Source organism: Nicotiana tabacum, chromosome 7 (genome assembly GCF_000715075.1).
Source record: "Nicotiana tabacum cultivar K326 chromosome 7, ASM71507v2, whole genome shotgun sequence".
Taxonomy (NCBI): domain Eukaryota; kingdom Viridiplantae; phylum Streptophyta; class Magnoliopsida; order Solanales; family Solanaceae; genus Nicotiana; species Nicotiana tabacum.
Window position 1 is genome coordinate 165,308,355 of NC_134086.1, and position 72,089 is coordinate 165,380,443.

Here is a 72,089-nt window from a genome sequence, read left to right on the forward strand (position 1 = left end):
GTTTTCCTGATTTGAAACTGGGTTTAGAGCTGTTTCTGAATTCCAATTTGCTGTCTGCTGGTGTTATTTTGCTGCTGTTGTTGTTTGCCGTGTTGTACTGCTGCTGACTTCCTCTTTATTCTTCTGTTCACTCCAATCCAGGTACATAACTAAGCTCAATTTGATGTAACCTTGAGATGTAAAAATGAAATGGAAGTGCTCGGGCCCTTAATTATTTGATGTTGTATTTGTAGCTCAGTAGATATAGATGATAAGTAGTTGTATAGTCTAATTTGATCCATAACTCAATGAAATGTAGACTGTGAAGTTTGTACCTAATTAGGACTGTTTAAACTGTTAATTCGTGTTCATTAGTTGTAGACTTAGTATAGTTTAGTATTGATTTTAGTTAACACTGAGTTAAAAATCGGATATCAGTATTGTTTGGACCTACAATTAATTCAGAAGTCAACATGTGGTGCTTATTCCGATTTCAAGTTAAACGCGCTTTTAAAACAGCCCAACATGCTAGTTATTGATGTCCTCTCCTTTGTTCGTTAAGCTCACTATTTCGACGTAGGAACAAGTAATTGCATGTTAATGGTTAATATCAATAGTCCACTTGAATTTGAATCAGTTAACTTATTCATGAATGTTAGCAGAATCAAATAACTGAGTCGTGTAGTTCAAAACTCGATCCAGCATATGGATTGGGTTCTTTGGACCTAAAGTTGAAATGACATTTGGTATACTAATTTTCAATTGATAGACTATAGGATTTTCTAATATTAACTAATTAGGGGCCCCTTTTACTTATTTCTTTAAAGACAAATAAATAGAAGAAGAATAGTCATTTTAGGATTAGCCTTTAAATAATAAATGAGACAAGCCTCGCCAAATAAAACGCATAAGTTACGAGGCCCTCAGTAAATATTGCGTTAAAATATTTTAGATTTCGGGACGGACCGTCTAATGAATTCACGGCTTTCCTCAAAGATAATAACGCGCTAGTCATTTTAGACACGCTTTTAATAATTTACTTTCTTAAACTCGGGTGCACATTTATGTGATCCAAATCTAAATCTCAACGGAGTCGAAATGTGTCAATAACCACGGGTGCATTGATGTGACGTGGTTCGAGATGTGTTTTCACGACATTGCAATTCTCGTTAAAAATAATAATAATAAAAGCGGTAAAAAGTTAAAATTTGCACATAGGTTCAACATGTATTAAAATCAGATAAATAAGCCGAACGTGACATTTGAGCGACCGTGCTAGAACCACGGAACTCGGGAATGCCTAACACCTTCTCCTGGGTTAACAGAATTCCTTACCCGGATTTCTGGTTCGCGGACTGTAATACAGAGTCAATCTTTTCCTCGATTCGGGATTCAACCGGTGACTTGGGACACCATAAATCTCCCAAGTGGCGACTCTGAATTAAATAATAAATCCTGTTTCGATTGTCCTTTAATTGGAAAACTCCCCTACGCCCCTGCGGGTGCAGGTAAAATGGAGGTGTGACAGTACACGCTCAAGGTACTTATGCTACTAACTAAGTACGCAGAGTTGGCAGAGTGTGACGTCTCCGTCCATCATCTTTTGTACTTATTCATGCCTGATTTCCTCAGGGGTACTATGGTGCATTTGAGACTTCGTGGTACAAAGGGACTGGTGGTCGGGACGGATGACCGGACGAGCCGTAAATTTTGGCACAAGTACTTCTTTATCAAGACCAAGCACGTTGTTTCTAACCCCGCTAGATTTCCGGAGCGATAGAATAGAACTCTTAAGTATCGTCGTTAATTATGTTCCCCCGTATTCTGTAATTATTGTAACTTTTGGTCACTTGCTATTCTGTAGCTATGGGTCGCCTGCCCCACCCTATTGCGGGTCTCAGGAACTGGGTCGCCAGCTTGCTGCCCCATGTAGAGGAAACTCGGACTTGGTCTGCCTTCGTACAACGTTATGGCCCTAGGGTTTCCTCAGGTAAATTTCTGCCTTACTACCTCAAAGGTCATGCGACCCCGCCTAACTGTATGGCCCTCTGTGATGATAGGTCGGGGAGCTTCCAAGCGTAGGGCACCAGTCCCTACTTTTAGACAAGCCATTACTACCGCATACACGCGACTCATGTTGTGCGAGTTTGTTCGGGAAGGTCGTCCTCAACTTCCTCAACAGGGAGACTTGTCTCGAACTGCGACCATAAGGGAAGAAGCCTCGTTGGCACCGGCCTCACATCCCGTTGATGAATTTTCTAATAGTGATGAGCCGTTAGAGAGGAAAAGGAGAAGATTGGAACTGGTAAAGGGTGTGGCTACTGAGGCCGACGGAAGCGGAGATCCCGGACAACCCCGGTGCTCGTATTTATGGCCGACGTCATTTTGTCAGGGAGGCATCCCCGAGTGGAGGGATTTGACCCGGGAGCTAGTTCAGTGTGCTCCGCTAAAGGTGGCGCATCATCCAACGTCAGAGGACCTTGTGTCGAGGAGGACGGATTGGGTTCAGATATCGCCCCGGAGGACGTTGGTGAATTTTGGGTCATCATACCCATGTGGAGGTGAGGGTGGATGGGTCCGATCGTCATGTGGTAATTCCGGGGAGTTACAATGCTACTGAATAGCGAGGAGGTTGTATCGGCCCTTGCTCCATTATGTGCCACTCCTGAAAGCGAGACGCTTGGGACGATGAGCGATGTCGAGTTATCTCAGAAGGTCGCCGGTATGGCCTTGCGGGTAGGTTTCTTTTTCTTCTCCTTCAGTCGTGGGGTTTGTGTGGCAATCTGTGTTGTATATTTTTTTTTAACTATGCCCCTCTTTTGTCAGACCCTCATCCTGGAGGCGGAGAGAGAGCGCCGTGAGCGAAGAAGGACGGGCCTCTATAAGAAGAAGTCGTCGAAATATCATCAACCGTTCTAAACATTAGGCGATGTCTGATATCAATCATCAGGATCCCGAGTTCCAGGTGTTCCGCGAGGGACTTATGCAGCTGGAGGACCAATTGGAGCATAGGGTGGAGGAGCCGAAGGAGAGGGACGAGGAGCTTTTGAGGGCTATCGCTCGTAATTGCGAATTGGAGGCCCTTCTTAAGGCGAAGGAGGATTAGCTTGAGTTGAGCCAGGGGGTAACGGCTGAGAACTCCGACTTAGTTACCTAATCGGTGCACTTAACACGTTATGATTGATAGAAACATATAATATCCTAAAGGTGCAATGAATGCAAGAAATGACGATGGTTATAATGAAAAGGGACTGTCACCCAATGATTGTGTGATTGGGACGTGAAGGTATATGTAGCCGATATAAATTGGAATCTTGAGATTTATGAATGAGAGTTAAACAACATGTGCTTGGGTAAAACGAATAAGACAATTCTTTTGTATATCCCCTTTGCCTTTCTACAATGTGTTTTTCTTGAAAAAATGGAAGATCCCCTACTTGTTTACTATCTCCTCCTATTTATAAGGAATATTTCCCAAAAATCCCTAAAAAGTACAACATAAAGAATATCCAAAAGGCATATTCTTTCTGTCTCTTTCTAAGTTTAAACTACCAATACTATCTCATCGCGACTGCATGCTTCTAGTCGTCGTCCTTTGCCACAACAACCGTCAGTCGTTGTGTTGTAGTGACTCCGTCCCATGTCTTGCTTATCCGTTGTCGTGGTTGCCAAATTTGGACCTATACAAATACCTCCTCAATTTGTTTATGCTAGAAATCGAAAATATCTTTTGCAAAATAATTTTTTATACTAGTCCCTTTAACCCCCTCCACCCAAATTCTCATGTTTCTTGTACCCCTCCTTTCCCCTCCCCCCTCAAATATCCTAACGTCTTTATGACCTAGTTTCTTCAAGAATTCAATTGATTTACTTTTTCACACAAGATCAACATTGAAATTTGAGCTTCATAACTTAAAAAAATTCTCTTTTTCTTATTGAAACAAAACAAAAGTACTCTTTCTACAATATGAAAAGAAAGTACTTATTTTATTAAAATAAAAAAATACTTTTGTTACAACATGAAAAGAAAGTACTATTTTTGTTGAAATAAAAAACCTACTTTTTCTACAACATAAAAAAGGTATTCATTTTGTTAATTTTTTTTTTACATCATGAGAAGAAAGTAATTATTTTGTTGAAATGAAAGAAAATATTTTTTTCTTCATCATAAAAAACACTCATTTTGTTGAAATGACGAAGAAAATACTCTATCTACAACATAAAAAATACTTTAAATAATATAGGAAAAAGGCCGGATTTATCCCTATATTTTGTAAATAGTTTACTTTTATCCCCCATTATACTTTCCGTCCAAATCCACCCTTATCATTAACAAAGTAACTAAAGTTTCCCCTAACCCTAATGGACATCCACTGTGGTACTCAATCCCTCAAAAAAATTGCCACATAGATATACAAGTCAGCATTTTTAAAATTTAATCCCTAAATCCAATTGACCCGTCACTGATTTTGTTGACCCAATTACCAGTAACCCTCATAATCATAACCTCCCCCCTCCCCGGCCCCCGCGCCGGTCCCCTCTTTCTTTTCTTCTTCCTAACCCACCACCTTATTTCTTCTCTCTATCTTTACTCTTCAATGTATGAGCGCTTTAAGTAATTTCGCGCTTTAAGTAATTTCTGTTTTGATTTCATAACACTAGGATGGCATTCTCATAACATAGCATCCTTGTAAAAGTGTGTCACCCACCCAAAACTGTGCAGATAAATTTTATACTTGAAATAATCGCCGAAACATGACTAAGTTGATTATATCACCTTCTCTTTGAATACTAAGTTGATTATACCACCTTCTCTTTGAATAGGATAAAAAAAGTATTAGTTGATTAAATTGGTAATTGCTACTGTTTGAAGCTTAAAAAATTAAAATTCATCGGTTTGAGAGGTGAAATGTGAAGGAGAATATTGGCAGCCATTAAAGAAGCTTGAGGCTTGAGTCAAAAATTTTGAATATGCAAGTTTGCATTATTTACATTTGAATATTATCGGAGTTTGTTGGGGATCTCTTGGGGAGTTCATAACCTCAATTTTGGGTGATTCGCTGAAGGATTTGGGCAGTTTGGGCAAGAATTCAGCAGCCCGTTGCGGGGAGAAGACAACCGGGCTCGATTGATCTTGTATTTAAAATCTTAAATTGATTGTTGGGCCGGAGAAGTTGAAGAATACTTTGCTGGTGAGAACTTACAAATAATATGCAGAAGATTTATAGATATAGTGCAAAATTGGGATAGTTTGATTGGATTTAGGGATTAAATTTTAAAAATGTTGACTTGGATATCTATGTGGCAATTTGTTTTTGAGGAGTTGGGTGCCACAGTGGATGTCCTTAGGGCTAGGGGCAATTTTAGTTACTTTGTCAACGGCAAGGATGGATTTGGATGGAAAATCTAATGGGGGATAAACGTAAACTATTTACCAATGTAGAGGGATAAATCCGACCTTTTTTCCAAATAATATTTATATTTTGATTGAAGGTGGGGTGGGGGGGTTTCGGGGGTAGTGTGGGGGTTGGGGTTGTGGGAGGTAGGTTGGAGGTGGTTTGGGGGTGGCTGAAAAAATTCTAATTTTACTACTTTTTTATTATTCTTGTCTTTGTAAGTATTATAAGATAAAGAACTATCAAATAAAGTCCCAAAACTAAATTGAGAAAAGAAATCGTTAGCATGTAATAAGCGACTAAAATACGTAATTATAGTCTATCATCAATTATTGACATAGCAAAATGATTTATCAAAGAATTTACTTACTATTACAAAAAAATGAAGGAGTAATTATTTAAAATATACTTGTTATCATGGGCTGATCTATAGCCCAATGTATGGGGCACGTGAACTCATGGCCTCTCCACCAAACTAGGTATTTTATGTACATATTTTTCAGAATTGATTTAATATTATTTATTGACACTCATGCTCTATAAGGACTAAATGGTGCATTCGGTTGAATGTTGAATTATTTACTTAGAGAAGTAGGGATCAATTCCACTTAATACTTTAATTTTTTTCTCCTTTTCAATAGTGCACATGTATTATAAAATCCTAGATCCGCCTCTGCTTGTTATATGAAGTATATAATATGAATAATATTTAGGGTCCTATATTTTTGGGGCTGGGGTTGAGCTGCCCCTGACCAGCAACGCCACCTTATTGCCAATTAGCAATTAACAGTTCGTGAATTGTGGTGACGGACTAGCTAGCTCGATGTTCCTCTACCTTCTATAGTTGTTGATAAAATATAAAAGGGAAAATTTCACATTATAACAACTGAGCTCCCTACTTTTCAATTTTATAACTCATATGTCAATTTACAATTAATTAGCCCAAAAATAATAGGCTAAGATTCAACATCCAACTCTAATAGGTTCTCAAAATTATTATTTAATTTTTTAAAAAGATTCTTTAAGCTTTTAATTTAATTTTCGAATCGGTAACTGTTACTCAAATATTAGTTCAACAAACCAAATTCATTTGGGTGGTGAAAATTAAATTTTTAACAAGCTTAATTATGTGGGTTTAAATTTCGAATTTGATTTTGTGAGAAATTTGGAGTGGGTGTTATTTAGACTTGTTAGAAATAGTATAAGGAGGTTGTATATAAAATTTTAAGTCATTTAATGGAGATTTGGACTGGTTTTGAACAAGAATTGCAACTGAAAATCGTGGAAGAAGTTCGTCCACATCCGCTTGTATAAAGGTGTATAAAAGTGTATAAGGTGTGTTTCTACACTCATATATACAAGATTATACATAATTATACAAAAAACTGACTTTGTGTTATTCCTTGCGTCTTTTCTGAAATTTAACTCAAATCTTGCTCAAATCTACTCCAAATCACTTCAAATTTAAATTTTAAACTCCTTTTGATATTTTCAATCAATTGGAACAACACCCAATCCAAACAAGTAAAAAATTTTAAAAAACCCATTTTCGAAAGCAAAGCTTTGAATGGTCTTCAATGGTGGACTTCTACTCTTCAATTTTCTTACATTGCAAACAGGTGACACAAGAGGAGAAACAGAAAATACACGGCCCCTTGAAGCATATGTATAAGATGTGAGAAGAAGAGAGTAAAAGCAATGGTTGTGAGAACACAGATTTTGAATGTGCTAGTGCTTTCAAAATATGTACAATGCGGGTTAGGTCATGTAAAATTTAAAAATATGGGTCATTTTTTGTTATGGTGTGAAGTCATATTTATTTTCTTGTAATTCTTTCGATATAAAACAGAACATAGCAAGCAGTGCTAGTATTTCCTGAACGAAATTATAATGTGAGCTCTTTTAGTACACCTCTTGTGCTTTTGGAAATTATAAGAAGAATAATTAATTAGCCTTTTCATATAATACCAGTAAATAAACATACACTGCCACTTGTACTCTGGTGCTTATAACCTCCATATTATTATTTTACCAATTTCTTTTTATTTTAAGGTAATCCAAATTGGTTCACAAGAAAAAGTTTAAGTTACGTCAAATTACCCATCAACCGATCCCAACATAAAAATTGGATGAATCGGACGGTTAACATTTTTGTGAACTAAATTTGACATCCTAAGATAGTCACATATTGATCCAACACAAAAACTAAAATTACATGTGCTGATATAGTCTATTTCTTGCAATTGCTAGGAGGAAATCGAACTTCCAGAAATAAAATTGAGATTTAGTTCGGATTTAACCAAAACATAGCTAGTTAACCTACCTTCTTGATTTTCTTTAAATATTTTTTAAAATAGGAGTAGAACTTACACTACAATATGTTACCATGTATAATACGTAGGATTTAATTTAAATATATAGATTGACAATTTAATGAAATCTCACACATTAATACAATTTTACGTACTTCAGAAGAAATTTGGCTTGTTTTCCACATTACTAGTTCCATTTGTTATGGACAATGCGTAGGGGGAGGGAGTTCTTCGTAGTGTGTATACAATGGGGTTAATGTGGGTCCAATTTAGTCTTTAAACAAAAAAACAAAAAAAAAACAAAAAAATTCTCTTCCCCAAAGAGTTTGGGTATTTGGATATAAAGTGTGTATTTATTAGATGAAAGTCAATTGTTTTAATCGCTTGACCAACTTCTCTCCAAATATGTTGAAGAAAAGAATATTTACTTGTAATAAATATCTTTCGAAGAGCTTCAAGTGTGTGAATATAATAAGAGTAAATGTATTTATCCAGGTACTTTTGCACTCCTGTATATAATTGGTCAAATTGACATGAAAAACAGATTGAAACACAATTAGGCCAGAGTAGTTGGAATCTAAGGATATGAACGGCAAAGTAATAGAGGACAACTGTACAAATTTACTTGTGTTGAGTGATTATATCAAATCAATAAAGACACGAATATAGTTATCATTAGATTATAGTAATTAAATTTTAATACGTATTATCACCTAATTTATCAATTAACCAGGAGTGATATTATTTGAAACACTTATTTGAGGTTGACATGACTAAGGAAAAGGAAAGAAAAAACAAAATAGTAAATCCTAATTCAAATAGGAAAGGGAACGAAGTAAAAATATTTTATTACAATTATTTATTTCCTCCACACTCAAAAATAAGCTATCAATATCCTTATTTATAATAGTAGGAAACTTAGTTTAAATAGAAACATGGAAGCCTATTCCTATATTAATTTTCACTATAATATCAAATCCTAAACTATTTAGGATTGAAACAAACGACTCGGCAATATACATCTTCTGAAGAAGAAGAAAAAAAAGGGTGTATAGAACTAGCCATGACGTCATTGCCATCCATAGAAACATTGCCATCAAAAGTTGAAATTAGCAAGGAACAAATTGATGTTAACATGACGGGTAGATATTGCAAGGCTCGTTGGAACGACTGGGGTTTTTTTATTGATGACTACACACGCGGACGGTGTTTTGTGTGGCACTTCAAATGCCACACAATAATCAGGCTCCCTCGCTTCCGCTACTGCAGTGAATGGGAAACAAAGCTGTTCAAGTGTGTTGTTACCCCTTCCACTTATGAGTATTTTGACAATTATTTGGAAGATGATTACTTTTGCACCATCTCTCTATTCTTCAATAGCGACTTGTATTGTCTAATATGTCGTCCCCCTTTTTATAAAAAGTGGGAAAAGGTAATACTTCATGACAGTAGCTTGCCTTACACATTGGGGATCAAAGTTTGTCAACCACAGAGCGATTTCGTATCCATACCTCTCACAATTCTATTCCTCTACTCGAAAGGTAACTAAAACAATCAATCAATTACGTATAGTTAATTCTTTTGTATGTGTTACTAGACCTAATAAATGTTTTTTAATATTGCTTCTATACCTGACTGACTTCATACTGTTTGGCCATGTTTTATTTAGGCTAGGAACCGCCAAAAATCAAGGTAGCAGTAAAGGAGACGACAAGGTGAAGAAGCGGTCATCCTCGAAGCATAGTAATACATCGGAGCCAGTAGTAGTAGACAGCAACATCTGCTTCCATCTTACTTTAGACCTTCAAAGGGAAATTTCTCGGCATCTACTTTCTCAAGACGCATACTTGTACATGAATTTTCGGTTGGTGTGTAAATTATGGAGATCTGTTGCTCCTCCATTACGTTGGAAGGTGGTTGATCAACCGACTCGTTCTTCTGATCAAGACTCCATGTGGCTTCTATCCCTAAACCAAAAAGATGGTTTGTGCACTTTTTATAATCCCTTTAGAAATCTGACTTGTTATATGAGCAACATCGACTTAGTAGGGTGTGAAATTCGGTATTCAAAAGATGGTTGGCTTCTTGTTTCAAGAGGTCCAAGGTCTCTCTTCTTACTTGAGCCTTCTAGTAAACAAATAATCCATCTTCCAGAACGAACGGATGACTATTTCTGTGACGCTATGTCATTCTCAGCTTCTCCATCTAATTCATCTGCCTGGGTGATCTTTGGTATAGCTTGTTTAAACTCGTATCGAGTCAGGATTTCATATTTGAGAGCAGGGGATGATAATTGGACAAGTATGACAATGGACAATGAGGTACCTTTCATAGTTTTTTCTCGTCCTGTGTACTTTAGGGAAAAATTTTGTGTCGCAGGCCTGCGTGGTGATGTTGGTGCATTTGGCTTCTTAGAAGACGGAAATCCTTACTGGGTTATCCATCAAATTGGTCTACTATATTCACCTCGTATTTCTAGCGCTCTCAGTCAATATTTAGTTCAGCGAGATCAAGATGTGCTATATTCAGTGATAATGACACGAGATCATAATGTTCGTGTTTATGAACTAGACTTTGGAGACAACGGGGTTAAATTAGTGAAAGAAGTCAAAAACTGGCTTCTTTTCATTAGCGAAACCTCATCTGTTGCCGTCCGTGACATGGACGTAAATTTGGACGATGCTCTTTTTTTCCCCAGCTTCAGCAAATCTAACGATTATGTTTACTACTCATTGGAAGCTGCCGCATTCAAAGTATTGAAAGACAATTCCACAGATATAAGGCAACAGAAAGAGCTTTTAAATCGTGTTTGGATCCGCTGTGAACTCAGGAATTGACATGTCGTTTTCTCTTCTTTTAATTAATGGATAACTTGCATATTTCAATTTCTTTTTTATTGATGAATTGCACTTAGGAAGTTAGAGTTAGATAAAAAGATGGTTACTATCCTCTGAGATAAAGTTGTATTAGATCAGAATGTAATCAATCAGATATATATTCATTTACACTAACACAAGCAAGTTTTATTGATGCTAATCATGAACGAAAAGGGGAACTGGCAAGTATTACGGAATGTCTATTTTATACTCCCTTAGCTTAGTCTCAAAAATAACGAACTTATTTTTTTTAGTCAGTTTTAAAAAGAATAAACTCTTTCTAAATTTGATAAAATTTTAACTTTAATCACTTTTACCCTTAATGAGATGATTTACAGTCATACAAATATATATGAATTGTTTTAGACAACAAGGTTCAGAAGTTTTGTCTTTTTTCTTAAACTCCGCATGCGATCAAATAGGTTCAAACAAATTGAAATAGAAGGAGTATAATATAGTGTTCATGCTTTTCTTCTCTTGTATTTCTGTTGAAGAATTACTTGTGCTTCATTAATTAAGTCAATTATATGGTAGATAGACTCCCATCACATTATGGGAATGGAATTCAAGCTGAATATAAATACTTCTATATGAAGGCCCTAGCAGCCTTGCCAATTATATACACAAAAACTGCTTTGACAAAAGATTCCTAATCCATTGTAGCATGACTGAAGATTTATAAGTTTAAGGGCCTTAGTATTCCCTCCGTTTTAACTTATGCGAATCTATTTGACTGGACACAAAGCTTAAAGAAAAAGAGAAAACTTTTGAACCAGTATTGCAAAATGAGATACATATATTTTATGTGGCTATACATTTAAATTATTTTCCAATATAAAAATATGTCATTCTTTTTTGCACAGATTAAAAAGAAAATATGAAGTAATATATTTTTATTCCTTGGTTATGTCAAACACGCATAAGATAATTGTCTAAAATAAAGTATCATTTTTGTTTTTATAAACTATAATTATAATTTAGGAAACTATCATTAAAAGTAAGTTGAATTCTAATTTTATTTCTAACCCATAAATGGTACTATTATTAGAGTATGAGTTTATTATTTTAACTCAAACAAAGCCACTTGTCCTCTTTTCCCTTGTCTTTCGGTTTTCATGATCGTCTTAGATCAGAATGAGAAGCAACGAATAAACTCAATCCGGTTTTATTTTGACTTACCTGGAAATATATATCATGCACAATATAGTCCAATTTCATACACCACAAAGTTTTCTGCGTCGTATTATCCAATATCTCTGTGGGGTTTCAACACTTCAATTTCATTGTCACTACCTAGAGAACGCATTGCACCTGTATTTGTTCTCCAACTTTCTAGACATTTCTCTTACATATTCCAGTCAAAATCTGCTCTTCCTTAAAATGGATTCCACATTGTTTCCTCTTCAGTTCAGAACATTCTTCATCACCCTCCTATGGCTACTCTTTGTGCTACTTCATGTTCTTCATTTTCCAAATACTCCTCAATTTGCCGAAAGACCCACTTCTCATTTTCCTTATTTTCCACTTACAACCCAAAAAGATTGAATTTTTGTGTTCCTAATGGAAAAAGATTGAATTTTTATGTTCCTAATAGAAAAAGATTGAATTTTTCTGTTAAAGCTGAGAAAGAAGATGAACCCTCATCTTCTTCTGTGGCTGTAGCTTCAGAAGAAAATGATTCATCGAAAAATGATAGTCATATCGAAGAGGGTGAGAGTGGTCCTCAGCATGAGTCAGAATCAGAGGCTGAGAGAATAGAAAGGGAGAAACAACAAGAAATGGATTGGAAAACTGATGAAGAATTCAAGAAGTTTATGGGGAATCCCTCAATTGAGACTGCTATAAAGCTTGAGAAAAAGAGAACAGATAGGAAGCTGAAAGAGCTTGACAGTGAAACCAGTAGCAACCCACTTGTGGGTTTCTTTAAGAATTTGGTTCGTGATAGTTTGTCCAGAGAGAAGGAAAGGTTAGAGAAAGCAGAGGAGGCTTTTGTAGCTCTCGATCTTAACAAGGTAATTTTCTGTTTAAATGATTATGTAGAGGTCAATCTAGAAGTTAAACTCAGTTTAGAGTGGGTGCGGCGTAATTTATATAGAGTTTAAGTTCGACGCATTGTCGGTGTATAAATTATTTACACAATCAAGTCACTTAATAGGTAATTACATGCAAACTCTAGATGAGCATTAATTGGCATTCTGAAAAAATGATAAGTAACCTGCTATCACAGGTTAAAATTCACAGATAGTGTTAAAGAATATTTATAGTGTCAGCGCATATGACTTAAATCCAATTTAAAGTCAATTTGTTCAGTGCGCATTATACATTTTTAAGAATCTTTTTGGATAGGTGTACATGGTTAGCGGTTTCTGCTTTGATGTTATGTTGTACTTGTCGATAGCTACATGATTGTCTTAATGACATATTCTCTGTGTATCTGATGTTTGTATAAATTTTCTATGGCAGCTAAGGAATTGTTTTGGCTTTGATACGTTCTTCGCAACTGATGTGAGGAGATTTGGAGATGGGGGAATTTTCATTGGAAATTTGAGAAGGCCTATTGATGAAGTAATTCCCATATTAGAGAAAAAGTTATCGGATGCTGCAGGAAGGGAGGTCGTTTTGTGGTTTATGGAGGAAAAGACAAATGATATTGTAAAACAGGTATATTTTAGATGTTTAAAAAGATAACTTTGACTGTTTTGCTATGCCTTTTTCGCGAGTGGACTACATTATTGATAGTTGAGTACGTTTACTACTAGGTTTAAGAAGTTGTAAAGCTTTCAGCCGAAACTTGCAACTATCGACCAGTATCTTGAGTCAATAGTGTGCTTGTAACTTAACATTCTTGATTGACTGTGGGAGAGGTTGTACCTTGAGGAATGAGTACAGTGATGTAGGTGAAGAGCCAGAATCAATAATAAAGAACGGAAAAAGGAAAGGTGTCGCTTTGGTGTTAAAATTACAATCTTTTGTAACTGAAGCTCCTAGTTTCTTTCTTTCAGTATTTTTTGGTAGTCAAATGCATTTAATTGTGTGAGGCAAAGGTTAACTTGTGTTATTTCAGATGTTTTAAGTCAAGATATTTTCATCTGGTTACCTGTGAAAATGACATCTATATTTGATGATTTTACTTTTCAGGCTTGTGTGGTACAACCCAAGTCAGAAATGGATCTTCAATTTGAATCAACCAAATTAAGTACTCCTTCAGGTTACATCAGTGCGGTATCTTTGGCTGTAACAACTTTTGGCACTATTGCTTTGACCAGTGGTTTCTTCCTTAAGCCTGATGCAATGATTGATGATTACTTGGCCAACGTTGTTCCTCTTTTTGGTGGCTTCTTGACCATTTTGGCAGTTTCAGAGGTATGCATTGTATTTCTCCATTAAAACATGTGAGCTGATGGCTAAATCTCATGAAAGCTTTAGATCAAATCTCAAGTATGCTTCTTATTGATGTCAAACGTTTGTGATATTTGGTTTCTAAGAAATTCTTTTTGCCATGTAAATGAAATTTTCTTCTAAAGTCTCGTCTCAGCTATTGGTACAACATAAATATTAATAAATGTTTGACCTTTAGATACACTCAAGCAAGTAAGTGTAGGTTATCTGGTGTGTTTCGTACTATTGGATTGACATGATGTGTTTGTTATGTGGAGTTCGGAGTTTTTATATTTAATTTCAGAGCTTGTAGCCTTTGCGACTTCATTCTATGATGGGGTAATTGCTTTATTTTTCATGACGAACAACAAACTTCTGATGTCTGTGTTCTGCTTAATAATTGCTATCTTTCATGCATGGCAGGTAACCACAAGAGTAACTGCTGCACGCTATGGTGTCAAACTTAGTCCATCTTTTCTTGTCCCATCCAATTGGACTGGTTGCCTGGGTGTTATGAATAACTACGAGTCCCTGCTACCAAATAAGAAGGCTTTATTTGATATTCCAGTTGCTCGTACAGCAAGTGCGTACTTGACATCACTAATGCTTGCAATTGCTGCTTTTATCGCTGATGGAAGCTTTAATGGAGGTGACAATGCACTGTAAGTGATTGTTTTTGTTCTCCCCTTCAATGGTGAATTGCACTAGAATAATTTCTGTCTCATTCTCATATACACTTCAATATGGAAGGCAAATCTTGGTTTTTCCCCTTGCTTATTTTGACCGACATGATTTAGAAACTGTGGTTGTGAAAGTTTTCTCTGGAGCGCTTAATGGCTTTTCTGGTATGCCTCTGCATGAACTTTGTATGAATGACAGTGTGTAGTTAAGTCATCAGTATTCTAGGTAAAGCTTTCCCATATATAATTATTTTGCTACCATGGAATAACTAACATGAGCAAACAGCTTGATGTCCCAAATTTTGTGATGTTTTACATATACATTAAAATTAATAAGAAAGAAAACTATTAAAAAATTGGTATGACTTACCAAGTAAATATTTTGAGCAAATTTGATACGCCATAATGAGAAATTTTCAAGCATATCATACATGTCTCCTTCCACCTTATCTCTTCAGTATGAATTCTATTAATTTGATTGTCATTTTCCTTACGCTACCTTTTCTATATTACTTCCGCTTATTGTTCTCTCTTTTTAATTCAGGTACATACGACCTCAGTTCTTCTATAATAATCCTTTGTTCTCCTTCATTCAATATGTTGTTGGGCCATATACTGATGATCTTGGGAATGTGCTGCCTTATGCTGTTGAAGGTGTGGGAGTACCAGTTGATCCCCTTGCTTTTGCTGGACTTTTAGGTGAGTTGCTCGAAATTTGATTTTTTTTTTTTTTATTTTTTTTTTTGCTGTCAAAATTTGATTTTTTTTGCTGACTTCATAAAGTAGTTTTATGACGTGACCTCAAAACATCAGATTATGTTATGCCTGTGTTCCTCCATTGTTGTAAAACTCCTCTTAGTGTGTTCCCAGCTAAACAAAAAGCATTCAATTTAGTGAAATCCGTGCCCTCGTCACGGTACCGGATAAATTATTCAAGGGTGATATTCAGAAGAAGGGGAATAAAATGGACAAGAAAAGAGCATTCGTTTAAATCTCAAGTGGTGCACATGCATAAAAGCTGAGTATCTGGATAGGTCGTTTGTGGATAGACATTTACTCCTGCATAATCACTGATCTCCCATGTAACCTCATAGAACAAGGTAATCTAGGACGCTAACATAATAAATTATGGTCTCACTTCCAGATGTATACTTGATGAGTTCTTAATGCAACATGTCAACTGACATTGGCACTGCTTTATGGTCCATTACATCACCCAGTGTGGTCATTCTTTTGCAGGGATGGTTGTGACCTCTTTAAATCTCTTGCCATGCGGAAGACTAGAGGGGGGGCGAATTGCACAAGCTATGTTTGGCAGGAGTACTGCTGCTTTGTTATCTTTTGCAACTTCCCTGTTGCTAGGGATAGGTGGTCTAAGCGGAAGCGTGCTATGTCTGGCGTGGGGACTCTTCGCAACTTTCTTCCGTGGTGGAGAGGAGACCCCTGCACAAGACGAGATCACCCCCCTTGGAAATGAGAGGTTTGCTTGGGGTTGTGTACTCTTCTTGATGTGTTTCCTTACCCTTTTCCCCAATTTGGGTGGTACATTCTCTACCTCATATTTTGGTGCTCCATACTTCCGTGGTGATCTGTAGTTATGAATTAGCGTGTATCTTATCGAAAATATATTGTAAAGTCTTAATTATTTTTTAAGATCAGGTGTTCTCTCTCTACATTTACTGTTTAGATTTTGATACCCTTGAGTGAAATTATTCAATGGAATGGTGCAAAAAAGCATAACCAACTCTCTTAGTATATGTACTTTACCTTATTCTGCAATCAGCTGTATATTTTTGGCCTGACCTTTTCATTCTTCTTCATGCCTGGACTAAAGGTTTGGCCACTTAAGACAACTTAAGAATGAATAGATTAAAAAACACAAGATTTGTTCAACGCCAAATTTATTTAGTTACTTAATAATCATGATCAATTAAAATTAAATAACAATAAATGTTACAAGATTTTTGTTTTTGGAGCTACAAAGAGCTTGCTTTAAAACCTTATGATCTTCATTCTGATGATTAGAACAACACTTAATTGGAGAATCTTCATCCTGAAGTCGTTAAATTGGAGAATTAATTCAAATAGCCGCACACCCAATCACGTAAATTAAAAATAGCCGGTGAAGGTATAATATACGCATAATTTATATATTATATATGTATAATTGTGTATAATCAATATATAATCTATGTATATGACTAGAAAAAGTAAACATGAATATATGACCGACTATTTATATAAAGATCCCAAATTAATTTCGTTAACAAGGTTTAAATGTCAATTTCTATGTGGAGGCTTCTTTTGTTGTTTATCTTTTGACTATTTTGATGTATTAATCAGTGGGATAATTACGAGAAAACTACTCTTTATAGCCCCTCAAAATTTTAATAGCTCATGTTTTGTTTCACTTACAGAAATTGGCCTTTCGGCCCAAACATATTGCATATACTAGCCGAAAGGAATGAACATGATAACATAAGTGTCTGTAGCTTAGTGGATAGAGTGTCTGCTTCCTAAGCTAAGGTCGTGGGATCGATCCCTACCTGGCGTGATTGAGCAATCCTTTTTTGCCCTTTTAAATTGTATTTTGTACTTCTGGATCTGATAAGTATTAGCTAAGAATTGAATGAAATATGTAATGCAGGTCATATACGAAATGTTTATTTTGTATATTTTTTGTATAATAATAGTCTATTTTTGTATATTTTTTGCATAGTGACCGTCTATTTTGTATATTTTTTGTATAGTAACAGTCTATTTTTGTATAGTGACAGTCTATTTTATATATTTTGTATAGTGACAGTCTATTTTGTATATATTTTGTATAGTGACAATCTATTTTGTATATATTTTATATAGTGACAGTCTATTTTGTATATATTTTGTATAGTGACAATCTATTGTATATAAATTGTATAGTTATAGTCTATGTTGTATAATTTTTGTATAATGACAGTCTATTTGTATAGTGACAGTCTATTTAGTACATATTTTTGTATAATCATGGTCTATTTTTTATATTTTTTGTATAGTGATAGTTTGTTTAGTATGTATTTTGTTTCCAATTATCACTTTCAGAAACATACTTCAATACGTAAAATATGTTTGATTCATCTTCCACAGAAGAGAAAATCAAAAATTATCATAGCCTCATTGTACATAAATGAAACAGAGAGAGTAACAAGAAATTGAGGCTTAGATTTGTGTTTAACCACATGCAAAAAAAGAGAATCCAACGACACCATGGCTGCAAAAACCCACTGGGAGCATGCCCCGCCAAGATACGGGTGAGGTTATCTCAAAATTCCCCAATTGATTAATAAGCTCAGAAGGGAATGACAAAATCATCATCGCCTCTTTCACCAGCTCCACCGGCAAACATTGAATGCTCTGGCGAAAGCATTAAAGAAAGAAAAAGAAAAAAAAGTGGAAGTGTTGTTACTAATGCTATTCTTATTTAATCTACTAAACAACCCCTTAATAAAATTGATAAAAAGGGATGTTGTTTGGGTTCTTACAGTATATGGAGAAATCAATGACTAATTACAGAGAGAGAGAGGCAATCGATCGAGATGATAGAAGAGAACGGGGCAAGGATAGGGATAGTGATAGCAGATTGAGCCGTAATTACTTTTGGGCTAGTCACTAGAATTGCTTTTAGGCTATAAAATGATATTCCAATTTTAAGGCTACCGGGTGTTATATGTTTGGGCCCATGGGCTATAAATGATATTCTCTCGATAATTACATGGGAGAATTACATCCCTTGTCACTTGGCCCAACAACCCATCAGAAAATGGCTCATGTTTGAAGCCCTTACTCAGTATAGCTCAGGTTGTACATACTCTGAAAATTAATTTTTACCAGTTAGCCCATCCCTTATTTCTTCGTTCCCCTTTTTTCTTCGTTCTTCTTCTCCTTCCCATGTCAGCCTTTGCACCACAAAATTTCTTTACTATTGTTATTCTCCTTCAATTCTTTTCCGGATTTCAATGGTTAACTAATGATTTGAAAAATAAAAGTCACCATTATAAGTGGTTCGAAGATTCGATTTCAAAAATTGAGTTTTCCGATTTGTTAGTTGTTTGGAATGGGTGTTGTCTCAATTGATTGGAATCATCAAGATGAGTTCAAAACTTAAATTTCAAGTGATTTGGAGTAGATTTAGGATATATTTGAGTTAAATTTCAGAAATTGAGTTTTTCGATTTGTTAGTTGTTTGGAATGGGTATTGTCTCAATTGATTGAATCATCAAGATGACTTCAAAACTTAAATTTCAAGTGATTTGGAGTAGCTTTAAGCTATATTTAAGTTAAATTTCAGAGGATGCCCAAGGAAGAAAAAGAACACGTGAAGCTCGATTGATATGATTCATTTGTATAATAACGTATAATATTGTATAAATAGTATATTGTAGTGTATAAACACAACTTATACACTATTATATCTAAGGTTGATACATTATTTACAGGTACCGTATTTGGTGAATTTCTCGCATTCTTCTTCAAGAATGTTTTCACTCTGTGATTATACGTCTTTATACACTTTTATACAACTATATACATATTGTACCTCTTTGTATAAAAGTGTATAAGCATCGCTGACGAAATTTTTGTAGGATTTTCACTTGCAATTCTTGTATAAAACTAGTCCAAATCTCCAGCAAATAACTTCAAATTTTGTATACAACCTACTTAGACTATTTCTAATAAGTTCAAACAATACCCACTCCAAATTTCTCACAAAATCATAATCGAAAATTAACAAGATTAGCATTAAAGGAGATGAGGTTTTAGGTTTCTCGCGTCTGTTTTTGCGTTTTGCAGTTGTGATAGGTATGTATAAACCTGAAGATATACAAAATTAAAAAAAAAACAGAGAAGTATTGGTTATGGAAGAAGGCACGAATGAGTGTTGACTGAATGGGGAACTAATTTTTCTTTTTAGTTTTGTTTGCATATGATTCTTTTTCATTAATTAAATTAAATATTTATGGGTGAAAAATGAGGAGAGAGCTATAATAGGGGTAGGTAGGAATAAATGAGGTTGTTATAATTAGAGGAAATGGGAAAAGAAAAGATTTTATTGATATTTGGCTACACATTTACAAATTTATAACTGGGCTAAAATATTGCAAGATCAACTTATGAAGTGCATTATTCCGTAATTTATTCTAATTACATTTCCTATTGGCCTCATTTAGGTGTACTGAACTTCAAAACCTTGGGAGGAATTTTTATTTTATTTTTTTTATCTAGAAACACCTTAGGAGGATTTGACTTGTAGTTTGACGTCTATTGTTTGTATTTCTATAAAATGTAATTATACAATCTAGAGCCTTTTGACGAGAAAAAGAAACGGAGATTACGTTCTTGAATTTGGTTTGACACAAATACTGAACGTATTTACACAGCACGAAAAAACGTTTAAAATAATTGCTAAAACTAATGCTTGTCAATGTGGTAAAAGCAACATGCTAACAGGAAGGTTCTTAAATTGTATTTATGTCAACTACTAGTAATATTTTTCTATATTGACTAGCCTTAGGAATTTCTTCTAACGTCTAATTAATTAATGTCCAGTTGCCAATAATAAAAAGTGTCCTTGATCAATAAAATGGTAAAACTTCTAATTCATAAAGTTATTATATTTGTAAGTAAGTTATGCAGCCAAGAAACGATTAAGTTAAGTTCCTTCCAAAATTTCAACCAATATTAGTTATCTTAATTGGGAATAGTCTTGCCTAATGCAAGGCATGACTTTTACTTGTGGAATAAGCTTAAATAATTATTCCCTCGTTCTATAAGCACTGTTACGTTTATTCCAAATCATATGACCTAGTTCAGTTGAGCGAAAATTTTTCTTTCATTCATAAAACTTAACTTCTTTTCAAGTAAAATGTATGCCCAATCACAATTTCAACTTCCAAAAATTATTTTTTTAATACTATTTCAATCTTTTCTTTTTAAGTTTTATCCAAATCTATGTCCAAACAGCTTGGGCAATGATAAAAACCCTTGTGGTAGTAGACTTTCATCAAAGTAGTGAATCTCGTGACAAAGGAAAGGGTAATAGAAATTATTCTATTAATAGAAGGACCAAAAAGGAGTGATTTTCGTTAAATGGTAGAGTTGCAATAAGATGATGTAAAAATCAAAGATATATGAACCACAGAAGGTTCTTTCAAGTTTCTCCCCCAAGTCCATCCCAACCTCCAAAATTGAATGTCAAAGTTCAAATGCTTATGAACCTTCTACTTTTCTCTCTCTCTTCTTTTCTGTATTTAATTCATTGCCGAAAGGTCAACCCTACTCTTACGCTTTTTCAGCATGTGCTTTTTCTCCCACTTACTATTCTTCAACCAACCTTCTAGTATAGAGATAATTGCTCTCATGCTTTTGTGTACGGGTAAAATCGGGGTAACGTCTATCCCGATTTTCCAGTGAGAAAACGGAGGAAGAACACATATGCACAAGATTGTAATCGAGGTTAAAGACCCTCTGTATCAAGATCCAGGGAGAATAAACGATGCACTTGTTATCGGATATGGTAAAGCGACACACTCCGGGCTAAGAATGAGTTCTAAGGCCTCGGAAAATACGGTAAACGGTTACGAATGACGGATAGAGAGACGTGATATTCGTACTCAACCGGATATCACGGCGTGGATCTCGCTCGATGTAGATTATGGGTCTATAATTACTGAGAAGGAAAGATTTTTACCCTTTTTAGACTTATACTAGGGATGAAACTCTCCTACTATATAAAGGAAAGTTTTTCTTTTGTAAGACGCATTGTAACACATAAATCAAAGCAAAACAAGTTTATTTTCTGCCTTTAGCTATTGTTAAAGTTTTGTTCATTTGTTCTGTTCTTCATTCACGGCGGGGCTTGAACCGAGGGTCTGATCGAGGACGAGGTCATTTATCAGTCTAAATTCAGGCTTGATCATAGTATTACAACTGATTTGAACGTTTATTTCACTTCTAACTCATTTATTTGATATTTTTAATTGTCCGTGTTAGATTAAAACACATATCCTTCAAACAACGTACTAATTTAATTGTTACCCAATTTTGGGATAAACAGCTTTCTTTCTGAAAATGAAGATCTTATTTAATTTGGTCTTAATTAATTATCTTTATTAAAGGGATAATTGTTAGTATTATTGTCTGGACTCGGAGTACAGTTATCGAACTACTATGTCAAAGCTAAAAAATTATCCAAATCAAATCAACGACAATAAAACAAAATCATTATATTTTTGCCTTTTCTTGGTTTTTTTTTTTTTTAAAAAACCTTTCTATTTAAACCCAAAAATGAAAAGAAAAGATGCTGCATTGATCATGTTGAAAAAGGCTAGAGCCTTATGATGATATTGGAGACTGCTAATCCAGCCTACATGGGGCAATAATGATCAGGGGACGATTTTCTTTATAGATCTATGTCCTAGATTTGAACTCCATATAGCTTAAATACTTTTTGAAAAATACGTACACACATCCACAGTTATTCACTTTAAAATTAAATGATATGCCTTTTGTTTCAATTTATATGTATCTTATTTTTCTTTCTAGTATGTTATGAACAATATGTTTTTTTTTAATATTTATTAATTTCTTAATTCCACATGACATATTTCAAATCACATGTTTCAAGTGTATTTTGGTACATTACACACATCTTTTGTTTATAATCATAAGATTCAAAATTTTATTCTCTTAAACTTAGTGCTCAATCAAATTAAGATACATAAAATCAAGGGGAAATTTCACGTAAGAACAACTGAGTTCCCTACTTTTCAATTTATAGCTCATATTTCAATTTACAACCAATTAGCTCAAAAATAATAGCTAAGATTCAACATACAACTCCAATAGGTTCTCAAAATTACTATTTAAGTTTTAAAAAAGATTACTCAAGCTTTTAAGTTCATTTTCGAATCAGTAACTGTGACTCAAATATTAGTTCAACAAACCAAATCCATTTGGATGGTGAAAATTAGATTTTTAACAAGCTTAAATATATGGGTTTAAATTTCGAATTTGATTTTATGAGAAATTTTGAGTGGATGTTATTTAGACTTGTTAGAAATAGTATAAGGAGGTTGTGTATAAAATTTGAAGTCATTTAATGGAGATTTGGACTGGTTTTGAACAAGAATTGCAACTAAAAATCGCGGAAGAAGTTCATCTACAGGCACTTGTATAAAGGTGTATAATAGTGTATAAGATATGTTTATACACTCATATACTCTATTATACATAATTATACAAAAACACTGACTTCGTCTTCTTCCTTGCGTTTTTTCTGAAATTTAACTCAAATCTTGCTCAAATCAACTTCAAATTTAAATTTTGAACTCCTTTTGATATTTTCAATCAATTGGAACAACACCCAATCCAAACAACGAACAAACTCAAAAAGTCCTATTTTCGAAACTAAAGCTTTGAATGACCTTCAATGGTGGATTTCTACTCTTCAATTTTTTTACATTGCAACCAGGTGACATAGGGGGAGAAGCAGTAATGGCGGACAACCCTTGAAGCATATGTAAAAGATGTGAGAAGAAGAGAGAGTGAAAGCAATGGTTGTGAGAATACAAATTTAACTCCATAGCTTTTAGAAGCAATGTTTGTAAGAACACAGATTTTGAATTTGCAAGAGCTAATGTTTTCAAAATATGTACAATATGGGCTAGGTCGGGTAAACTTAAAAACATGGACCATTTTTTGTTATGGTGTGAAGTCATGTTTATTTTCTTGTAATTCTTTCTATCTAAACAGAGGAAGTATTGTTACGAAAAATATTTTCTTGGAAAACAAGTAGTAATCTTACTTATTTTCTGGTGTTTGGTACGCAAACTAAGGAAAATAACTTCTTAAGAGTATTCATAAATAATTTAGATACAATAAACATGAAGTCATAAACTTTCGAACCAACAACCTCCTGAACTCACAAATTTTATAAACTTTCGAACCGCTAAACGTTCGAAATCGCGAACTTTTGAACCCGTAAATTTTATAATTTCTAAACCCGTAAACTTTCAGATACATAAACCTCTGAACTCATAACTTTGGAACTTGTAAAATTTCAAACCTGTAAACCGAATGATGAAAAAACTAAAACTGAAAATATATAAAAAAATATTTTTTCGGAAGGGAGGGGGGTGTGTGCAGAAAAACGAAAAAACAGAAATTTAAAATTATAAAAAAAAAAAAACTTTTTTTTGTGCGGGGTGGGGTGGGGGCAGTGGGGTGGGTAGTGGGTGGTGCAGAAAAACGAAAAAATAGAAATTTAAAAATTACAAAAATATGTAAAAGAAAAAACTTTTTTGTGCGGGGTGGGAGGGCAGTGGTGGGTAGGGTTGGGTTTTGGCGAGATGAGGATGGTCGGTGCAGAAAAACGAAAAAACAGAAATTTGAAAATATAAAAAAGTAAAAAAGAAAAATTTGCGGCGGGGGGGGGGGGGGGGGGGTAGCAGCTTGGGTGATGATGGAAAAAAAACTGAAATTTAAAAAAAAAGAGCTTTTTTGGAAAGAGGGGGTGGGAGAGGTGGCGTAGGGAGAGAAAGGGGCGGGGGGTAGGGTTAGATGTGAGGGTAAGTGGAGTTTTTGGAAAATATTTTCCTATCTTTTTCTAGGGAAGTCATTTTCCTCCAATTTCAGGAAAATGTGATATCTAAGAAAACATTTTCCAAACTATTTTGTGCAACCAAACAGTAGAAAATGGGAAAATATTTTCCGAAAAATATTTTCTGTCGTACCAAACACACCCGTAGAGAGAAATGTTCGTTTTCAGTTGTCTAAATTTAAGTTCTGCAAGAATACCTAATACACATGTTCGTTTGTTAGGATGTATTAGAAAAAATAATATGTGTATTAACTTTGGTATTATTAAACCTTTACTTGGTAATATGTAATAATACCAAAATTAATGTTCAACATCATTCTTATACATAACAAACCATGGCATTAACAATACCATAATTTTAATACATAGATAAGCATGTATAAAGATAGAATTGCCCTACCACCAAAGGATGTGGTACAATGGATGTGACTGCTCTTTCCTAACCAAAGGTCTCGAGTTCGAGCCCTAGGTATGAAAAAATCCTTGGTATTTATGCTAATTATATAAATAGCGGGAGCAATTTCAGTATCAAATTTTACATTAAACTTGCATTAATATAATATTATATTTTAATCAAACATAAATTTTGAAGGGCAATTTTGTCTTTAACTAAACTAATGCATGCATTAATAACCATTGCATTGTTAATACCATGGTTTCCTATGCATTAGTTATGCATAAGATTGTATTGGTCAAAATTTGGATTGGACTTAATAGCTGCAAATGGACGTGGTCGAGGGTTAAGTCGACCACGACATGAGGGCGAAGAGTCGCCTTAAGAAAGGTTAGTGCCGAGGTCGAGCAAAGGGAGTATGAAAATAACGGTAGGATAAGTTAGAATAGAAAGAATGAATATTCCATTGAATATTCTTTCTGTGGTACCTTTTTAGGGTTTCTCAGAAGTATCCCCTGTAAATAGGAAGAGATAAAGAACAAAAAGAGAATCTTCACCTTTTGATAAGAGCACATTGTAAAGGGCTGACTGAGGAGAATATACAAAAGTTTGTTCACTGATTATATAGTTGGATTTACGTTGTTCATTCACAAGATCAAAAGATTCCTTATCCATTTTCATTTCCTATCACCCCATGCTGTTGTCAGGGAGGAAAATTGTCCAAGTCACCTAACATTTGGGTAATAAATTCCTTCTTATTATATTTATTGTCATTATCTACATTTATTGCATGCTTCTATTACTATATTCATTGACAATCATTGGTCATATACTCGATATTTATTATTCTTGAACACGATCTCATCCCACTGATATTTTCTAATTTTAGATCTAGAATTTATTATATTTAACTAGGATTCACCCTCTATTTCCTTATTAATTAGTTTAACAAAAAATTTAACACTTTTTGGTCAAATAAAGATAATACCAAATAGGATATATAACTAATATATAGGTTCAAAAAGTATACCAAATAAGATATTATTAATACACAAAACTAATACATGCATTATTTTATCTAAGGCATCGCACATGTTTCGATCCCACCGGCCACCGCTATAAAAAGATACTATTATTTCATTCGAACGGGAGGGGACGTAAGCTAACGAAATCTTTTTGTGTGTGGTCCTTGGGCAGCTGGTGGATAGGCGCATGGTAGATTTAAATCATAACGTAGTGATGATGCATCGTGGAGCGTAGCGTGATCACTTCCGCAGTCCTTCCATATATAGTAATCAACTCATATTTATAACTATATGCATGTTGAATGTGTCTCGTTGGCAGGGGTGGAGGCAAATTCATACTTTAAAATTTATGAAATATTATAGCGACACTAAGAAAATACAATAATGTTAACTAAATTTATAATTAAGTATTTATAGATTTTTTAATGTATAACATATGTATAAAATTTAAACAAAAGTTGATGAATTCAAGTAAATTTGCCCCTGCTCGTTGGTTCCCTTTCACAGTCCATGTTGGCCATTCCCTTCTGCTCCATCATTGTGTCTTAAATTCACCATTTCCTGTCTAGTGTGTTCCCATAATTATGACTTCTTCATTGTTCATGATAACCTAATGAAAAGTTTTTTTTAACATCCTAATTATATTTATATATAGCTTAAAAGGATTATGTGTACGTATATGTTAATTCAACATACAAGATTCTCATTAATTTTATGAAATACCATATATAGTAATCAAGGTCGAGGATATATTTGAAGTGCATGTATGAGTGAAGTGAGATTTTATCAAATTAGTATTACTAGTAAATATGATCGCCGATCTAAGGCAACTAAGATTTTGGATACCTAATACCCCTGCTCATTTAATTTGTGACGATAAATGCAGAATTAGTACTCCACTTCTGTGGTCTATATAATTTATTTTAAAGGTTTTTGCACGTATAAAAAGTTACTGTGTATTATAGGCTTAATCTTAAATGACCTTTATATTTCTTAAACATATTACTTAATTAACACTACATGAATCAAAAGAAGTAAGAATAGATTTGAAAAGAAACCATAAATTACTTTTTGATTTTTAGAAATATCAAATATTTAAAATAAATTTAATTTGTTAAAAAGACTAATATTTAAAGCCGAAAATATCGTATAAATGTACCCTTTCATTCTTATAAAAAACATTAAGTATTTCTTATCTCAATAGAGGAGAACCTTAATTTGACGACGTAGACCAAATCATGTCGGGTTGAGGAAGAGGTCAACTCCGTGCTTCATTTTTCGTTGACCTTATCCCTTTTTTATAACAGTACAATACAACACGTCCATTACTTGGCCACCCTTTTTCTTAGCTTTTCGTCATCCCTCCGTAATTTTCTCCTTTTTTAAAATAAGAAAAAAAGAGATAATTATAGAATTATATTTTTAGAAATTACTATATATAGCTCTTTATATACAGCAACTTTTCCCTGCTTTCTTGGTTCTCCACTCTATAAATCCATCACTTTTGCACCAACATATACACAGAAGGCTATAGAGAAAGCAGACGAAGAAATAAATATGGCTAAACTTAGCACCTTTTGCATGATATCATTCCTCCTCCTTCTCACGCTAACTTGCGCTTCTTCCCGGCCGATGAGTACGCCTTATCACGACGTTACTCCGATGGAGCATAGTAAGGTATGTTTATTATTATTGTTTACAATCCCTATGTTTAATTTCAAAATTTTGTTAATTAGCTTCTAAAAAAAAGAAGTTTAATTGAATGAATAATAATTTTTTTATAAATAAATGGTTGAATCCCTCGTCAACATAAGGAAGCTTCTAGTATAATATGGTAGAGGTAATTCGAAACTGTAGGTTCAAATTCTGTGTGGCATTCGTAAAATTATGCTGCACAAATAGGATAATAATAATGAAGTTTTTTTGTTTATAAATAAATTGTTGAATCCCTTCCTCAACATAAGGGAAGCTTCTAGTACAATGATAGATCTAGGTAATTCAAAACTGTATTATAGGTTCAACTATGTACGGCATTCTTACAATAATTTTTTGAATGGGGTTGTTAAAATTCCTGATTTCACCATCAAATTTAGATATTCATATATTTAACTGATTCGGAGGGGAGCTTTTACTAAGATGACCAAGAGGTCACAATTTCGAGCCGTGAAAACAACCTCTTGCAGAAATGCAGGGCAAAACTGCGTACAATAAATCCTTGTGGTCTGGCCCTTCCCTGAACCCGTGCATAACGGGAGTTTAGTGTACCGAACTGCCCTTTTTATATATTTAACTGATGCCCTAATTACTTGCGATTATAGGATAAGGCAACAGCGAAAGTAGAAGTTGACGATAGATGTGAAGGTCTTGGAGAAGAAGAATGTTTGATGAGAAGAACGCTAGAGGCTCACCTTGATTATATCTATACCCAGAGGCATAAGCAGCCTTAAATTTTCTTTTCTCTTTTAATTTGTAATTCTCTTCATTTTTCTTTATTTGATACGTACTGTAGTTCTATTCTTTTTCTTCCTTCTTCTTTTGTAGTTATGGACATGTAGATTTATTAATAACTATTCATGTCCCTTGTCTCATCTGTTAAATTTATACTGATATATTATCCGATCAATCTAGTTTTATATTTAATTTGTTCAAATAAAATAGTATATACATAGCTCACAAGCCAGTGCTTAATTCTGCCTTCTGCATTTGTTTCTATTGTTCTCTCTTCTCTGAGTTTATTAATATGGCGGTGCATGATAACTTCAAGAAGCTACACTTTCCTTTTTCTTTTCAAGTTCTATTCTTGATCCATGGAATTAAGGATTTGTTAAGGTGTACGTGGAGTATTTTAATTGCTAGTTATTTAAGGGTTCAATGCTTTTCTTTAAAGTTTCTTTATGAAATCATTTTTATAATATGATGACACTGGTATTAATTATGCTGTCAACTAGTGATGTGTACGACTTCATCATATATATCTCAACCGATACATGGAATATATATAAAAATAAATATCTCCTACCTTTTGGCTGGAAAAGTTATAGCATGGCTGGTTTATACAATACGGGAGAGAGGTTGAAGTAAAATGATTAGTTGAAGTTTTACGATTAATTAAATTTTACTCCTTACAATAATTTAAAGTGCATATTATGTGCTAACACTGTATTATACTGCTTATTACTATGCTATCTTAATATTAAGTTCAGATTATGTTGTGATTGAATAATTACCATGCCCTTCTTTGGATCCCGAATCAGATTTGTTTTTCTCTTTTTAATTGCATTTTTGTTGTTTTCTTCTTCTTCGTGTTCGTCTATATATATCGTAGGGTTAATCGACATTAACTGTAATAGTTGAAAATAGGGAGAGAAACCAAGACCCCTATAAAACTACTCCATTACGTTTTTTGGTAATTTTATATTACTGGTTGTTTAAATACTTTTGCATACTCCAGATATTATATTGTTGAATACTCCGGTTAGGTATATGGTTCAATTACTTCTTTATTACACATGTAAATAAATATTTGGTGGATAATCTAGAAAGAGCGACGTTAATCTTAATATATTCTTAAGCGTGCTTTGAGAATATAATATTGAAAAGCTGAATCTACAAGGGTCATATCAAATACCACAATTCATAATTTGCTCGACGTAACAATGTTGGTTTGGATTAAAAGTAGTGTAATAAAAGGATTTTCTTCCATTAGTTTTGTCATTAAGCTTTTTCAAAAACTTCAGTAGGAGATGCGGAAGTTATTTAGTTCATTTATAAAAACTTCAGCACTAAATAAGTTGAAATTTTTTTTGTCCTGGATAAGCTTTTTCAAAAACTTCAGCAGAAGATGCTGAAGTTATTTAGTTCATTTGTAAAAACTTCAGCACTATATAAGCTGAAGTTTTTTAATTTCTAGTAAAGCATCAAACTGAGCACAATATCTAATCTGCAGTGAGAAGACACAGACGGCATATATGTAAATTCATTGATAGGAAAAGGGAATTGGGTTCATTATACAGGAAGAACGATCCATACATGTCTACGAGTAACCTTGGGATCTGAACGTATATCTTTACCAAAAATGAATGTTGTTCCGTCACTATAAGAGAATATTTGACTCAATGTTGGTTTATTTTTCAAAAAAAAATTAAGAAAAGTAGCAGCACAGTAGGACGTAATTTTCGTAAGTTATTGTCTGCTAACTTACGTAATTATTTATAATTTGTTTTTAAATAATCTGATAAACATACTTATGACAATCATTCCATGAAATGAAGTTTCATAGCAGCACCAACAGCAGCAGAAGAAAGAAGGAAGAAGAAGAAGAAGAAGAAGGAGGAGGAGGAGGAGGAGGAGGAGGAGAATTAGGAAGAGGAGAAAGGGTGCAATTTTTACCAATGGGTGAAGTTTCATAGCAGCACCAACAGCAGCAGAAAAAAGAAAGAGGAAGAAGTTGTTTAAAAAGTGGGTACAAGTTAAAACTTTTTTAAAAAATAGGTGCAATTTTTACCAATAACAATGTTAACTCAATAAAGAGTAATTTCCAAGATGTAGACCTGAATTTGGGATCTGAAATCCAAGGAAGCCATGGCCTAGAAACACACTTGAATGGCAAGAGGGATTTCGCTGGCAAGTTTAATTTGAGAGGATACTTATAGTGATATCGTCGGGTATAGTTGCCATGTTATGGTGTCCGAGAATTGATTTTGCCTGTCGAGTACAGCGTTGCCCTACTGAAAATAGTGTGAGAATTTCATTACGTTGTCAATGAATATATATAAAAGTTAAATCCTACACATTATGGTAATATATATAGATATATAAGAAAAAGGAAACCGAGGAGGTAGGTTTACCTAGCTATAATTTGGTTAAATAATACTAGTATATATTGTAGTGTAAGTACTACTCCTGTTTCAAAAACTGATTTTAAGCTCAATAAAAGTTCCTCACAGATGAATCTTTTATCTATTTTATCAAGATAGGAAACAGATAAAAACTGAATCTATCTTGATTTAATTTAAGAATTTTTTTTATAATTATGTAGGATCCATGGGTATATCGTGTAAAACTGCTCCACAACTTTATTTAGTGAAAGTTTGATTTTGGGAAAATGACATTGTATAGCCGCTCTTAAAATAATAATTGAAAAATATAAAAAATTTATACACTCTTGCGACTATCGAATGTAACTAATTTTGGTCGCGGGCTAAAAGTGATCTTTGCTTTTTTTCCCTCCTCAGCTCTTCATCAAGAAAATAGGGGCATTTGCATCTAGGGAAATTTTCATTCATATACCATATACGAAACTATATTACCAAATATGTTCATAGTTTGTATATTACCCTTCATGCTAATAGTATTTCTACAAAATATAGATAATGCATTAAATAAGGAATCATTATAGCTGTAGGATTCCTTATTTAGGCGCGCTAAAATTGGGGGGATTAAATATTCTTCCAGATCTTCCACAATGCAAATCACGCACATTAATCTTCTTCGTCAGCTTCATTTCAAATTTAGCGTCTCTGCTTTTTCGATACACTGTATTTCAAACTTTTCTGATTTCACAAATCAAAAACGACTAAATCTTTTACAATTCTTCTATATCAAATGCTATTATGTCCAAATTTCAGTAATACAAAGCAAAGGAAAAGAGAGCAGCAAATCCACCATTGACAACCATTAAAAAGCTTTGAATTCAAATTTGGGTTTTCAAAAATCATTATTTGTTTGGATTGGGTGTTGTTGCAAATAATTGGGAATATGGTTTGGAGTTTATATCTCAATTTTGAGGGGTTTTGGTGAAGATTAGACTTGATTTTAGCTGAATTGTAGAAAAATTGTATTCTATTGTTTATTTATTTTTCTTTTATTCATTTAACTATTGTATGAAAGTTGAACAACATTGTATAAAAATTATATTTAAGTGATATTATATTGTAGTTGTATATAACTTAGTAGAAATAACATACGAAAATTGTAGATAATTTATAGATAAGTTGTATAATATATAATTAGTTGTATGAAAATTATTTTTACTATGTATAAATCAGATACAAAATATACAAAAGACATACTGTATAAATTTTGTATGTAAGTTTTATGTTATTATAGTTGTATTTCACTGGGTGTAAATAATGTGTGCAAGTTGTAGAAAATTGTAGATAAGTTGTATTCCTCTATATCGGGAGATGTTGGCATATCAAGTAACTTTAGTGTTCGAGACGAACATGCATGAAAATAAAGATAAATTCTGTTATGAACAGTTTGTAGAAAATTTGTAGATAATTGAAATTCTGTATTTTCATATTAATTTTTCAAATGATATGCAGTTTTAATGTAAAATAAATGCAGAAAACAAGCCATTGTGAGTCTTATTTGATTCATTCCTCACATTTAACCTATTCTACAAATTCACGCCTCCTTAAATACAATACAACCATACTTTCTTGAATTTAAAGGTATATCAATATATATAAGTTAAAAAACATCTTCTCCTCTGCACAAGTTAGCTCCAAAACAGACAAAGTGGAATAACAAGCTCCCATCAAAATTTTTAACACAAAAACACAAAAGCTCAAAAATAAATAAACAACAGTCTACAATTTATCTATAATTGTTGTAATATAATGTATGTCATGTATTCTTTTTCTTCTTCTTCTTCTTCTTCTTCTTCGAGTTTTAATCTGAAATTCAGTCAAAATCAAGTTTAATCTTCACCAAAACCCCTCAAAATTGAGATATAAACTCCAAACCATATTCCCAATTATTTACAACAACACCCAATCCAAACAAATAATGATTTTTGAAAACCCAAATTTGAATTCAAAACTTCAAAGCTTTTTAATAACTGTCAATGGTGGAATTGTTGCTCTCTTTTTCTTTACTCTTATATTACTGAAGGAACCCGAAATCATAACCATCAAATCGACCAGGCTTGTGCTCATCTTCCTCGGGCACAAAAACATTAGGACAAGATTGCAGAGGTGCCGACAATGCCTTGACTATGGAAGAAATAATGGGATTTTGATACAGAAATCATGGGTGTGGGAGGGAAACGTGGGTGAAGGTGTGAGAATTGGAGAGAGAAACGTGGGGGAAGCGGTATTAGAAGGAATATACGGTACCATTAAATTAGGAGTGTAATTAATACCCTTAAAAACTACTAATGATATATAATTGGTAATTAGGTATACTAAATGTAATTATATCAAACCTTAAACATTGAGGGTAAAATAGTTTCCTATATGGCATAGGAATGTAAAAATTCCTTTCTATATCCGCTTTTTGGGTCACGTTTTAACTTGTGCCCGCTTTGCAAAAAAAATTGCAAGCGCACCCACTTTTTTGCGTAACTTCAGCATATGAGGCTGAAGTAGCAAAGACAATCACGCAAAACTTCAGCATTCTAGTAGACGGGACTGAAGTAGCAAGTTTTTATTTTTGTAACTGGCGAACTTCAGCTCTAGAGCTGAAGTTTTTGTTTTGTAAGTGGCGAAGTTTTTGTTTTTGTAACTGGCGAACTTCAGCTCTAGAGCTGAAGTTTTTGTTTTGTAACTGACGAACTTCAGCTCTAGCCCCAAATGCTCTCTTTTTGCTTTCTATTTCTACTGCAACTTTGATCACACATGGGTCAACTCTATTTTTTCTTCTTTCCTTTTATGACTCATGGCCACATGATTCCTATGTTAGACATGGCCAAACTCGTAGCTTCACGTGGTGTTAAAGCCATCATAATCACTACTCCTCTCAGTGAATCTGTTTTCTCCAAATCTATTGAAAGAAACAAGTATTTGGGGTTCGAATTGGATTGTAAAGGAAGTTGCAATAATAAATATCAGAAGAGTACAATGGAAATAGATGTTGGTGGTGGTGGCAGTTCTTGGCTTAGTTTGTTGAGCTGAACTTCAACAAACAATGGGATCTGATCATACTGGTAAAGATCATTGTCTCTGTTGCTCCATTTTTACATATTCTTGGCTTCTCTCAGAAGGGGTATACGTATCAATATAGAAGAAGAAGAAGAAGAAGAAGAAGAAGAAGAAGAAGAAGAAGAAGAAGAAGAAGAAGAAGAAGGAGAAGGAGGAGAAAGAGAGTTGAAATTGTTTAAAAAGTCGGTACAAGTTAAAACTTTTAAAAAATGAGTATAGGTTAAATGGGGGCGACCAAATAGGGCGCCCCGTGCAATTTTTACAAGAAAATAGGGGGATAAATTCAAAAATAACTAGATTTACAACTGGTCGTTCAAAAATAGCCCAGTTTTAAAAGTAATCGAAATTTATTCACTTTTCATGTAAAGATAAATCTGAGCGAAAACACTGTTTAAAACCCGAAAAATGCGCCAGTATATTATACTGGAGTTCCAGGATAAGTATGCCGGAACTCCAGCATAATATGATGGAGTTCCAGCATAAGTACACTAGAACTCCAACATAATATACTAGAGTTCCAGCAAGTATAATTGTCCAGTATAATATACTGGAGTCAGCAAAGTATACCGGTCCAACATAATATGCTGGAGTTCATAATATGCACCGGTCTCTGTTGCAGCAAAATAGTGGCTATTTTTTATTGACTTCGTAAACGCTGGTTATTTTTGAATAACCAGTCCGAAAACTGGCTATACCGTGCTATTTTTACGAAATAGGGGATAACTGGCAGGCCCAGCCACCAATGAAGGCCCATGTCAACTGTTATATTGGGCCTCACTGGATGTCAACATATTTTCCTCGAAGGAATATCATAGTATTTCGTTAGGAAGAATTACGAAAAATTATTTTATCAAAAAAGAATGTTAACCGTAATTACGATTAAGGAAATGTTTAAAGGTCACAGCCTTAGAGGTTTTAATAGTATATCAAGAAAATCACTTAAGAACTATGACTTACAACAAATCTTTAAGAAACGAAACAAGTTCATTAAAATTCAAACTTATGACACTACAGTTCAAACCATAACTTTTTGATTAACAAATTGTCCTGACTAACTTATTGCAAGTCTACTCAGTAAGCATTTGCCAACATTTTATTTTATGTGCGTTAGATTTCTATGAAAGATACCGAAATATACATAAGTTAATGCCAAACTTGGAATCCACTAGTAAGCCAGTTACAACATGAAGATATTAAGAAACTGCTCATTAAATATTTGTCATCCTTCCGAGCTTCACACTACTTCAAAAGCAAATGCTATAAAGGTTAATAGCTAAAAATCAGTTTATTTTGAGTAGTATTTTTTCTCAAAAGTACTTTTGGAGAGAAGTAATTTGGGTTTGACTAATTAATTTCAAAAGCACTTATGAGCAGCAATTAGTATTTGGCTAAACTTTTAAAAACTGCTTCTAAGTGTATTTTTCTCAAATTTTTTTGGAGAGATACTACTTTTTTTCGTTTCTCCTCAAAAGCACTTTTTTTTTCTTCCAAAAGCTTTGCCAAACACTTCAACTTTGAAAAAAATAATTTTTTTTAAGAAAAAAAAAATACTTCTCGGATTGGAGAAGCATTATCAAACAGGCTATAAATGTGCTCATTTTAAATAAAAATTTAAATTCTTCAAAGAAAGACCAAGAGATGAAGACTAGAAATTAATAAATCAGATCGCTTCTTCAAAAATAAGTGTGTTTGAAGTTGTTATGTAAATTCAGGCCTCATCATATTTGTCTAAAGCGTTTTAGTTATATATGTTAACAAACTAGTCAATTATCATTTTGGATTGAATGATAATGAAGTTTAACTTGTAACACATAATTTGACAACTCCAACTTAGAGAGCCGAAACAATAATTTTTATAGTATAAAGGCCAAAGTATGTCCCTAAGTGACAATCCAACGTTCAAGAGTGTATAATTTAAAGCACAAATTATGAGTTTATATCCCAATCATTGTGAGATAATCACTATCCTTGAACAAAATGAAACAATCACAATCCTGTTAGTTTTCTATTCTGCAAAAAAAAAAAAAAAAAAAAAAAAAAAAAACATTATAACTTTGTGACTTCACTCCAAATAGTTCTTAATGCATAAAGGAAAACACTAGGTGGTATATATTTAGCCTAACGAAATCTTAATAGAGAAATTTTAATCGAAGAATGAGGATAAATGAAGACGAAAACCTTTCAGAATTTGATAGATTTTGAGCTTATTGTTTATGAACAAAATTCTATTTGCTTGTGATTGGTTTAGTTAAGTATGGACAACTTTTAGTAGGCGTTTGGACATAAAAATTGCAATGTTTGAAAAGAAGTAGTATTTGGAATTAAGTTGAAAATTGGTATTTGGAATTTCAAATTATGTTTGGACATGCATTTCACTTGAAAAAATGTTGCAGTTTTGTAAGTGGAGGAAAAAAAAATTTATGAGAATTTTGAAATTTTGGTTTTTGAAAAACTCATTTTCGATTTTTTTTGTTAAAAAAACTTGTAAAATTCCATGGACGAATATATTTTTGAAGAAAAAATTTTGAAAATAAAGAAAAAAAAATTAGTGGGCATTTGGGCTATTTGGCCGATTTTGAAAAAGGAAAATATTAAAAGTTGAAGCTGAAAAAAAGTAATATAATAATATACTAAATCAAAATTGAAATAACAAAAAGAACAATAAGGGCCTTAATTAATACTAATATTGTACCCCGCGCGATGCGCGGAAAATATTAATCATGTTATGCGAACTAACTTGTTTGAACAGTATACCATATTGCTTGAATTAGATTCCAACAACCTTCTTATTATCCAATGAAACATACCTAAGAATCTTGGGTCGATTGGTAGGGTGTATAAGAATAGTGCGGAATAAGGTGTATTAGTAATGCATGGATTAGTAATGTATGTGTTAGTAATGCAAGCATTAGTTATGCGGATATTATTTCTTATTTACTGTTTGGTGTGGTGTATTAAAATTATAATGTATTGCATAATATTTAAGAAAAATAGTTGTTTACAAAAATGCTCTCCATATTCTCTAGCTTTAAGAGACTTTAAGGATAATTTTGTCTTTAACCATGCTAATGCATGCATTAATAGCCTTGTTATTACTAATGACATGGTTTTTTATGCATTACATATATATATGATAATGTCAAGTATGATGTATAACTAATTTACACATGTTGAAAAAATGTACCAAACAAGGTATTAATAATGCATAGAGCTAATGCCTGCATTATTTTTTCTAATACCTCCTACCAAACGACCCCTAAAAATTAGAAAAAAATTCATATAGTTAACCAATAACTTTTCAGTTCTTCATTTTTCTTTATTACATAATACAGAAATAAGGTGTACGTATACCCTATCCTCCCCAAATTTCATTTGTGGAATCGCAATGTAAATATTATTATTGTTGTTGTACATTACCTCTATTCTCCTATTTATGTATATTTCTATTATATTATATAAATTAACTTTGAACCATTTAATGCTTTACCTCTAATCCAAATAATTGCTCATTGAATCTTAATCTCCAATTTTTTTTTTTGGTTTCCCACTCGGTGTCCGGATCCACATTGGGGCCCGATTAAATCTGGATTCGCGCAGGAAAATCTCATATTGGGGGGTAAAGCGCTCCCTAACAAAGGCGATTCCATACCCAGGGGCTCGAACTCGAGACCTCTAGTTAAGGATGAAGGAGTACTAATCTCCAAACTTGCTATGAGCTCTAGAAACAATAAGGTTTCATTTTACAATTCAAATTCAGAATGTTGTTGATGGTAGATAACTTCGTTCAATTATTTGCATTAATTATATATATATATATATATATTTGAGTATTAGTATAAGTTTTGTCGTAAAATTATCAAGTGACTTGTTTTTAGTTTGTCACTTGACTTAACCACATTGCATACTACTCTACAAATATTTAAATTAACTTTAAGCTATTTAATACTTTACCTCTAATCCAAAAAATTGACCTTTGAATCCTAATCTTTACTGAACTATGAACAAATAAGGTTTTGTTTACAATTCAAATTCGAAATATTGTTTAGTGTAGACAACTTCATTTAATTACTTTCATTAATTATGTTTCCTTTCTCTAAGTCTTATGTATTAGTTTTGTCATAAAATTGTCAAGTAATTTAAAAAAACTTGTAAAATTCCATGGACGAATATATTTTTGAAGAAAACATTTTTATAAAAAAAGAAAAAAATATTAGTGGGCAATTGGGCTATCTGGCCGATTTTGAAAAAGGAAAATATTAAAAGTTGAAGCTGAAAAAAGTAATATAATAATATACTAAATCGAAATTGAAATAGCAAAAAGAACAATAAGGGCCTTAATTAATATTATAGGTGTTATCGGGCGGGCTGAGACGGGCTGAACGGGGAAAACCCCAGCCCGTTCGGCTAGCGGGTGGGTTGGTTAACGGGCTCTTGGCGGATTGGGAAATTTCGGGTTTTTAGGGCCCGTACGGGTTCGGGCGGGCCGGGCTCCAGTTAAATTTTTTTAAATTAAATTTTATTTTTCTTATTCAATGTTATTGATAGTTAAGTATTTGCAAACTTTTAAGGGTTAGAATTAAACTTTGAAGTTTAAAGTTTAAAGTTTTAAATTTGAAATTTGTATTTTAAAATTATAAAATTAAAATTAAAAAGTAAGTGACTATAAAAAATTATTTAATAAGACCAATAGGCAATATAAGGAACACACTCCGAAGGCTTTCATTTATATTTTTAATACTTCAAATTAATTTGCAAGTTCTTTTTTTATTTTTTTATTTTTGAACTTGCAAATTTAAGGGTTTACAATAATTATAAAAAATAAGAAATAGTACATCACATGTTTTGCATCATTTTTGTAAGTTCTTCCACGTCAACATGAGGTTCTTGATTTTCGGCATTGGTTGAATCAGAACCATAAACCATTATATCTCCAATTTCTTGGTCCTCCTCTTCGTCTACCTCGTCACGCCCTTGATTTCGCCGTTCTGATCTTATCCAATTTCTGAAGCACACTAGAATTTTCAAAGGGTTGTTGCCCAATGAATGACGGGTATCTCCTAGTTGCTGCCTTGCTTGGCTAAATTCGCTCTCTGATGCGACTGTTGAAATCGGCACATTTAGCACGTCTCGAGCCATGGCCGAACGAACAGGAAATTAATTTGAGTTGCTCCTCCACCAACCCAGCGGTAGAAAATCCTCTGTGAGGGGATCTGGTGACTTTTGCAAGTAGAATTGTAGTTCATCAATATTCCTGCTATTGGTTTGTTGATGCTTTCCTAGTGTAGACCAAATCAAATAATCTTGAACACAATCATCATCATCCATAGTTGTTCCAGATGTTGAAGGATTAGTTGAAAGAATATTTGCATCTACAACCGAAGAAGCATCAACAATGTTAGCATAATAATTATATAAAGTTTGTAAATGTGTGTGTAGCTCAGAAATACAAGTGTCAATATCAGGAGTTTCAGTTGGTCCAATATCCATATAAGTATATAAAGCTCTAATTAATTGGCGACACTTTATCATTTTGACAGTAGGGTTTAAAATAGCATCAATTAGGTAAATATAGGGAATTGGGTAGAAATACTTTTTAAACTTATCTAGCATAGATTCAACAATAGTAGCATATCCTTCTTTCTGCTTCAAATTATGTAGTAAAAGAGAAATTTCAGCAATATGAACTAAACCATTTGAAATGGTAGGATAATAAGCTCTAGAAAACTCAAGTGTAGCCACATAAATATTTTGTAAAAATTGTACAACATCATGAATGACTTCCCAAGTTCTAGATGTTAACAAACGGTTAGGATCGGTACAATGAGAATTAGCAACTTCAGTTATAGGCATTCTCTATTTATAACAATATCTTAAGAACAAATAAGTATAATTCCACCTAGTAACTATTTCTTCAGGCATGAGTATTGGTTTTAGTCTATAGTGTACACATTTTTCCTTAAATGTATTTAATCTAGCACTTCTATTATTTCCTTGAATTACACCAATAGCTCTCCTAACTAAAGTAATTTCATCTCTAAATAATTCAAGGTCACTCTTCCCAATCAAGTTATAAATATGACATGCACATCTAACATGAAATATTTCAGGAAGTGGTGGGTGTAGATGCAATTTTAATATTATAATAGCAGCGTTGTTGTTAGAAGCATTATCAAATGACATACACAAAACTTTTTCTGCAAGATTATAAAATATAGCAACTTCATGTATAGTATTACTTATAAATGCACTAGTATGACTTTGATCTTCATCATATTTAAAAGCAATAATACGTTTTTGCATAAAAAAATTATCATCTATCCAATGTCATGTAACAGTCAAATAATCATTTCCATTCACAGCACGACCAATATCAAAAGTGAGAGAAACTTTACAAGGAAGACTTGCGAACAAGTAATATATATATGTCTAATATTGTCCAAAAAGCCTAAAGATGTCAGCTCTACAAGTACTTCTAGGAATACCTTTAAACATAGGGTTATAAATTTTTTGAATATAAGTAACCAGATACAGTGAAGAAGCAAAACTAAAAGGTAAACAACCTAAAACAATCATTTTAGCTAATTCTTCCTGATCTTTCTTAATATCGTATTTCCCAAATAACCCCCAGTACTCGGGTTAAGTTTTTGTTGCCCAGATGACTCATCTACTCCCCAATTAAGAGGGTGTTTCTCTTCCATATGCCTATGAAGTTGACCCGTTCCCCCTCCTTTATCGGACTCATGTTTATAATGTTCACTACAAATTTTAAACTTTACATAATATTTTTTATCTTTTAGTCTTTCAAAAAATATGCAACACTTACGTCGTAATCGTCGATTCTTCTTAATAGGGAGAGGAGGCCTACTTGTTGCACCCCTAATATTTTAAGTTTGACTAGCATTACCAGGTGTAGGTGGTGGTGTTTCAAGATTATCGGGTGATTGAATATCATCTAACATATCATCTAAACCATCATCTACACCCAAATTTTCTTGCATTCACTCATAATCTACATTTAAATTTTCATGTGAACTTTCATAAATATGTGTAAATCTATTAGAAGAACCAATACCACCTCTTGTTCTTTTGGAAGTTTTCTTACTACCACCTCTATTAGTGCACGCCTTTTGGCCGCTCTAAGTAAAATCCATTATGTAAATTAAAGTAAGAAATTAAACTTTAAATAAGAAATTAAATTAAGAAACTAAATTAATAATTCTAAATAATAAAATTAGTGTACACCAAATAAGAGAAAGAGATGGAACGAGTGTACCGGGATTCCGGATGCCGCACTAATTTTGAATTTTTGATATCAAAAATCAAACTTCAATTGATAGACCGAAACTTGATAGATGATACTTTATACTTGAATACTTGATACCACACTTCACTTGAATACTTGATATTTGATAATAATAATTTTATAATGGCTAAACTAAATAATGGATGAAACTTGAAATAATAAATAATTGAGAATTTGAGATTTGAGAATTTAAGAACTATAATATCAAGAGAGAATTGAGACTTGAGAGAGAATTAGAGTAGTAAGAGAGTGAATTGTGAGAAAAAATGAAGAAGAAGGGGGGCTATTTATAGATTTTAAAAGGTTAAAAATGTAATTTTTCAATTATTATGGGTGGGAGGGCTATATTTTTAATGGGGTGGCCGAAATGGCCATTTTTGCAAAATCTGGCCGTTCTCCAACGGTCATTTCTCAATTTGACCGTTGGGAACTGTCCAATTAATTTTAAAAAAAATTCCAACGATAAATGGGCTGCTAACGGGCTACAGCCCGTGTACAACCCGTTAAGGGATGTCAGGTTAAGCGGGTTCGGTGTACCGTTAAGCTGAACGTGTTCGTCCAAAACCAGGTCCCCCTACCAACCCGTCCCAGTCTGCCCTGTATGCTACAGTACCGGGCTGAACCGAGCTGACTCGGGCTGAAGTGGGTTGAAAACGGGTCAGCCTGGCCCGATTAACAGGTTTAATTAATATGCATTACTTTTGTTTGGAGCTGAAGTTCCAAATTTAGGAGACTACTAGTTAACTTATCCGCGCTTTGCGCGGTTAAAAATGAATCAACCAAATAACTTTTTTTTATAAATTTTGTTAAGAGAAAGAGCTAAAAAATTTATAATACCACAAAGATAAAATTTATAGATGTACCATAAGACATACATACGGGGAAAAAATAAATAAAAAATCACTAAGGAAAAGTTACATATGAAAAAATAAAATAGAAAAATAAATCTAAAGAAAGCATCGCACTTTTTGTAGTTCTATGATAAGAGTGTGTTGGGGAGTAATATTCTCAGCTATAAGAGAAGCCCGCCATGCCTATTTAGATATTTTCATAAATTATACTCGGAAGAATTGTATTATAAACTATACTAAGCCCCCCACTCAGTAATTGTATTTAGAGGCATTTAAGATTTTAAAAATAAGAAAGTACAAAAATGTCAAAAGAATGAATAGGTATTCATGTAAGAGAGTGCTATGTTACAATTACTAAAGTAAAAGTATGGATAAAAAGATTGGGACATGAAAGGCCACATAAATGGATGTTTTATTAATACATGATAAATAACAATTATATTGTTAGAGAAAAGTTGAGTAATCATATTTAGAGACGTTTGCACTTGTTAAATAATAAGGTAAATGCAAAAATAGGGAAAGCACGTTGTCTTCACGTTTTTAAAAATTAAATAGTAATGATAATGTATTACTATTATGAAGCACATTATGAGATTTTCAATGATCTAAAGAATCTGTATAAGAAAGATGTGACATTTCAACGTATTGTTATGGGTATGAAATTTTTGTGGCTTAAGTCAATATTATATATACTCCGCAAAATAGAAGCCGAAAAAGAAGAAGAATTCAACTGAATGACCAAGACAACAGATATCATAGAGGCATCGACTTTTGGCTATCATATAAATGATGTGTCACCAAAACTTGTCATTAGAGATAGCAGAAGTAACCGGACTGATAAAGCATTCCAACACATGTTACATATATTATTAACCAATTAAGAGATAATAAAAAGGTATGATAACAAATAAATACAGAAAGTCTCAATTATCTTATTGAAGACCGAACAATCAACACTAACAATGTGAACAAAATACATATATATACGTGCTTGCAAATTCCACCATGACCTTCAAAGAAAAATGCGTGCTAAATTTGGGCTCTCTTTACATTTTATGAATGTGCAAAGTTACCATAATAAACTAAATAATTTTGTTAGTTGACAGCGTGTGAGAAAGAAACAAATCCCACATATGGAATACTGCAAAAGAACATAAAATGAGTCACAAAATTAGTGAAGTTCCACCATGGCTCAAAAGGGAAAATAAAGACAAATAGGCATGGATAAGGATAACCTGCCTTGTGTAATTTCCTCCTTTCACTAATTCGAGTTCAATTTACCACCTCATGGATATAACCTAAAATATAAACTATACTATCACTACTAAAAGAAAGAAGAAAAGTCTTTCACCACACGAATTCTTCAAAATATGGTAAACATAGATAAAAGAACACAATAAAAAAGAAGCCAAAATAAATCTGACAATTGATTTTAAAGTTTTATATAGAACACATAGTCGCTGACCACTGGTGGTAGATACCTCTTGCAATTCACTGCTTTTCTTAGATCCCCCGGATTTTCTTATCACTTACAATTTATTTATACTAAGCTTTTTGAAAAAGAAAATGAAAGAAGATTAATTGCCACCATTATGTTAAATGTTGTAACCTTCCCATAACCAAGAAGGTGTCGTTTCAAATTGCGAATGTTATTTGTATTAATTGTTGCAGCCGTTCCACTCTTTTTGGAAGAACATGATTTTTGGAACATAAATTGCAATACTAAATTGAAGTTCCTATTATGATAGAGACATAATAAATGGAAAATAATAGGGGAAAAGCAAGAAAAAACGGGAAAAGGATAAATGGGAAATCTCTACCTCTCCGTCTTCACCCACAAGATCATACAATCTCAACATCATTGTTGTGTCCCTGCCAAAGAAACCTATGTTAGCTGATTCCAAATTTGATTTTTTAGTAAAAAGATGTTCATATTAAATATTGGTAAGTAACACATGATAGAAAGACCACACTATAGCTCTGCTGCAATAGCAAGTAAGAATAAAACCATACAATTAATATAAGAAAATACCAGTTTATAGAGGCATAAGTAGGAGAAAAATGATAAGAAGTTCCTTAAGTACTGCACTTGGAATTCTTGTTAATTAATCTTTTGCTGCTTGCCTGAAGCTGATAACCATGAAAATTAATACTACAATACACATCTTGAATGATTAGCTTAGCATGAACCCCATTTCTAACAATAACCTGATGTATAACGGAGGTCTAATAATGATTACCCATTTGAGTTGTTCAAAATTGCTCGAATAACATTTCAATCAAGAAAAAGCAATCATTTTATATATTCAATTTACCTGATGCACTAATACCAACCAAACTACTTCAGCCATTTCTCGTTTTCATTTCCAACTCAAAGAAACCAAATAAATAATTCAGCATGATACTAATTATAGCAGCATTTGTTTCTCTTCTTTTATTAGTATATTTAAGAAACAACATAAACAAATCCACAATATGCAATCATTTTCTACTACTCATATAATGCTCCAAACATCTAAAATTTTACCAAATTAACGATCAATTCATCGCTCAACTTCTGCGCACCGAATCTATTTTAAGATTTTATGTTTTTTTGACCTAAAGGTAAATCACCAATAGCTATAAGACACTATTTTGATTTACAATTTTTTGGGAGTCCTAAATTGTTTATCAGCTTTGTATCGAGGTACTTAGAATATCAATACCCACCTTAAGCATAATAGATAGAACTTAATATTGTTGTGTGCTTAGTATCTTGATTAATACATGTATATCATTTATGCGGGGGCTATGTTATATCTCTAACATATCCCTCATTTTGATTCATTGGTCAGTGCCATCAATTCTACTATTTAGTCTTTTTCCTCGTACAACAAATCTTACTTGGTCTTTCCTAAAGTTAAGGTCATTATTTCACAGCTGATCAGGTAGTTCAATAATGTTAAAAAGCTTAAACAATTCCATAAGTTCGTGCAGAAAATGCTAAAATGGCTACACATTAGAAAATTCACAAAAAAGGCAGCAATAAAAATTCAAATAAGCAAAGTAAGCAGTGGAAAGCAACATCTATATGGAATGTTTAATATTTTATTTTTTGGGTTTCTACCTTATTAGTTATCTTCAAATTAAGTTATCATGTCATCTTTTAGAATGTCTCCAAGTTTCAACTTCTTATCTTAAAAATATGCTTTCTCAAGAATGAGAAATAAGATGAGGAAAAATGACTATAGGAACACGAAAAAAAAGTACCTTGTACTGGACAAAAAGAGACCACATACCTAATACAGAAAACAACAGTGGCAACATCTGCATCGCATAGAACGGAAGGTCCCCAACTTCTTCAAAAAATCCAACAAGCTTCTTCTAGAGTCTGCCTTTCATCCAACTTTCCTGCAATTCACATTCTCTGTCAATATTCACCAAAAGCCAACTTTATTCTCTGGATAAAAAGAACTCTACAACGATGTCTTCTCTAATGTTCTTATTAAACAGAAAGTGCATAAAGGATGGGGCAAAATAAGGGGCAAGGACAGGGAGAAACACAGGAAGAATGCAGATAAGGAGAGAAATCTGGTAGCGAATGCTGCATGTAATAGAGCACCATATTGCTACCTCCTAGGCATGTGGAGGACTATCCATATGCGCAATGTTTGTGCAGAAAAATAGATTAATCAATCGCTAATTTGACTGTGAGGCAATGTTACATCCTCACATAAAATGAAACACAAAACAGAAATCGACAGACAATACAAATAAATTCTTTGTATTAGGAGACACAATCTAAAAATGCCAAGATAATATATGTTGTTGCACGACTATCCGACATCAAAAGTATGAGATGGTATTGAAAATACATTCTACCATTTACGATATATAACGCATGGTCCTAAAGTGAATTTGAATGTTTAAAATCAAATGCTTATAACTGAATCTGATCTAAAAGAGATTAAAACCCAAAAGCATACACGTAGTACCTAATGCATCTCTACCCCTTATATGAAGAGCAATTTGAAGGAGTTTAAAAATATATACTTTGATGACCACATCATTAAGGAAAAGTAGTTCCAATTCTTTTTCTTGTAGCGCTAAAGCAGAAAACATACTTTGTTTATTTAATACAAAGAGAACAATAAACCTCAAAAGACAACATTAATAGAACCAAAAAGACCACATAATTTAATTACCGTGAAAAAAAGTATAGACTATACTGAATCTCAAAACTTGGAGCAGCTTCAACTTTAGTATATCTTTCAGCACGAACCTACTTTCACCTCACAATATAGCGTTTGTGAGTATTGCTCAAAGGGGGAAATTCAATCTGAGAGTGAAATATATTATAAAATTGACGAAAAAAATATTCACATGTATGTAAAAAATCCAATGTAAACATCCATTTAGCAAAAAATGAATTGCAGAAAAACCCCACCAAAATAAAGAGCTTACACTTTGAAAGATGAACGCCATAGGAAGAAGCTAGAATTTGAGATTGAAGAAAGAAACATACAGATATAGGAATAGAGAAAGAGAAGGCAAAAGAGAGAAATAGATAAAATGTGTAAAATACTATCAATTTGAAATTAAATGACAAATAACAAACCCAGACACGATGGGCGGAAAAACTGTAGAAGATTTAGAACCACAAAAAAAATAAAAGAGGGGTATGTGGCAATTCAATTTGGGGGCAAAAGCCACACAGTTTATACATAAAAATAAATGGCAAAGTAAAATAACATTTATGCTCGTGATCGACCAACAAGTCTTTTATGACATGTCAGTACTTGATGCTCAAAGGGTTCGTTCAGCAAGAAGTAGCAGATAAGTTTATCCCAAATTGGGAAACACAGAGTTGTATGTTGTTCCTCTGTACTTGTAAATAATGATTCTGGAAATTAGAACGTTAGCTTATAAACGTAAATATAAATAAAAACAGAAATTAATTCGAGTCCACTGAATTCACAGTGTTTCCTTAAGGAATTTAATCCCCTCCTAGTACCCAAGGTTATAGATTATTTCCTCCCAGGATAGAACGAATTACACACTGGTGTAGCGGTACTTCAAACCCCAGTGTTTCAACGAACACAAAGTTCGGCAACAAATCACACTTATGGATGCTTTGTTTGTAGTTAAAAACAATGCAGAATAAGGAGGACAACTCAGAAGTCGAATGGAAATTCTGATAGGAAGGAATGCAAAGTATAGCCAATGTTGAATTCTTACTGAAGAGAATATCAAATTGCAATTCGTTTTTCCAGTGTATACGCAGTGTATACAGAGTGTATATCTAGTATATGCAGAGTGTATATCCAGTGTATACAGAGTGTATATTAAGTGTATACAGAGTGTTTCAAGTGTTTTTTCCGATGTGTTCTTCTTTCTCTCCAACTTATGCTCTATTTATAGCAGTTATTTGAGAGAAATCCGCCCCTTCCATGGTGCAACAAGCACTAGATCATGGAGAAAGCACTTACATGGTGGTATATACACTTGCTTGGTGGGAGGAACACTTGCACCATTGTGGGAGGTGCACTAGGCTGCATTGTTGCTTAGTGTTGCAACACAATACACGGATTGGAAAACATCCGTTACAAACACGGATTATATCACGTTAATATTCACTATTAACAAATAAATTTGGTCCAAAAAATTAATCAATCGATCGATCATTTGACCAAATCCGAATCCAAATCCCATTTCCCATTCACTCTAATTTAAGACTATTTCATCTTAAACAAAAACTCAACAATCCCCCACATGAATGGGGAATGGCTATATCATGGAAGTATGCATGAAAAACTTGTGTGATTTGCAAACAAGAATTATTGCATCTAGATAAGTAGGTTTCCCTTTGAACTTTCCGTAGTGAACTTATGTCGGATATACTCGGTCAATCAGTAGATTTGATATCTTTGAACCGTCGAACTTTAGTGTATACCTAGACAACCATAAGTCACACAATCAATCCCTTAACCGTCTTTGGTTCTCATTGTTGTGTTCGTTTCAGCCATGAACACTGCCTGGTTTCATAAGTGCGTAGAGAATTGGCCTTGCAAAATTCTCCTTGAAGCGGCTAACACTTCACACATACATAGGTGATTCCTAAACGTGTCATCTCATAGATACACTATTTGATATACCCTGTATCAAATTTAGAAATCATTAAAAAGCCTTAATGCTTTATCCTTGGTACTGAACATTGTCTCATCACGAGAATGGACTAAAACAAATTTTGTTGACAATGTTGAACCGTCATTAATGACTTTGTTTGATCTCCTTGAACCTAGATCTTGGGATCTCCAGTCTTCTAGGTAGAGTTACCGCCACAATGACTTGTTCTCGGCCATAGTCCCATTCCCCTCGATGATTTCTCAACTACCTCTCTAGTTAGGCCTTTTGTAAGTGGATCTGACACATTATCACTTGACTTTACATAGTCAATCGTGATAATTCCTCTAGAGAGAAGTTGCCTAACGGTTTTATGTCTTCGTCGTATATGACGAGATTTACCGTTATACATAACGCTCCCAGCCCTTCCAATTGCCGCTTGGCTATCACAGTGTATGCATATTGGTGCCAACGGTTTGGGCCAAAATGGAATATCTTCCAAGAAATTCCGGAGCCATTCAGCTTCTTCACCGGCTTTATCTAAGGCTATGAACTCAGCCTCCATTGTAGAGCGGGCAATACATGTTTGTTTGGACGACTTCCAAGATACCGCTCCTCCACCAATAGTGAATACATATCCACTTGTGGACTTCGAATCAGTTGAACCGGTGATCCAATTTGCATCACAATATCCTTCAATCACCGCAGGATATTTACTGTAGTGCAAATCAAAGTTTTGGGTATGTTCTAAGTATCCCAAAACTCGTTTCATTGCCATCCAGTGAGATTGGCCTGGATTGCTCGTGTATCGACTTAGTTTACTTATAGCACAAACTATATCTGGTCGTGTACAATTCATGATGTACATTAAGCATCCCAACACACGAGCATAATCCAATTGTGATATGCTTTGGCCTTTGTTCTTTGCTAGTGCAAGATTCACGTCAATTGGAGTCTTTGCAACTTTAAAGCCCAAGTGCTTGAATTTTTCAAGTACTGTCTTAATATAATGAGATTGTGACAATGCCAGGCCTTGAGGAGTCTTTTGGATCTTAATCCCCAGAATTAAATCTGCAATTCCCAAGTCCTTCATATCAAACTTGCTAGTTAGCATACGCTTAGTAGCATTTATGTTGGCAATGTTATTACTCATTATCAGCATATCATCCACATATAGGCAAACAATGACTATGTGATTTGGAACATTTTTAATGTACACACATTTATCACATTCATTTATCTTAAAACCATTTGACAACATTGTTTGGTCAAATTTCGCATGCCATTGTTTGGGTGCTTGTTTTAGTCCGTAAAGGACTTAACAAGTCTACATACCTTATTTTCTTTACCTGGAACCACAAACCCTTCAGGTTGTTCCATGTAAATTTCTTCCTCCAACTCTCCATTTAAGAAGGCCGTTTTAACATCCATTTGATGAATTTCAAGACCATACACTGCAGCTAATGCTACTAACATCCGTATGGACGTAATCCTTGTAACTGGGGAGTATGTATCAAAGTAGTCAAGACCTTCTCGTTGTCTATACCCTTTGACAACAAGTCTTGCCTTGAATTTATCAATAGTGCCATCATCTTTCATTTTTCTCTTAAAAATCCATTTAGAACCCAAAGGTTTATTTCCAGGAGGAAGATCAACCAATTCCCATGTATGGTTGTTCAATATGGATTCTATTTCACTATTGACTGCCTCTTTCCAGAACAATGATTCCGAAGAAGACATAGCTTCTTTAAATGTTCGAGGCTCATTTTTCAATAAGAAAGTCACAAAATCTGGTCCAAACGAAGTAGACGTTCTTTGACGTTTACTACGTCTTGGATCCCCCTGATTAAATGTACTTTCTTTTGTTTCTTCCCGAGGTCGTTTAGATACTTCACCAATCGACTCGCATTCCTTTTTATACGGATATATATTTTCAAAGAACTCAGCATTATCTGATTCTATAACCGTATTATTATGAATGTCGGGATTTTCTGATTTATGAACCAGAAATCGATATGCTTTACTATTAGTTGCATATCCTATGAAAACACAATCAACTGTTTTCGGTCCTATTTTTACCCTTTTGGGTTTAGGAACTTGCACCTTTGCCAAACACCCCCACACTTTAAAATAATTCAAGTTGGGCTTCCTTCTTTTCCATTTTTCATATGGAATGGATTGTGTTTTACTATGGGGTACTCGATTTAGTATTCGGCTGGCCGTAAGAATGGCTTCCCCCCACAAGTTCTGTGGCAAACCAGAACTTATCAACAATGCGTTCATCATCTCCTTTAATGAACGATTCTTTCTTTCCACAATCCCATTGGATTGGGGAGTGTAAGGGGCTGTTGTTTGATGAATAATTCCATATTCTAAACATATTTGTTCAAAAGGAGATTCATATTCACCACCCCTATCACTTCTTATCATTTTGATTTTCTTGTTAAGTTGCGTTTCAACTTCATTTTTGTATTGCTTGAATGCGTCTATTGCTTCATCTTTACTATTAAGTAAGTAAACATAGCAATATCGAGTACTATCGTCAATAAAAGTTATGAAATACTTCTTTCCACCGCGAGATGGTATTGACTTCATGTCACAAATATCTGTGTGAATTAAGTCTAAAGGATTTGAATTCCTTTCAACCGACTTATAAGGATGTTTAACATACTTAGATTCCACACATATTTGACATTTTGATTTTTCGCATTCAAACTTAGGCAATACTTCCAAGTTTATCATTTTTCGCAAGGTTTTATAATTGACATGACCTAAACGTACATGCCATAAATCATTTGACTCAAGTAAGTAAGAAGAAGCTGAAGTTTTATTATTAGTTTCAACAACTATTACATTCAGCTTGAAAAGGCCCTCAGTAAGGTAACATTTTCCTACATTTCATTCTTACTAATCACTACCTTGTCAGATACAAAAACGCACTTGAAACCGTGTTTTACAAGAAGTCCAGTAGAGACTAAGTTCTTCCTAATCTCGGGAACATGAAGGACGTTGTTCAAAGTCATGACCTTGCCAGAAGTCATCTTGAGAAATATCTTACCGTATCCTTCAATTTTTGCTGTAGCAGCATTTCCCATAGAGAGCGTCTCTTCGGGTCCAGCAGAAGCATATGTAGAAAATGCTTCCCTCACAGCACAAACATGGCGAGTGGCTCCAGAATCAATCAACCACTCCTTTGGGTTTCCTACCAGGTTGCATTCAGAAAGCATGACGCACAAGTCATCAACATCATCATGCTTTTCTACCATGTTTGCTTGACCCCTTTGCTTGTCTTTCTTCCGAGCACGACACTCCGTAGATTTGTGTCCGGTTTTCCCACAGTTGTAGCAGTTTCCACTGAACCGCTTCTTGCTTGGGTTGTATTTCGGACCAGAAGCCTTCTTTCTCTTTTGTTATCTTCAACAATATTTGCTCCCATTATTGTTGAATTTCCACGGCCTCTTCTCTCAGCATCTTTGTTGTCCTCTTCGATTCTCAATCGAGTAATGAGATCTTCAAGGGACATCTCCTTTTGTTTGTGTTTCAAATAATTTTTGAAGTCCTTCCACAATGGAGGCAACTTCTCAATTATTGCTGCTACTTGGAATGCTTCATTGATGACAAGACCTTCAATGAAAATTCCGTTAGTAAAATTACTAAAAAATTTACTTTCAATATCAGTATTTATTTGAAACATACCTTCAGCAAGTAGATCATGAATAATCACTTGCAATTCCTGGACTTGGGTAATAACAGACTTGCTATCTACCATTTTGTAGTCCAAAAATTTTGCGGCGACGAATTTCTTCATCCCGGCATCTTCAGTTTTGTACTTCTTTTCAAGTGCATTCCACAATTCTTTTGACGTCTCCACGCCACTGTATACATTATACAGATTATCCTCCAGCCCGCTAAGAATATAATTCCTGCACAAGAAGTCAGAATGCTTCCATGCCTCAATCACGAGAAAGCTATCATTCTCTGGAGTTTCATCTGGAAGATCAGGAACATCTTCCTTGATGAACTTCTGTAGACATAACGTAGTCAAGTAGAAGAACATCTTTTGCTGCCAGCGCTTGAAATCCATCCCGGAAAATTTTCCAGGTTTCTCTGCCGGTGCCAACGCCGGAGTTCGACTTGTCGATGCGTTGGCAGTCATCATCGGAACAGCTTGATTTCCGTCATTCGCCATTTTTAATGTAAAAATGACACAATCAAACGTTTAATAAACGTTTAAAACTGGAGTGAAAAATCACGTAGATTTTAATCTCCAACAAAATGCCACGAAGGTTTTAAAACTGGAGTAAAAATCACGTAGATTTTAATCTCCAACAAACCGCCACGAAGGCTTAACTCTCCAAACGGGAGTACACAAAAAACCACAAAGGTTGGAAACAAGGTTATAGTTTCCAGAATAATAAAAGTAACACAAATACAGAAATTAAATTATTAAATTATTAAATTCCTTAAGATTGTTGTTCCTCTGTACTTGTAAATAATGATTCTGGAAATTAGAACGTTAGCTTATAAACGTAAATATAAATAAAAAACAGAAATTAATTCGAGCCCACTGAATTCACAGTGTTTCCTTAAGGAATTTAATCCCTTCCTAGTACCCAAGGTTATAGATTATTTCCTCCCAGGATAGAACGAATTACACACTGGTGTAGCGGTACTTCAAACCCCAGTGTTTCAACGAACACAAAGTTCGGCAACAAATCACACTTATGGATGCTTTGTTTGTAGTTAAAAACAATGCAGAATAAGGAGGACAACTCAGAAGTCGAATGGAAATTCTGAGAGGAAGGAATGCAAAGTATAGCCAATGTTGAATTCTTACTGAAGAGAATATCAAATTGCAATTCGTTTTTCCAGTGTATACGCAGTGTATACAGAGTGTATATCTAGTATATGCAGAGTGTATATCCAGTGTATACAGAGTGTATATTAAGTGTATACAGAGTGTTTCAAGTGTTTTTTCCGATGTGTTCTTCTTTCTCTCCAACTTATGCTCTATTTATAGCAGTTATTTGAGAGAAATCCGCCCCTTCCATGGTGCAACAAGCACTAGATCATGGAGAAAGCACTTACATGGTGGTATATACACTTGCTTGGTGGGAGGAACACTTGCACCATTGTGGGAGGTGCACTAGGCTGCATTGTTGCTTAGTGTTGCAACACAATACACGGATTGGAAAACATCCGTTACAAACACGGATTATATCACGTTAATATTCACTATTAACAAATAAATTTGGTCCAAAAAATTAATCAATCGATCGATCATTTGACCAAATCCGAATCCAAATCCCATTTCCCATTCACTCTAATTTTAAGACTATTTCATCTTAAACAAAAACTCAACATTGTATTCCAAGTCTAATTAGAGATAAGGAAATGCGAATCCCTAAAAGAGGATACGAAGGATAAGAAAAGGCTAGAAATGTCTAATGCTGATGGAAGATGATTGCAGCTAGAACTGATTAGCAATGGTGGATGATTAACAAAGTACAATTGTGAAAGAAGCTTGCAGTGAGGAAGGACACGACTATTATCAGATCAATAAAAATTAAAATTAGCAATGTAAAATTACTACTTTGTCCTTGGTCGACCATCAAGGCTTTTCTATATAGTAGAAATATAGAGATAAATACATATAGATTTTTGGACTTTTGTGAAAAAGACTGTAAAAAGAAAATTGTGTTTCAGCTTTCAGGCAAAGAAGAAGAATAAAAGAAAGGAAAAGGGCAATCTTCTCTTTCTGTGGAAAATCTAACGAAAATGCAAGTACCAGTTTGGAGTCCTCGGCTAGTCAATCTGTTCAATCGTTCATGCCTAATTACAAACAGTTTGCGGGCATTTTCTTCATCAGCTTATTCTAACCAGTCTCGCGGTGGCCTTCCTCGCTTCTACTCTGATAAGCTCCCTCCTTCCAAGGCATTGTCCATTTTCTGCACACTCTACTCTCTCATAGCTGAACTTGTCGAGGTTCCCTTTTCTCAAATATGGGGTTCTTGATTGTATTGGAAAAAGAACAGGGTAGAGTGTGTACAACCAACTGATTATGTTAAAAAGATTCGGACTTTGTTGCATTTCATCTGACTGTTAGCAACCGATAAACTGAAACTTATTTTTTTTTATTACACTATTTAGAAGTTTCATGATGTTATAACTATCTATAATCTGCAAGCCTTTTCCATTATCTTACTTAAGGAAGCTCATATAGGTATTTTCACATAAGTGGAATCAAATGAGGAAATGGATAATGAGGAGTATTATATCCGACCCCAACTAGTTTGGAATTGAGCAGTTGTTGTTGTGTTATTTTCTTGTTCTATTTTTACTCTTAGAGCTATGTTCTTACTTTATTCAGATTAACTGATTTTAGCGCCTCAACTGTGGTGTTTTTAACGTTTTTTATGCAGGATGGTGTTGTTCGTGTTAAAGGTGATGAATTCTGGCACATGACTAGGGTTTTAAGGTTGTCAGTTGATGATAGGTACTGCCTTGTAGCATATCTTTGATGGTTACCAGTGATACACAACACTCAATAATATGCATAAAACAAATGTTCCTTTTCCACCAGTAGTTTCTTTCTCCTTTGTGCATGGTTTAAGTATAACGTTGGTTAGAAACTATGAGATGGCTTGTTCAAAAGTGTTATCTGCATTGCTGTGTTTATTTTGAATAAGGAATGTGGACGGTTCCTTTACAACTACCAGCGTCCTAATTTTTAGAAGCCTTTTGTACTCTCCCTCCCCTAATTTTGGATCTAAATGTCCAATTTTTGTTTTCGTATTTAGATTTCAAATCTGTCAATTCTATGAAGGATATGATTTTCAACAAATGATTGTTGATTCCTTCTTAACATAAGTCAGAAAGGTTGTCCTTGAGAAAAGAAATATGGTAGTACTTGGGGAAATATTTGTTTGTGTGTGTACATCTACATATATACAGATATAAAAGGATCTGAATAGTAACATGTAGTCCTATCAAATTTTTGCTGCACTCCATTGAAAATTTGACATGTCTACAATCTCTATCTTTTGGTGTAGAATGAAAAATGTAAATCAATTTTACACTTCTTTTTGGAGTTTACGGACTCCATGTATCATTGATAGGAGCCTAAATCCTCTATCTTGTACAGACTCAAACACTTTCTTAATGAGGTTTTTGTTAATTAATTACTTAATTGTCAAATGAAATTGCTGCTAAGTATCAGACCAATGGGAATCAATTTCTTAAAATATGTTAATCAGAAACACTGGAATCTTAGAACTTATAATACTCCTTTTATGAGGATGTCCATATATTGTATCCTTAGCTGAGGTTTAAATTCGGTAGAAAGCTAGCACCCGTATTGGAGTTTTTAGTCCTTGAACAACGGTACTGAGTTAATTTCACCTATTCATGATGTTCAATTTGCAAGGGTAGAACTATTTGATGGAAAAGGAGGATTAGTTGAAGGTTGTATACAGAGCGTTGATCAGACAGGATTGGACATTGTAGCTCTCGAGAATCCAAAGTCAATATCTCCTCATAGCACACAGTGGCATGTCTATGCTGCATTTGGTGAGTTTTTATGAGCATTGTTAGCGGTGTTATGTATTGTTCATTTCCCTGTCTTGCGTTATGTGTGTCAAGTTCCTGCAATGTAGGTACTCTGAAGGGAGGCCGAGCTGATTGGCTTGTGGAGAAATGTACAGTATGTTTGGGCATGTGGGTATTGTATCTCTCCTGAAGCTTCAGTAACTTGTTTGTTCACTCTCTCGTCTGATGGTCTCAGGAGTTAGGAGCCTGCAGTGTGACCCCCTTACTGACGGAACGGTCTCCTTCTATATCAGAAAATCGGGTGGACAGATTACAACGTGTCAGTTTTGCTGCAGCTAAACAATGTAAGCTTTTCAAGCATGATGTAAAACGTATTTGCATCCTAATTTTCTTTATTGGTTCGTAGACTATGTTTTACACATTAACTTCTTCTTTTAGGCCAACGGCTGCATGAAATGGTTCTAAATCCTCCTACAAAAATTAATGCGCTTTTACCTCTTGTAAGTTGATTATTCCAATTTCTTCCCACAAAGTAAAATCTTTTAAGCTTCGTGTAAAGCACATAGGAGGCATTCTAAGACTTTTTCTCATCTTTGTCTCTGCAACACTTCATTGTTCTTGGTTTTGTGGTGCCACCAATGCTCTAGGTCAAAAATTCAAAGCTTGCATTTATTGCCGCGGCAGAAGCTAAACCATTATTTAGTGCTTTAAGTTCCATTAAGAAAGAATCAGCTGGACTGATGATAATTGGACCAGAAGGAGGTTAGTATCTTTCTGCAGCTCTCCCTTCTCTTCCTATCTATTCCCAAGGTTTTGTGCCTTAACACTGATGTATTTTGGTTGGTCATATGTCAAGATTTTATCATCTGAAGAGTTCAATTATCCAGGATCTATAATGAAAAGTGTTAGGAGTTCTAAATAATGAAATTAATTCATACATACCAAAACATTCTTAAAGAGTAAAAGTAGTCATCTTCCAGTAATTCACAAACTAAAGTAGGCTCTGTTTTAATGCGAAGCTCTAGTTTTGGACAATTTATGTGTCAAAGCTCATTGGCCTTTAACTTCTAAAAGTGGCTATTTTAGTGCGTTGCTGATTTATTTTGGCGTGGGATTATACTGGGTGGTTGTTGTTGTTGCTGCTGTTTTTTTTTTTGGAACAAGCAGAAGGCTCGTAGTGTTGTTTCTATATAAATTCTTAAAATAGGGAACCGAAAAAAGTAGTAAAAAGAGAAGATAAAGAAAAAGAATAATTGAAAAGAAAATGGGCACTATCCTCCACAGAGGCCTCAATCGCAAACTACTTTCTGACAGATTGCAAATGCTATTCCATCACTCCTAGCCTGTAATCCCTTTTGCTACACCAGGCCATTCAACCCTCCTCGCTTTGCAATCTCCTACCCTTCTCCATTAACAACTTTTTCTAGGCTAGAACAACACTCTTGCACACTCTAAAACCCTACACCGCTCTGACTCTAACCACAAACTCGACTTATCTTTCTCTCACACGAAGTACCATGTACATTTCGGATTTTGTCTAAGTACAATATGGCTTCAACTTTTGTCGCTCTTACACCTATCGCCTACGGGTGCATCAAACACAAGCCAGATCGTGCAAGCTAAAGTGGGTTTAAACCCTCTTATTTTTCCTCATTATCCAAAAGCAAGTGTCCTTCAAGAGTGGTGAACTACATGTATGGGAAAAAAAGGATGCAGAGTCAAAATAAAATAAAAGATTTGAGGATACTAGACAATCTTGCGTGCGACATTCAGATATACAGTTAAATTTATAATTTCATTCAGATATACAGATATCAGATATCCTTCGCATGTGATTATTGTGAAATGCTTGATGCTCCATTACAGACTTCACAGAAAAGGAGTTAAACATGATTCTGGAGGCTGGGACAACTGCTGTTGGGCTTGGACCACATCGTCTACGAGTTGAAACTGCTACAGTAGCTCTGTTGTCGGCTTTAATGTTGTGGGGTGACGACCAGGATATGTTAAAGGTCTAGCAACACTAGCAGGCGAGTGATGTTTCTGCTGCTTTGGAACCTTTGTAGTGATTCTGTCAAATTCAGTTAGATGGCCTTGTTTGGAAGGGCAACATGCTAACTATACTGATTTTTTCTCAACTCTGCTACAGGAAAAAAGACTAAAATGTGTTACAGGATTTCTGTTTTAGTGCTTTAGTTACTGAGATTACGTTTCCAGACCCCCACTTTTGATAAACCATTGATCACTAGCTAAAGAGGCTGAATTGTGATAACAGAGATCCATGCTCTCACCGATTTATACACTTTTAGATGACAAATACATAATTAGTTCTGTTTTAGGTTCTGATCACATGCTGAGGGCTCCCAAGAAAGCTGCAATTATCAAAGAAACTCAGAAGTGAAGGAGAAAGAAGAAAGGATAACGATCAATCATTTGCTTATTTGTGTTTGGCCTCACCCTCACCCTCACCCCATTTTGGGAAGCCCAGTGTGTGATCCTTGATACAACATTTCTGAGCTCGTCGAGCTTTACTTGTGGTGGTACTGAATCCCATAAATGATTTTGTTAACTTTTGGCCGGCTGTTAAAGTTTAGAATTTCTACCTCAGTGGTAAGTGATGGCGTTCAAGTCCTTTTTTAAGTTTGCGTTTGTGCTTACTTTTCTGCAAGTCTGTGTAAACTTTTCTTCGATACTGGACAAAGTATATCTCCTGGTCTTTTAGCCTTGAAATCCAGTTATTATCCTTTTCCTTTTTTGTTTTATACACATTTTTTGTATCTCATGTCAATGTATATTTGTTACAACTCCGACTCTTTTTCTGTTTGACCAGGAGAAATCAGAAGCCTGATATTAGACTTAGCATTTGCACTTTGCAGTGATAATTTTGTTAGAAGCCTGTACTTCTATATATGAAATTTTCTTTAACAAACAAAGAGCTTCAAAAATTCCTCTACAATATTGGATGGTAAATTTGCATCTTCATCATAGACAGACATTTAAAGAATTTCCATCTAAAAGAAGCTCTTTTGATGGGGAGATGTACCATGAAGCTGCATTTAATCAATCAGATCAATGAGCATCACCTCCTTTAATTTGTCTTCCTTGTGAGTGTTTTCCAGAAAGATTAACTGGTTTCAGTTGTTCATGCTGATTTCTCTAATGAGTTTTGACTCATTTTTGAACTTGGTTAAAAAAGTTGCAGTTGCAGTTTGAATTTCTACACGTGTTAGAGGAAGCTGATGACTGAATTACACTGAACATTTTGTTTTAAATTTTTTTGAATAAGTACTTACTATGTAATTTTCGATATCTTTTTATTTTATTATAAAAGTAACGAAAATTACATAATAAGTACTTGTTAAGTCAACTTATTATGTAATTTTTTATATCTATTAATGTCTGGTGAGAAGCGAATTGAGGAATATCTTTCTTTGATGTATCTGGGGCAGGCACTACTCTCATAAAGTCATAAGTGAGCTGCTTCTGTCAACTATAAGATGTTAAAAAAAGGAAGCTTCATCTAGTTTTCTTTTGCGATTATAAGATGTTAATATAATTAATCTTTTAAGACTTTGGTTCTTGTGTACGTTAGGTTCTATTTAAATCTTGTCTCTATTATATTATATAATTTGCTGTAAGAATGACTATAACTACGGGAGGTTTATTCTCCATGTTTGATTTAATGAAGGGAACATGAATATGATAGTGGTTGAGTGTAGATAGAGTCATTAGTCAATTTTTCTCATAATGTAGAAAGGTCTCTATTTTATCATATTAATTCTTGTGGTGCTGGATTTGCTTCAGAATTAAAATTATTAAATCTGGAGTACTTTTAGATGCGAGTTGTTCAATTTTAAGTTATAAAACTATGCCATAGATGTAATGTGTTTTGTGTGCCTGACTTGACTTGACTTCTAATTATGTAGTTGGTTTAATAAATGACCATGTCATCATTCGTTTCATTTTATTATTTTGCTTCGTCTTGATTTTGTGTTTAGAGACATTCACTTGCATGAAATTTTAGAGTTGTCAGCACTTATCGTTGATGTCCCAACGAAGGTTCGTGGCTGTTTTAAAGTGAGCTCCAATTTGATTGATTTTTTTGGTGGAGAATTATTAATGTTTAGACAACTGAACATGTGAATTGTTTGTTTGTCCATTGTTTGTGCGTGACAGGAATGGAATCAGTGTTTAGTGGATCATGGTTTGTTAAGCCACTTGCTTCAAAGTAATTTACCATTAATGAAATTTGTTGCTACATTTATATAATTTTATTTCTCACATGACTCATAGATGATTAGCCTTGATTCTTTGCAAATTAGTGTGGGACTAAAGTTGACCAAGTTGCTGCACATAGGGGTGTACAAAGCAAACCGAAAAATCACACCAACCCGATAATTCAAGTCAAACCGAGAAAAAAAAATTCGACTATGGTCTGGTTTGATTTGGTTTGGTGTTGGAAAAAAACCCGATCATAATTGGTTTGGTTTGGTTTTAATTAAAGAAAGTCAAACCGAAACCAAACCAATCCGACATTACATATATAGAAATTTTAGATATATTTAATATATAAATATACTTATTGTGATGTAATTTATAAATATTTCTTTAAAAAATTCTTAATTTTATCTTTTAAGGTATTATTTCAAGGTTGGACTTAAAACTTTTAAATGCATCAATAAGTTTAATAGTCATTAATATTAGTAATTTAAATAATGCTAACAAAAGCACAAGCCAAATCAAATTAATACTAATGCTAACAAAAGATATTCAATTCAATATTACGAACGAGAATGTATTGAATATCTATTTTTTATTTTACAATAATTTAGATAAAAATGCATAACCTATTTTTATTTTTTATTTAGTCATGCAACTAATACTCCCTTATTAATCTATTTATTTTAGCATGACTTAGTACTTTAGATTATGTTTATTTTTATTATGGCTTTTTAATTAGCAATATTTATATTACGTGATTTTATTGTCTTTATTGTTGAATATTTAAGATAATGCCATGACACATCTCATATTTTGTATTATTTTCTTGGAAAATACTTTATATAGTTGTATCTTACTAGGATTAAAGAAATATTTTGAGCATGCGTTATATATTTTGTTGTATGAAGATTTTACCGAAAAAAAACCCGAAAACCTAAAAAAAACCCGAAAATTCGAGAAAACCCGAAAAAAAACGAGACTGAAAAATCTGAGTTTTATTGGTTTGGTTTGATTTTTAAATTTAATAACCCGACACAATTGGTTTGATTTAGTAATTATAAAATCCGAACCAACCCGACCTATGTAGACCCCTGAGTGCACAATACTGTGGTTGAAATAATCTCACGAGAAAATAGTTTTGTTGTTGGCTTTTTATGATATATTTCAAATGTGTGAAAATGATGTTGGTGGAACCCAAAATGGACCATATTGGCTCACCCAAAGCCAATAAAAGCTTTCACAACAAAGGATTAATATCCAGCAATTAAAGTCAAATATCAACAATAAAAATCTCAAATATCAAAAACACCACGTAAAAGTACCTCCATTGACTTGTCGGGTTAACATTTGCCACTTAAAGTGGGAGAAATTCAAAAATAGCCAGATTTACAACTGGTCGTTCAAAAATAGCTCAATTTCAAAAGTAATCGAAATTTAGTCACTTTTCATGTAAAGATAAATCTAAGCGAAAATACTGTTCAAAACCCGAAAAATATGTCAGTATATTATATTGGAGTTCCAGCATAAGTATGCTTGAACTCCAGCATATTATACTGGAGTTCCAAGATAAGTATGCTGGAACTCCAGCATAATATGATGGAGTTCCAGCATAAGTACACTAGAACTCCAACATAATATATTGTAGTTCCAGCAAGTATAATTGTCCAGTATAATATACTGGAGTTTGGAGCACCGGTGCTCCAGTCTCCAGTATATTATATTGGAGTCAGCAAAGTATACTGGTACAACATAATATGCTGGAGTTCATACACAGATGCACCGATCTCCAGTATATTATGCTGGACCGGTCTCTGTTACAGCAAAATAGTGGCTATTTTTTATTGACTTCGTAAACGCTAGCTATTTTTGAATGACCAGTCCGAAAACTGGCTATATCGTGCTATTTTTACACTTAAAGTTGGGGCATTTGCATCTATACCCGATTTTTGTGTCACGTTTTAACTTGTATCCCCTTTGCAAAAAAATTGCAAGCGTACCGTTTTTTCGCATAACTTTAGCGTACGGGGCTGAAGTAGCAAAAGCAATCACGCAAAACTTTAGCATTCTAGTAGTCGGGCCTGAAGTTCAGCTCTAGAGCTGAAGTTTTTGTTTTGTAACTGGCAAACTTCAGCTCTAGAGCTGAAGTTTTTGTTTTTGTAACTGGCGAACTTCAGTTCTAGAGCTGAAGTTTTTGTTCTATATTTGATTAACTTCAACATGTTTTATGCTCTCATGTTTTATGCATGGTAAATTGCAAAAATATTGCTTCTCTGTGCTAATTTGCTTTCTTTTATTCGACAGTTCGACTCTAGGTGGGCTTTTCCATCTGGCAGCATTTGGACCTATCAGTCCGACATCTCAGAGTTCAACGATTCGAGCGTCTGTTATCGTGTATACATTGGCTATATTTTCTGCTTTGCTGATGCTTGATGTGAATGTGTATTTTGTTTAATAGCCTCTTTAGGAAGTGAATTCTTTGCCTTTTTGATTCCCTTGTATTTTGCAGGAAAATTGAACTATTTCAGTAGTCAGTTTAGGTGATTTTTAATATTATAATAATCCAAGTGGAAGTCCTTAGTATATTTGTTTTAGCTTCATTAATCAAAGAGAGCAATATTGAAGTCATCGTTGTAGAAGAAGAAAGAAGAAAACAAAAGAGGAGAAGAAAGGAGGCTAACATTTTTTAAAAAGTGGGTGTAAGTTAAAAATTTTTTAAATAATGAGTATAGGTTAAATGGGGGGCGACCAAATAGGACGCCCCGTGCAATTTTTATCTTAAAGTTGCTATAAAGTGAGATACTTTACCTAATTGCGAACTAATATTTTCCACGATTCAATGTATACAGAAGGAAAAGATGGGCCTCCTTTCCTTTTAATTGGTTGTAATTGTGAATTTTAATTTGTATAGACTAATAGCCTGTTTGGCCCTAAAATCAGCTTATTTTGAGAAGTGCTTTTCTCAAAAGTATTTTTTTAAAAGTGCTTTTGGTGAGAAACAGTTTGTGTTTGACTAATTAATTTGAAAAATACTTTTGAGTAGTAGTTAGTGTTTGGCCAAACTGCTTCTAAGTTTATTTTTTTAAAAGTGCTTTTTGAGAGAAGTTACTTTTTTTCTAAATACTTTCTCAAAAACTGCTTCTGCTTCTCCTCAAAAATACTTGTTTTCCTTCCAAAAGTTTTAGCCAAACAGCTCAATTTTTTGCCAAAAGTGCTTTCGACCAAAAAAAAAATACTTTTGGCCCAAAAAAAAGCTATGCCAAATAGGCTATTAACTGTGGTAATTTGATTGGTTTAAAAAAGTCCTTCACCATCCTTTTTTTTTTTCTAGTTATCAATCTATTTTCCATACTTACCAGAACGTTGCAAGTACAAGAGCCCGTTTGGATTGACTTGTTTTAAGTAATTTTAAGTCAAAATAGCTTTTAAGTCATTGTGTAATTTTTTGCACTGTCATCATATAGATAATTTAACTGCTAATTTTAGAATATAACAGCAGGCATCATAATGTAAATATATTATTTTCTCTATTTTAATTTATGTGAACCTATTTAACTGGGCATAAAATTTAAGAAAAGAGAGAAGATTATTGAATTTGTAGTGTAAAATGAAGCACTTATATTTTGTGTGGCTATAAATCATTACATAAAGGTAAACTGCTTCGAAATAGAAAAAAAGATCATTTTCTTTTGTATATACTAAAAAAGAAATAAGTTTACATAAATTAAAACAGAGCGAATACCATTTTTTTTTAAGTCTGATCCAATAGTAGAGAAATTCAGCGACATCAAACTTCATGACTATGATTGCTTATTTCGGCCGAGCTTGGTGTGGGTTTCTTTTTTCTTTTTTTTTTTAAAGAAGTCAAATTTTCTTTGGCGGTCAACAACAACAACCCAATATAATTTCACTTAGTGGGGTCTGGAGAGGGTAGTGTGTACGCAGACCTTACCCCTACCCTAAGGTAGAGAGGTTATTTCCAAATAGACCCCCGACATCCTTCCCTCCAAGAATTTCTCGCCTTGCTCTTAGGAAGACTCGAACTCACAATTCAGCGACATCAAACTTCATGACTATGATTGCTTATTTCGGCCGAGCTTGGTGTGGGTTTCTTTTTTTTTTTTTTTTTAAAGAAGTCAAATTTTCTTTGGCGGTCAACAACAACCCAATATAATTTCACTTAGTGGGGTCTGGAGAGGGTAGTGTGTACGCAGACATTACCCCTACCCTAAGGTAGAGAGGTTATTTCCAAATAGACCCCCGACATCCTTCCCTCCAAGAATTTCTCGCCTTGCTCTTGGGAAGACTCGAACTCACAACCCCTCTTTGGCGGTGGTGAGTAGAAAAAGAAAAACCGAGTGGCAAAGAATAGTAATAATTGGAGAAGACAGGGGCTCTTATTTAGGAAAGGGCTGCCTAGTCAAGTCAAAATAGCATGCATTATATTCTGGCACGCAAAACAGAAACGGAAAATTTCAACCACACCCATTCACATCTCTTTCACAAAATCCATAAATACAAATACAGAGAGATTGGGATTGCTACTTTGGTGACTCATTCATACTCTTTCTATTATCAGCAACAAGTAGTGGTAACCCACTAAACTCCAGTTTACTCTTCTATTTCCTAATTTTTCTCCGACAATTTTGAAGGAAAATGGCGATTCAGTTGGAGAATTTGGTGCAATCGATAAAATCGAAGGTCAGGAAATTGAAGAAATCGAAGAAACCGTACATCAAAATGGACAAAAGCTCCAGTGTGAGAGTGGAGATCCGCAGCAAAAAGGCTCGTAAACTCATCGACAAAACTCTCCAAGCTGCCGATCATCCCGGCAAGAGAAGCCTCTCTTAGTACTTGTCGAGAAATAATTAAGAGTCAGTTGAAAAATAAGTTTCTTAGTTTTGATTAAGTTGTATATATATAAAATAGATGGAACGAGAGAAGTTGTAGAAACGTGGCCGTCCGTTTCTGTGTTCCTCTGACGTCGATTTCCACTTTCCGATGGTGCATATCGGCGTTCGCATTGAGGAACCGTTTCGGTTTTTCTTTTAACTTTCTGTTGAATCCCAATTTAATGAGAAAAAAGGATTAAATGTTGGGTCAATTTTCTTTTAGTGATTTCTTAACGTTAATCTGAGTGATTAGAGTGCTTTTATACTCTATTAAATTTGAACTAGTAGGAGTGTAACTCAGTTTGGGAATAAGAAAAGGATCAGAAACCGATCACTTATATCTTGTAATATATCGCCTCCAAACTTAAGATTACTTTGTATTAGTATTTTCAACGAGCACTTATAATGTTTCATTGGTGTCACTCCTTACGAGTATAATTTGAATCTTGATCACATAATTTATAGTATTTAATTTCATTTATCGTTAAATCATATTCTTGGATGTATTTGTGTTATCGACTCATATATACATAATATACAGATGTTATGTGAAAAGAGAGAAAATGTTTATATGTAATAAGCAGCATAGTTTTGTGACATGCTCGACTCCAAAAGGTTCATCTCTGGTGTTTACTGTCTCAAATGAAGTTCATTACTAAAAAATTTGAATCGCTAATTTGTCACTAAGTAGGATTAGCAACAAATTTTACTGTTTAGCTATAGAATTTGTGCATTTCTAATTTTTTTTAGTAGTTATATTCTTGTTTGACAAATTGTGTTGTTTTTGGGTCAGAGTAGTTAAGCATCATAACAAGTTTGTGAATTGTGATCTGTTCAGCAAATGGTAGGTCTTTGTTAAAATAGCACGGGCTAGCCAATTTTCGGATTAGTCATTCAAAATAGCCAGCGTTTGTAAACTCATTAAAAAATAGCTACTATTTTGCTGCAAAAGTGACCAGTCCAGCATAATATACTGGAGATTGGTGCACGTGTGTATGAACTTCAAACATATTATGCTGGAACTCCAACACGCGGAAAGTTCCAGCATAATGTATTGGAGATTGGAGCACCTGTGTATGAACTTCCAGCATATTATGCTGGAACTCCAGTATATTATGTTGGAGTATTTTTCGGATTTTGAACAGTATTTTCGTTCAGATTTATCTTTACATAAAAAGTGACTAAATTTCTATTACTTTTAAAATTGTGATTATTTTGAATGACCATTTATAAACCTTATAAACCTGACTATTTTTAATTTCTCCCTAGGCATAACGGAAGCCACACGTGGAAGGGTATCTTCTTTTGTAAATAACTTTGAATGGATACAGAAAAATTGCTTTAACTTGCCGTAATTTGACAATTTTTTTACAATTGAAATTTTGAAGGCATTTGTTCGTGCACATTTTCTGCAAAAGTGAAGTTATGTATTTTGAAGTCGGTCTATAAAGGTAGAGGTCAAACTCGCTATTTTCCAAGCTTTTGATTTTGACGAAATTAAGCCATTTGAAGTCCATGTCCTTATTCAATTTCTATGAGTACTTCAGATGGCAGTTTTATCGGATGTCTACCAAGGGATTTTTTCCATCCCAATTAAATTCTTACAATTCAGTTGCTACGATAAAATTATCACCTTTTTTGGATTAAATATATGTTTGTTATGAATAGTTTGTACATTGGATACTACTTTGGATACTACATTGGATGTCCATGTTGTGAATAACTTAAAGATTAAATTCCTACTTTATGTCTATCATCTTTACTTTTTATGCCTATAAAAGGTCATGTAATTGCAATGGAAAAATACACCAAAGTGAAAGAAGAAAACACTTCTCCCTTCTTTCCATCTCTTCTTATTTATATTTTACTGCATTACTTTTATTTTATTACAATGTTAACTTGTTAATGTCCAGAGAATAAATAAGCAATTATAAATATCCTATGCCTTTGGACCAGGGTCGACCCTTTCATAAAGCAAGTAAAGCAACTGCTTTAGGCCCCCGAATTGTGGGGTCCCATTTTTTATTACACCTAATAGACTATGAATAAGCTTAAAAAAGATTCTGTGAAGTGAAAAAGTTTGATTTATTTCTTCAACAAGTATAGAGAAGAATGATTTGCATCTTCTATGATTTATGTCAAGAAAATTGCACTTGAAATGAATATCGAACCTGAATTTCGTAAGAAACGTGTGATATATAGGAAGTAACAATTTGATAAGAATGTTGGTAATAAAATCTCAAAATCTTTCGAAGAGTCCTTTGGATTATTTTATACATAGTAGACAAGGCTATTTTTTTCACTTCAGCATAGATTTGAACAATTCAAAGCACATGAAAATATTTTTGATTTTCTATTTAGCGGTGAAAATTAAAATCACTAGATGATGAAAATTTAAAAAAATATTGCATTAATCTTGAATGTTCGTTAAAGAATAATAATCATTTCGATATTGATGGTTTAGTTTTATTTTTAGAATTAAAAGTATTAAAAAAATAATACAATTAGAAGATAACAATTTAATTGATACATTCGGTCAACTAAAAAGATTGATTCTTTTTCCAATGTCTATATTGCTTATGGAATAATGTTAATAACTCTTGTTACCGTCACTTCAGCGGAAAGAAGTTTTCAAAATTAAAATTGATAAAATCTTACCTAAGATCAACCGTGTCTAAAGAAAAGTCAAATGGATTAGCTATATTATCAATTAAGAAAGACTTATTAGGAGTTATTAATTATAAGAAAATTATTAATAACTTTGTATCTAAAAAATGTTAGAAAAATAGACTTCAAAAAAATGAATAATTTTTTTTAAAGTTAAGACCTCTCATAAATTTGATTTTAGGCTACAAAACTTGTCGGGCCGCCCCTGCTCTGGACTTTGGAAAATTGGAATCTTAAGCTTAATTTTTGTTCTACTCTCTAGTGCATGATCTCTACATTAACAGATAAAGCCTTTTGTTGGTTTTGTTTATTTCTTTTGTTTTTGAGACCCTTTTGTGTGTTGATTATCTTATTGGTACGGGTTGAAGCATATGTGCACCTCCATCTTTTATAAAAAAATGACTGCTACACACATTTAGCAAAAACCTGCCCTTCTCATCTCTCTATATATATATATAATAGGGGGTGAAAAAGCTAACTTGGCACCTCAATTTCCTCATCTAGGAAATGCATTTATCTATTTTTTTTAGATTTTTGAGAGTTTTCTTATTTTAATACAATATGTAATAGTACAATATATATCTAAATGCATTCAAAGGGGGAGACTTTAATAAAACAATCGATTCTTAAAACCGTTCATTTTTAGGAATTCTATGAAAAATAATAAACTTTCTAAATGCATTAAAGGGGAGATTTTAATACTAAACCGTTATGATGATGTTTCATTTTCCAAAAACCGTTTCAGTTTTAAGAATTCTACTATATATTTTTCCATGGAAGAGAACATGTAGCTGCTAACTTTTTTTGGAATAAGGATAAGGAAGATTTTTATTCATTACTAAGTACTACTAGCATTATTTGCTTGTGCGGTTGTGCGAGTATTTTCGTGCTGTCTAGATATGAATTTGACATCGATAATTTATTTCCTTTTTCAGGGATTGGGTTTGGGTTCTAACAGATATGCATATATTTATTATTTCTTTGATGATCATCTTCTCCATTTTGTTTTCCCCTAACAATATTGTTCATTTTCTAAAAATTGTCTTTTCTTCGCTAACTAATTTTTGTGAACTTCTTGGATGGGCTAGGGGATCCTTCTTACAGAGCCAGCATTGGAGAGTGAAAGAAAGATCTTCCAATATTTGTGCTTGGCTGGAGAAGAAATAAAGATAAAAGCATTGTTGTTTATCATTTCTTTTTCAATTAGAAGAAAAGTTAAATTCTTCAAACTAATAAATAAGCTGGAACTAATTTATCCTAGAGCCCGTTTGGCTTAGCTGATTTAGAGTAGCTGATAAGCATTAGGTGTTGAAAAGCACTTTTAAGTGTTGAAACTGATTTAAAAAATAAACAGTTATGTGTTTGAATAAAGTGCTGAAATTAATAATATGCAGTTGAAGAATTGGGTACACGAAGAGTTTTGTTTTAAAAAGAAGTATTTTAGGGATAGAATAGTAAATATTTTGGTCAAACTTAAAGTGTTTATAAGCTGAAATTTGATAAGTTAGGGAGAACAACTTATGGCTTTTGACTTATTTTTAACTAAGCACTTAACTTATAAGTATTTTTAATTTTACCAAACGCATAAATAAGCCAAAATATACTTATAAGCCAGTTTGACGAGCTTATAAGCTTAGCCAAACACCCTCCTATTATCTTTTGCCAAAAGTTTGGCTTTTGTGATTACCATTATGGTAGGAATAGATTGCAAATCATGATCCAAAAAGTTTCGTTGACCCTTTTTAACTAGCATCGATAAACTCTATTTGCTTTATTGTGATTATTACTAAAAGGAAGCATTTTACACTATTGAAGCTTAGTGTTTATACTAAGTCATTTTTTATCCCTCTGAACATAATTGTGTGTGAGTGCTTATGTATATGCATAATCTGGATCTTAGGAGCCGTGATGTTATATCACTCTCAATCCAAGAATTTTCTCATGCCATTCAAATCTCATTAATTTTCTCTTAATGCAAAGGAAAAAAATAACAGCTGAATTAGGCTTTTTAGCTTTCCTCGCCAGTTTCTTTTTAATTTATATAGTGATGGGAAGAAGAGGTTGATAAAAAAATGCACAAAAAAAAAAAAAAACAGCAAAGCGCTAGAAGAAAAGCACCACCCTTCCGCTGTCATCGTACTTATATAATCAATTATGTTTAGGTTTCTTCTCTGAAAGATTAAAATTTGATATAGTAGGGATGCATGTTAAATTTCATCTGTTTGTATTTGATTGTGAAAAAAAATTATTTCATAAATTCACTCATATCAAAGAAATATCATGTTTGTGTTCAGCTTTAAGATTCAGCTTTAATTTTTCTACATTTCATAAATAAACCATCTTATTTGGAAATTATGTCGAATATGCATAGTTGAAAGATCATTGTCCTCCGATTTGCTTCTTTTATGACATTTTGGAGCACCCTTATATATTCTGCGGAAAGAAAAAGAAAAATAAAGTAGAAGTCGAAAGAGAGAAAAATGGAAAAAGAAGATAAGAGAGTAGGAAAGAAATAAAATGGAACTGGAAGTCAAAATTTATTTGTCCTTTTTCGTTTCTTTCAATTATTATTTCTTTCTTTTCTTTTCAATAATAAGTATATGGGAAATTTGGTGGTTAGCATCTTAATATTTCGACCATCATTCTCTTGCCATCGATCTAATATATCTATGTTCATCATTTAGTAATAACAATTTTGAAATAATACAAGAAAAAAAAATATACTTTATTAGTTTTCTGATCTTACTCTATTAATGTTATTTAAGTAAGACTTTATATTATTTTCAATTGTTATGCTTGTAAGAAGAAAGTAGTTTCACTGGACAGTCACACCACGTTGTATCAAAAAATAACTAAGATATGAATAGGGGTTTTCGGTTGCTAGGCTTGGAGATAGAGATAGAAAGGAATAAACTCAAGCAAAGTAAAGAAGAAGAGAAAGGCCTTAACGAACATGATACATTTAATTTTTTTTTTCTCCACTTATTTTTTAATTTCTTTTTTAGTTTTTTTATTTGACGTATACGAAAAGATGCAATGAAATATAGGCATCTACAGTTCATACCAAGTAAAAGACTTAGAGGAAGGAAAAATGCAGGGACTTAGGTAGTTAGGTTTACGTCCTTAGTTTTTAGATTATCTTTTATTTTCTCTTTCTCATTAGTTTTTATTTTTTATTTTTTTTATCCTTCTTTATGTCTTATTCAAATTGACATATTATAATTAAAATAGGTTGTTTCATGCTTAACTAGAACGTTGTTCTATCTGATAAAAGAATATGTGAAAAGAAGAACTAATATTAATTAATAGATGTTAGAAGAATCATGAAAAGAAGTTCGATCAGTAGAAATTAATATTTTATAATAAAATTATGATACTAATATTTTTGATTTATTTTACAGTTGCGCGAAGCGTGGGCATATATATTACTCCCTTCGTTCCAATTTATGTGAACCTGTTTGACTCTGCACGGAGTTTAAGAAAAAAATAAAGACTTTTGAAATTTGTGGTGCTAAACAAGTCCAAATGGGGTCCAGAGTATTTATGTGGTTATAAAAACTTCTTATTAAGGATAGAGTTATAATTTTAAACTGAATTGTTATCAAATTTATAAAAAGTTCATTTTATTTTAGAACGGACCAAAAATAAAATATAGGGAGTAGTACTTTAGTAACCGAAAGAAAATCTGAAAGAAAACAAAGAGACGAGGGGACAATGTCATAAATAGGTATACATCAACTACAAATTTCAGAGCGGCATTAATATCTGGATGTTTCTAATTCTGACTTACCACGTTCGATTCCCAATAACTCATAATGTGTAAAGACTCAAGATTCCAAGAGAATCAATATACTCCCCCTGTCCATAATAAGTGGCAATTTTACCTTGGGCGCACCTATTTGAGTAAAAAGTTTAAGACCTTTTTACTAACTTCAATTTTCGATAAGAAAGAAGGTAAATCTTAGCCAAATATAATTAATTTTGGATCCAAACATTCATAGCGGAAAATAATGAAAGGTAAGAATGTCTCTGATTTATTGATATCGTAATCTTATATCAAACACTAGAATTGAGCTTATATCAGAAGCAAGAGAGAATTGAAAGTGAGAGAGCAAAGAGGAAAAGTGCAGCCACTGTTTCATCCTCAGAGAGCCCCCCTGTTAGTGCTTACACCCATCTATATATAGTTTGTCACACCTCCTTTTTCCGTACCCGAGAGGGCGCAAGGGAGTTTTTCCAATTAAAGGACAATCGAAACGGGATTGGTTCATTTATTTCAGAGTCGCCACTTGGGAGATTTAGGGTGTCCCAAGTCACCAATTTTAATCCCGAATCGAGGAAAATAATGACTCCATATTACAGTCTGCGTACCAGAAATCCGGATAAGGAATTCTGTTAACCCGGGAGAAGGTGTTAGGCATTCCCGAGTTCCGTGGTTCTAGCACGGTCGCTCAACTGTTATATTTGGCTTGATTATCTAATTTTATACATGTTAAACCTATGTGCAAGTTTTAAACTCTTGACCGCTTTTATTATTATTTTTTACGAGAATTGCAACGTCGTGAAAATATATCTCGAACCACGTTACATCAATGCACCCGTGGTTATTGACATATCTCGACTTGGTTGAGATTTGGCTTTGGGTCACATAAATGTGCACCCGAATTACGGAAGATAAATTATTAAAGACGTGCCTAACGCAACTAGCGTATTGTTATTTTGGGGAAGGCCGTAAAATTCGCTAAACGGCCTATCCCGAATTCTAAGTGTTTTAATATATATACATTCAGAGGGCCCCACGACTTGTGCATTTTTTGTTTGTCGAGGCTCGTCTACTTCATTATTAAAAGGATTTACAACGTCATGGAAATGCATCTCATACCACGTCACAATCAATGTACCCGTG

General features: G+C 33.7%; 4 protein-coding genes and 1 long non-coding RNA gene across 11 annotated transcripts; 4 read left to right on the forward strand and 1 right to left on the reverse strand.

The window, feature by feature from the left end:
• Positions 1-8,936: 8,936 nt before the first annotated feature.
• On the forward strand, positions 8,937-10,699 carry LOC142182599 (F-box/kelch-repeat protein At1g57790-like). Its single transcript, XM_075256807.1, has 2 exons — positions 8,937-9,228; positions 9,357-10,699. The coding sequence occupies exon 2, from the start codon at positions 9,541-9,543 to the stop codon at positions 10,522-10,524; it is 984 nt and encodes a 327-aa protein (XP_075112908.1). The 5' UTR covers positions 8,937-9,228; positions 9,357-9,540; the 3' UTR covers positions 10,525-10,699.
• A 1,080-nt stretch (positions 10,700-11,779) lies between these two features.
• Positions 11,780-16,434, forward strand: LOC107762252 (putative zinc metallopeptidase EGY3, chloroplastic). 4 transcript variants are annotated; one of them, XR_012693680.1, is made up of 7 exons: positions 11,780-12,575; positions 13,027-13,224; positions 13,702-13,926; positions 14,365-14,603; positions 15,166-15,320; positions 15,481-15,721; positions 15,861-16,001. XR_012693680.1 is itself a non-coding variant. In XM_016580599.2 (6 exons), exons 1-6 carry the CDS (start codon positions 11,997-11,999, stop codon positions 16,214-16,216), a joined length of 1,752 nt encoding a protein of 583 aa, XP_016436085.1. In that variant the 5' UTR covers positions 11,780-11,996; the 3' UTR covers positions 16,217-16,434. The 4 variants fall into 4 exon arrangements, 1 of the variants encoding a protein (XP_016436085.1); XR_012693678.1 differs by having other exon boundaries at positions 15,492-15,721; XR_012693679.1 differs by having other exon boundaries at positions 15,516-15,721.
• Positions 16,435-27,020: 10,586 nt separating this feature from the next.
• Positions 27,021-28,191, forward strand: LOC107762251 (uncharacterized). The gene is made up of 2 exons (XR_012693677.1): positions 27,021-27,354; positions 27,996-28,191. It is a non-coding gene; the product is annotated as an uncharacterized LOC107762251 (long non-coding RNA).
• A 16,905-nt stretch (positions 28,192-45,096) lies between these two features.
• On the reverse strand, positions 45,097-52,180 carry LOC142162411 (uncharacterized). The gene is made up of 3 exons (XM_075218758.1): positions 51,555-52,180; positions 51,312-51,482; positions 45,097-45,146 (listed from the first exon to the last, which is right to left on the reverse strand). Exons 1-3 carry the CDS (start codon positions 52,045-52,047, stop codon positions 45,097-45,099), a joined length of 714 nt encoding a protein of 237 aa, XP_075074859.1. The 5' UTR covers positions 52,048-52,180.
• A 1,322-nt stretch (positions 52,181-53,502) lies between these two features.
• LOC107814615 (uncharacterized) lies at positions 53,503-58,262 on the forward strand. Of its 4 annotated transcripts, none has more exons than XM_075218017.1 (9): positions 53,503-53,843; positions 54,281-54,354; positions 55,285-55,427; positions 55,514-55,560; positions 55,642-55,750; positions 55,845-55,906; positions 56,054-56,168; positions 57,273-57,436; positions 57,556-58,262. In XM_075218017.1, the coding sequence occupies exons 1-8, from the start codon at positions 53,637-53,639 to the stop codon at positions 57,422-57,424; spliced, it is 909 nt and encodes a 302-aa protein (XP_075074118.1). In that variant the 5' UTR covers positions 53,503-53,636; the 3' UTR covers positions 57,425-57,436; positions 57,556-58,262. The 4 variants fall into 4 exon arrangements, with proteins under 4 accessions (XP_075074118.1, XP_075074119.1, XP_075074117.1 ...); XM_075218018.1 differs by having other exon boundaries at positions 57,746-58,262; XM_075218016.1 differs by having other exon boundaries at positions 57,273-58,213.
• The last annotated feature ends 13,827 nt before the right edge of the window (positions 58,263-72,089 follow it).

Bases quoted from the DNA above. Each gene is read 5' to 3' on its own strand.
- LOC142182599 (XM_075256807.1), top strand. From the start codon at position 9,541: ATGAATTTTCGGTTGGTGTGTAAATTATGGAGATCTGTTGCTCCTCCA.
- LOC107762252 (XM_016580599.2), top strand. From the start codon at position 11,997: ATGGCTACTCTTTGTGCTACTTCATGTTCTTCATTTTCCAAATACTCC. The intron at 12,576-13,026 runs GTAATTTTCTGT...TTTCTATGGCAG, and splicing joins TAGCTCTCGATCTTAACAAG to CTAAGGAATTGTTTTGGCTT. The intron at 15,321-15,860 runs GTGAGTTGCTCG...ATTCTTTTGCAG, and splicing joins TGCTTTTGCTGGACTTTTAG to GGATGGTTGTGACCTCTTTA.
- LOC142162411 (XM_075218758.1), bottom strand. From the start codon at position 52,047: ATGGCGAATGACGGAAATCAAGCTGTTCCGATGATGACTGCCAACGCA. The intron at 51,483-51,554 runs GTATGTTTCAAA...TTTTCATTGAAG, and splicing joins TCATGATCTACTTGCTGAAG to GTCTTGTCATCAATGAAGCA. The intron at 45,147-51,311 runs GTGGAAATTCAA...TGTGAATTGCAG, and splicing joins AGATGCTGAGAGAAGAGGCC to GAAAGTTGGATGAAAGGCAG.
- LOC107814615 (XM_075218017.1), top strand. From the start codon at position 53,637: ATGCAAGTACCAGTTTGGAGTCCTCGGCTAGTCAATCTGTTCAATCGT. The intron at 54,355-55,284 runs GTACTGCCTTGT...TCAATTTGCAAG, and splicing joins AGGTTGTCAGTTGATGATAG to GGTAGAACTATTTGATGGAA. The intron at 55,561-55,641 runs GTATGTTTGGGC...TGATGGTCTCAG, and splicing joins GGCTTGTGGAGAAATGTACA to GAGTTAGGAGCCTGCAGTGT.